This window comes from Pyrus communis, chromosome 10 (genome assembly GCF_041283825.1).
Source record: "Pyrus communis isolate YQ-2024b chromosome 10, ASM4128382v1, whole genome shotgun sequence".
In the NCBI taxonomy this organism is placed as follows: Eukaryota; Viridiplantae; Streptophyta; class Magnoliopsida; order Rosales; family Rosaceae; genus Pyrus; species Pyrus communis.
In genome coordinates, this window is record NC_142574.1 from 6037151 (window position 1) to 6107648 (window position 70498).

Sequence of the window (70498 nt, forward strand, 5' to 3'; positions counted from 1 at the left end):
TTAGAACCAAATAATTCCTTTCTGCCAAGTGTTGACATGTGTCATTCTTGATGACTCGTCCAATTTTGTTGAGTCACATGCCATGTGTACAATTTGCGCGACACATGGCATATGCCATGTATGCCTCAACACGTTGAAACTTTAATGCGTTGGTCAACATTTATTTCACCGAAATTTAGATGTCTATAGCTATAAACACACTCTCACACATTCTTCTCAAATTTTGACCGTCAGACCGAATGAATTATAGAAAATCAACGAACAAAAATTAACAAGGTTGGGTGAGAAGTAAAAATAGGTGTGGAAAGAATACTACCTCTTATTTGTTGCCATTTAGTTCAAGAACCAATTTCTCAGGTTATGCGGTAGCCCTTAAGCTTGATAAATGCTCTTAGGCCATCTTTAACCGAAGGAGGGCCAGAGGGCTCGTTTTAGACCTATAGCCCTCCAACAAATTAATATTTTAATGAATAGTGTAGGACCATATTTCTTACCATTTCCAACCGAGGGGCCAAAGGGCCATAGGCCAAACATAGCTCTGTGACAAAAAACCATCTCCAACAGAGGGGGCCAAAGGGCCATAGGGTCAAACATAATTTAAATTTAAACACTACAACTTAAATTTAAACTCTATAATCATCATCATCTTCATCATCCGCCATTGTAGGAGTATAGTCGGAGGTAAACAACTACCGTTGGGCCATAATTTCCTTCTTTTTCCTATCAAAATAGGCCTTACTCATTCGAATGTAATCTAAAGTGTTCGTTAGCATATTCCTATCGTCCATCTCTTATTGTATTTGTTTGGCCCATTCTTCATGCTTACGGTTCCTTTCTTTCGCGGTAATGACATTTTGCTCTGCCATGAATTGCAAAGTGGCCGCCATTTCCTGTTGAAAGGTGATATCATCCTTTGCCTTGCCTTTTTCCTTCAATTTTTGGGCTTTGTTTCGTCCCATAGCCCTAGGTATGGAGCCTTCACTCGAAGACGGATTTTTTACCCTTGTTTCTTGAATGGTAGGTGATCCATCTTCATCCCCATATACAACTGAGGATGCATTTCCAAACACTGGCGTAGGACCTACTCTATGTTGAGGTGGATCTTCAAATAACACCCACCCTTTACAAATTTCCCAACAACCGTGATGCTGAAAGAGTTTCGAGTTGCCCTCCATATACAATTCCTCCGCTTGGCATACATAGAAAATATAATTACAAAAATTAAAGGAAATTAATTTATGAAATTAAATGTAATATAATTAAATATTTAAAATAAATTGTGAAAACACTTACTTCGTCGTAGTAATTGGCGTTGCTTTCATGTCTACTTACGGATGTTAACAGTGTTTTATGCCATTTATTCAAACTTGGATGAAGATGTTTCTTCAATCTTGAAGAACAACTCTCGTGGTTTCGAGTATTCGGTGGAGTGGTGCCTTTGTAGAACTCATAGTATTTTTTGAACACATGAGTCCAAACACCTTCACTTGTTTGAGAAGTCACACTATCTTTCGAGACTCATCTATAAGCCTTACAAAGAGCTTCATCTTCTTTTCGGATCCAAGCCCTACCTTTCATTACAGATGTGGCCATTTCAAAATTATTGAAAAAATTAAAGGAAATATTATTGGAAGAGGTAAGAAAATAGAATGTGAAGAATTGAAATAGAATGAAGTGAGATAATATGGAATGGTGAAAATTATGTAGGAATGACTTAGATATTTATAAGGAAAAAAAGGGCAATTTTTTAAATTTTTTTCAAAAAAATTTGGTCGAAAAAAAAAAATTCAAATCCAACCCAACGGTAACTGATGTTAGTTACCGTTGGATTCAAAATTTTTGCCAGCCCCGGGCCGGCTGGCCGGCTGGCTGGCTGGCTGGGTTGGGCTAGCCGGTTAGTTCTTTTCTCCTTTTTTGGCTCGGTAGGGCCCATAAGCCCTTTGACCTGGCTCTTGATTAGAGATGATTTTCGTATCATTTCGAATTATTTTCAGCCTTCTAGCCCTCTAACCGGATCGGTTGGAGATGGCTTTACAACCAAAATGTAGTCTCGATGGCAATATTTGGCTAATAAATAATTGTTACGTGTATGGTTCAATTTGTCACGAAATGTAATTGTAAAATATCTACGCTAACCTGAGTAACCTCCCCAACCCATCAATCAGCATCGTATTAATGTAGCTGGGGACTCACTGTCTTTACAATTTTGCTTTACGTGATCGAATCATTTCCATATCTTCTATGGTTCCAATTCAATACTCAATCTCAATTTTCCAGTCTATCGCCATCTACTAATTCAACCATACTACCAATTTTCTATGATTCCAATTCAATACTCAATCTTCCAATATCAACTTTACAGTGAAGAGTCACTTATTATTACAGTTTAATGATATTCCGTTTTACTTAAACCCACCGTCCCTATTACGATGTGGACATACGACCTAACTATAGTGAAAACGGCACAATAATTGTGGGCCCGCTTTATTTATTAAAAAAAAAAACAACTAGTAACAAGCCAGTTATTCATTATTTTCAAAAATCGAAAAGATTTGTAAAAACATATCAACATCCCTCGTACCATAAGTCTAACCCCGCTTTATTAGGTAGCAATTGGTTGGCCTGTTCGCTGCACTCTCGAGTCTTCGTCTATATTTTCAGTTGAAAAACCGCCACCAACAGAGTTTCGTTCCACTTTCTATCGGCGATTCGATTCCCCACCATGACGACGTCGTTGGACTCCAATACTCAAAAAACCGCACCGTCATGGACTTCTCTGCCGTGGAGGACGCGGGTGTCGTTGTCCGTTCTGTCCAAAATAACGGACGCTGCCCGCCGCGCTGACGGCACCGTCAATCGTCGTCTCATGAACATCCTCGATTTCAAGTCCTCCGCCACCCCTGCCGCTCCCGTCAGAGGCGTCACCTCATCCGACGTCACTGTGGAACCCGCTCGCAAACTCTGGTTCCGCCTCTTCGTCCCCCAGTCCACGTTGTCGACTCCATCTGATCTACCCATCATCGTATTCTTCCACGGCGGAGGATTCACCTTCCTCAGCCCTGCCTCATTCGCATACGACGCCGTTTGCCGCAAGTTTGCTCGGAAATTCCCGGCTGTTGTCGTCTCTGTCAATTACCGCCTCTGCCCCGAACACCGGTACCCTTCCCCATACGACGACGGGTTCGATGTCCTTACCTTCCTCGACCAAAACGACGACGTCCTCCCCAAAAACGCAAACAGATCCAGAATCTTCTTGGCCGGGGACAGCGCCGGAGCCAACCTGGCCCACCACGTGGCGGTTCGGGCCGCCCGCGAGAAGGATCGAATGCGGGTCGTGAAACCTGTGGGGTTGATATCGATACAACCGTTTTTCGGGGGAGAGGAGCGGGTTGAGTCTGAAATCCGGCTACACGGAGCTCCTCTGGTATCGGTGGCCCGAACGGACTGGCTGTGGAAGGTGTTTTTGCCTGACGGGTCGAACCGGGACCACGAGGCGGCGAACGTGAGTGGGCCAAACGCGGTGGACATATCGGGCCTGGAGTATCCGAAGACGATTGTATTCACTGGGGGATTGGATCCGCTACAAGACAGGCAGAGGAGGTACTACCAGTGGTTGAAGAAATCGGGGAAGGAGGCGAAACTAATCGAGTATCCAAACATGGTCCATGCATTTTATGTGTTTCCGGAATTAACAGAGTCTAACCAGCTGATTAACCAAGTCAAAGATTTCATTGCTTCCGTGTGAATTTGACTTGACTTTGTATTCTACCTTGGGAAATGGTTTCGTTGTTATCTAGTACCACTATGTCTTTGCTGTATGATAGTCATGTTGAATATATGAGAATTAATACTAAAATTTTAGTTTAATTAGAGATTTGGTTTTCAAACGGTGAGCAGCTTCGTTGTTTTGGCGGTGAGTATGGGCCACAGTTGCTCTAGTGATCGAAGATAACAAGACCTTGGAATCCTCCTCAATGATCTCGATGAGGGAGTATTTAGAAAGAGACGAGAATGACACCTAAACAGAAGGGCAGACAAAATAATGACACCTAAATATTGGCAGTAGAAAGCCTTAGGTAGTTTTGTGGTCTACTCATGATGCAAGTGTAAAACAGTTATACTTAGTATTGTTTACATGTCCTTGTCCTATTGAATATGGTTAATTTATGTTTCCACGTGAATATAGTTTTACCTTGCATCATGAGTAGACCACAAAACTGTCTAAGGCTTTCTATTGTCAATGTTCAATTAGCCCTAAATCTGATGTAATCCACAAGCAGTCCAAGTTTTCATAAGGTTTTCTACTCAATCTTCCTCTCTCGTAGGGCTTTCTACTCTCTCTCGCTCTCTTTTTCTTCTAGTTGTTCTAATTATGGTCTAGGGTTCCACCAAATTCAATGAGACAATTCAACTCAATTTTGATCAAATAAACAATGGATTCTTCTATTGGGTTATTATTTTTGTAATACTTTAGGGTTTTTTAAATACTCAATTTTGGTAGATAGGTTTTTCTGATTGGGTAATTAATTGGTTTCTATGATTGTTTGTTAATTTTATTGGCTCTGCAAGGAGATGAATTTTTGCATGAATTTTCTAATTTAGGAATCATGACATGATTCCTTAATTTGATTAATTGTTATTATCTATCATTGTAGGATAACACAGATGCTCCTGACGTATATAGTCTTTATTGCTTAAGTATAGTCGGTAATAGATGGAGAGATTGTAAGTGTCGAGTAAAGCAAAGATGGTATGACAAGTATGAGACTGATGAACAACGTTTAGCCATCACTCCTTGGGTCACTGCAGAGCAATGGAATACTAATAAAGTATCGGGGTCTTCCGAAAGTAAAGGTAAAAAAAATATGAGTACAAAGTTTTAATAGGAATTTATCTTAACTGAATCAAACAGAATGTTCTGAGGCAAATAAAGCTAATCGTTCCCAATGAGGTGCCTCTCATAGAACATGTCGTATTTCATATGCTCAATTGAGACACAAGGTAAATGCATCAGGTATATTTAGTTTTTGGTTCTTCTCATAGGCACATACTTAAGAACATGCAATAGTTCAAGAGACCTAATTCACCATTCATATGATTTTTTTTTTTTTTTTTTTTTTTTTTTTTTCAGATGAATTGTTGATATGAATTTAGGACATATCCATGCTTTCTTTTTTAGATGAATCGTTGACATTAGTTTAGCACAAATTCATGCTTTTTCTTTAATGAATATTGCTGGTATTAACATTGGTTTCCAAGTTACCAATGCCGTTCAAGGGAGATTTAGACCTAGACCGGTACCTGAAGCACTACCGAAGTGTTATGACACTTCACAAACAGAACGAAACTTCATGTGCAAAGTCTTTAATTGCCATGAGGTTGAAGAATCCGGGAAGGAGGCTAAGCTAATCGAGTATCCAAACATGATCCATGCGTAGTCTTATGTGTTTCCGGAATTTCCAGATCCAACCAGCTCACTTCTCAGGTCAAGGATTTCGATGCTTCTGTTTGAACTCATTTGTACTTGTATTTGTTGAAAATTGGAGGATGAAAATTTAAAGAAATTAGAAAGTAAGGGGTACGTTAGCCAAAACAAGGACTTCTTGTAGGTGGGATTTCTGGGCAATAACCCGTAAGGTGGAGTTGGGATGGGAATCCAATAAATAAATATAATTCTTTTCTTTTCTTTGCAGTCTTCGCTTCTGTAATGCTTAGGTTTCTACTGTTATATTTTATTTCCTTATTCCTTTATGGTGAGTTATCCTATTGGATTGGATGCAATTGGAAGCTCAATTTGTATGAGACCGAATGGTTCTTAAATGCAGTGTAACCCATTATTTGAGAGAGTGTCGGTGAATAAAGCATTCAATAGGAACCTAATCGGCGGTGAACTCAATTGAATGGGAAGTTATATCTGTGCGAGGTCGAATGGTACTTAAATACAACGTGACTCGTTATTTGTGGGAGTGTCAAACTATCTAACTGGTCAAACTCCCTACCTAAGTTTTATGAGTGTTTCGAATTTCTTGATCAATTTATGATATCTTAACATTTGTTTGTTTGCCAATAAGGGCAATCTCAAAAGCTTTGGGTCATATTTGCATCTTTGCAATGAGGTTTTATTTCTTGTAAAACCAATGATAAGCATCATACATTTTCACTTTGCTGTCTATTGCAATATGATTAAATCCCTAATCACACATATATTCAGTCTAATCTATGCTACAAATAAATTACAAAATATTACACTAAAATATTATATAATTTCCTCATCCAGTACATCATCATATTGTATAAACTTAAAAAAGTTTTGTTACGATCTTGGAAACCCAATACCCCGAACAAAATTAGAGAGAAAAAAAGGAAGGACCAAATTATTAGCAAGAGTAGATTAGGCCACCATGGCTACAAATACTATAGATCATCGTCTTTCATTTGGTGAACCAAATTTTATGAATTTACCTACCATTTAGATTGGAAAATTGAGCCAATATATCAGTTCCCGAGTGGTCATTAATGGGGTGAGCATTAGTTGAACCCTTGTCGCCTTCATGGATGGTAGCCGGGCGGATAGCGGGAGTTGGGGTACTAGGGGGAGGAATCGCAGCAGCAGCAGGGGATGTCGCAGCGGCATCGACCTCAGTGGAAGGCAGCACAACGCTGCTACTTTCATCCTCAGGCTTTCCTTGAGTGAATGCCTCTTGAAGTTGCAGAGCATACTCCAAGTTCCACAACACATCTCCCATTGTGGGCCTGTCCACACCATGTTCTTCCAAACACTTCTCTGCAGCCTCGCCAAACTTCTTCATTGATTCAGGGTCAATGGATCCAACGAGGAGAGGATCAATGATCTTTTCGAGAAGTCCTTTCCTCTTCCACTGCATTCCCCAGTCAGCCAAGTTCACTTGCTCCCTCGGAAGTGCCGGGTCTATAGCAGGCCTTGCACACAGTGCTTCAAGTAAAACAACCCCAAACGAGTACACATCCGACTTGTCTGTCAACTGCTGCCTCCTGAAATATTCAGGGTCTAAGTACCCGAAGCTTCCCTTCACGGCAGTGCTGACGTAGTTCTGTCCCATGGTTGCGTCTTTGGAAAGACCGAAATCAGCAACCTTGGCAGTGAGTTGATCATCAAGCAAAATGTTAGTTGTTTTAACGTCGCGGTGAATAATGCCTTGTGTTGTTCCAGTGTGAAGGTAATGAAGCCCGCGAGCTGCCCCGATACAGATTTCTAGTCTTTGCTTCCATGACAACGGAGGCAAGTCCTTGCCATAGAGATGATCGCGGAAGGGTCCATTAGACATGTACTCATAAACTAAGATCATTTCTGAGTTTTCGTCACAGTAGCCAATTAGTGACACCAAATGCCTGTGCCTTAACTTGGACAACATCTGGATCTCTGTCTGAAACTCTGTAATGCCTTGTTCGGATTGGGGGTTGCCTCGCTTGACAGCCACGCTAGTCCCGTCATCAATAACGCAAAGATACACATTGCCGAATCCACCAACACCAATGATCTTACTCGAGTCAAAGTTGTTGGTGGCTTCTTGTAACTCCTGAAAAGTGAAGTAGCGGCCAAGGCCTAAAGTGGAGTTGTACATGTTGCTTGAGGTCTTGCTCGACATGAAGCTAGTGTCACCGGCTTGGACAGGAAGTAGCCAAGAAGAGAAGCTGTTCCTCTTTTGCCAATCTTGAGGTCTCTTTCGCCATTTGTAAACCATTGCTCCAAGCCCTACAAAGGCCCCGAACATCAAACCAAACCCAACTGCAGCCACCGCACCCTTGTGAGGCCCGCTGCCGCCTGTTTCCACTTTCTTTCCATCAACCCCGAATTCACCATCCAAACTGTCCACAGAATTGCTTAGTTTCATCACCTCCAAACCATTCAAAATGGCATTTGGTGCACCATTGTCCATTCTTGAAGGACCAATCTGGACTGATAACCCATCGGATACCAAGGAAGCATTTACGACAATGTCCTTATAGTACGGAATTGCCAAACCGTTGACAGTGTGTGACAAATCCAAATCGCTTATCGCCATGTTCCCGTTAATGTACACATTGAAGTAGAGGTTACCAAGCGACTTGCTTACAATGTCACAAAAATGTAATCGAATTAAGTAGGCAAATGCATTTTCCGCCTGGAAATTCCATGTTATGTTGAAATTTTGATTGCTCACAATAGCATCAGCCATTTGCACGACGGTTGCATAAATAGTTGGTGGCGCGATTTGGGGGGTTAGTCCATCGGGATACTTGACCGTACTAGTCCCAACCGACGTAGCCTTGGCCATATTTTTGGACTTGATGTATGCGTCATCGGGCAACCAAGAGCGTCCTAATGTGTCATTTGCGGATGTGACAAGGGGTCCTCCCATGTTAAGCCTGTACATTGTTTCGTACCCGAATTTGGATAGCCCTTGAAATTGGCTCGCCGGTTGAAGGTTGTTGGCCGTGTCGGTGATCAAATTATCAGGAGCTGAAACCACCTCAATGGCATTGATGAACGCCGCAGAGTTCTTCATGGGAGAGAACTTGATGGAGAATTGCTGCTCGGTTATGTTCAAAAGGTACTCCTTCATAAAAATTTGGTTCTTGGTGTTGTTCTTGTTCTCGTCCACATTGAAGCTGTGCAGCAGAGTGTACTTTTGCGTCATGACATTGAATGTAGCCTTTTGAAGATCGAACACCGAGTTGCTTAGTGGGTAGAAATGAAGACGAATCCAATGCCATCCCGGCCTTGCCATGTGGAACGTGTAAGTGGCATCGCTCTTGAAAATCCTGGCAGTCAAATAAAGAGGGGAAGGCACGTCTGCCTTGTCGACAAAGACCTTGTTGTCATCGTCTGCCTTCAACTGCTGCGTGGATTCTGATTCAGTTTTGAAGGCTCTCCCATCGGGGAGGGTGGCCTTGTTGGTGGCGCCACAATCGATGAGGAAGTTATCTTGGGGAGTAAATGGTGGGGAGGACGCTGAGAGGACGAAGGTGGGGGAGGCAAGGAGGGAGAAAAGAAGGACCAGGAGGAGAGCCATCGATGTCGAAAGTGGTGATGGCAAGGAGGATAGAAAAAGATTGGGTTTTGTTTGGTTGGTTATTTTTCTATCTCCATCCCTCCTGGGCGGGATGAGGTTTGAGCACAAAAGGTTGGCAAATGTAATTGAAAAAGGGGTCTAAAACTAACTGTAGTTGGTAATTTTTTTTTTCTTTTTACTTTTTTACTTTATTTTTGGGTTTTTATTTTTTCTACAAAGCCGTGGTTGGTGTTTTGTTTAGATTATAAGTGGAGGGAAGGAGGTGACAACCCAGATAGGCTGTGAGTTCCCAAGAAAGAGGCAACGTTTGTGGACAAAGATTTTGGCTTTTGGAAGCTTTGTTTGTTTTGGTGCCTTTATTTAGAAGTAGAAAAATAATTAACGGTTGGACTAATACTAACATTGAATTAACGGTTGGACTCACTTTGAATTGGTCTAAGTTCTAACATTATTTCAACCTCTCTCTCTCTTCTGTTAATTTGCATCTAAAAAAAGGCCTTGGGTTTTGAGGAACTAGTTTGGCCTAGACACCAACATTTCTTTCCATCTATGAGTGATCAAGTAGAGTAAAAGGTCTCTGGCATGGCAAAGTAGGCAACCAGAAAATTTTACGGAGTGATGTCTGCACAACCTTTTTCATTTTTTGCATGCATTCACGCCGCTCTGCTTTATGCGGTGATGAGTTTTTCCAACCTAAAATCTTAATCTGCCACTTCAAACTGAACTTTGATGCTCAGCCAAAGGTTAACAGGCCGCAGCATGATTTATCCTCACACACAAGGAAAAGTTTCAAACAAGTTTGCATTGAAGGGGACCCCAAATAAATTATCAATTATCCTTTAAAATTACGTTATTTCATGAAGATTTTAGATGTATTATTTAAAATACAAACAAATTGCTCGACGTTTTCACATATTTCTTGGACACATGTGCTTCGAGAGAGGTTAACTTCTTAGCTGATGCTATAACCGGTCGCGGCTATAATGCACATGAAGTTGAGTTGTGGGATAGATCTTTTGCCTCCCGCTACTAGAAATGTTTTCTTGTTTGACCTCGTAGGCATGAGTTCTGTGAGCTAGATCATTGATTGATTGTTAGTTATAAAAATAATAATAAATTAATTAGTTAAAAGATACTTTTTCAATTACAATTCACTGTCATGCGGCTTTGATCACTGAGTACAAATCACAGTTCTAACGCCAAAAGTAAAATGTGAGCACTCGGCAGATTTTTGGTGTTGATTAAGCCTTATAAAAAAGAACAAGGAAAAAATTGGGGATTAAACGTAAAAAGTGGGTTCATGCGTATATGTTATGTATGATTTAAATAAAAATAGTATATTTTAGCGAATTCTTCTGAAGTATACAAAATAATCATATTTTTTTTAAACAATATGTATGTCTGGATGTAATATGCACATTATACGAGAATCTATATAACAATATATTTAGGATAGTGATATACACCTTTTTTTTTTTTTTTGTACTTTTCAAACATTCTTTTAATTTACACAGATGTCAGATCGAATAAATTTAAGAACATTAAAGTACACAATTTAACATAGTGTTTGTGAGAAGTAAAAAGAAGTGTGTGAATAACAACGTTCTATATTTTAACTAAGAAATGAGGAAATAAATTAACAATTTAACATCGAACTAACTATTGACAAGATTCAAGGGTAATACATCATCTACTTAGAAGTTTTATTTTATACAAATTCTACTAACTAGTAATGTGTTCACCTTGGATAAAAAAATAATTAATCTAATTTACTTTCTAGGGTTTTTTATTATAATTTTATTAATCCTATACAAAAAGAAGAGTTTGCTACCACTTAGTAATATGATCTAGTGATATTACTCCTCACTTGTAAATAAGAAAAGGAAAACTAATTAAAAGAGATTGAAAACTTTGAAAGTTAACCAAAAACCATGTAATAACTTTATTTAATAAGTCGTTGTTTTCCGCACTCCAGACCAAACAATACCCGCCAGAGATTGAGCTCGACTCGAGAGATGGAGACATAAGGGTGCCTGATGGAGTTGGAATAGCGTTTGCGTTTCCTACTTGCTACTTCTGTAATTTCCCATGAAGTACAGTGAAATTCTCTTTTCTTATGAACAAAAGAACAATAGTCTTGTAAAAGGTAAGCCAAAAGATGTGCATCAACTTGACATATTAAAAATACAAAATAGACCATCTATTTCATCTCGTTGTTGAATGAATAATTCAAGCGATTTCAAGTTAAGATATACAGACTTCAAATTTGGATTTTTTTTTTTTGTTAGCCTTATTATATGGTATTGAGCAAGTATTTGGTAGGAGATTGGTAATGCTGCTAAATGATATATACCGCGTCGTTATTTTCGACTATTTTCTACACATGAAAATTTTAGGAGTTTAATGGAATTTTCAAAGCTTAAACTATCTTAAACATTGGATTAAATATATGGAAATTTTTAAAGAACGAGCATGCCTGCGAAAATTCGCAAGTAGAAAGCCAAATAGTTTTTATGGTTTCAGTTTAAGAAATAATGATAGTATAAATGTTTAGTTTAAGTAGTTAGTGTTCAATTTAAAAAATAATGATAGTACCCGTATTTAGTTCTAGAAATAGTTAGCATTTAGTTTACGAAATATTGATAGTACCGGTATTCAGTTTAAGAAATAGTCAATGCTCACTTTAAGAAATAGTGATATTATCGTGTTTAGTTTTGGAAATAGTTAGTGGTCAGTTTATGAAATAGTGATAGTATCAGTGTTCAGTTTAAGAAATACGCAATGTTCAATTCTAGAAATAGTATGCGTTCAATTTAAGAAATAGTGATGTACCAGTGTTCAGTTTAGAAAATAGTGATAGTACCAATGTTTAGTTTAAGTGTTCACTTTAAGAAATAGTGATATTATGTGTTTAGTTCTGTAAATAGTTAGTGGTCAGTTTACGAAATAGTGATAGTACCAGTATTCAATTTAAGAAATAGTCACTGCTCACTTTAAAAAATAGTGATTGTATCGTGTTTAGTTCTAGAAATAGTTTGTGGTCAGTTTACAAAATAGTGATAGTACCAATGTTTAGTTTAAGAAATAGTCTGTGTTCAGTTTAAGAAATAGTGATAGTACCAGTGTTTAGTTTACGAAATAGTGATAGTACCAGTGTTCAGTTTAAGAAATAATCAGTGCTCACTTTAAGAAATAGCGATAATATTGTGTGTAGTTCTAGAAATAGTTTGTGGTCAATTTACAAAATAGTGATAGTATAAGTGTTCAGTTTAAGAAATAGTGAATGTTCAATTCTAGAAATAGTCTGTGTTCAGTTTAAGAAATAGTGATAGTACCAGTGTTTACTTTAAGAAATAATCGGTGCTCACTTTAAGAAATAGTGATATTATCATGTTTAGTTCTAGAAATAGTTTGTGGTCAGTTTACAAAATAGTGATAGTATCAGTGTTCAGTTTAAGAAACAATGAATGTTCAATTCTAGAAATAGTTTGTGTTTAGTTTAAGAAATAGTGATAGTACCAATGTTCAGTTTACGAAATAGTAATAGTATTAGTGTTCAATTTAAGAAATAATCGATGTTCACTTTAAGAAATAGTAATAATCATTGTTCATTTTCATTAAAAGAAGATCAATTTGTCTTATTGATATGTTCAACAAGTTCATAGGGATTTTGAGTGACTGATTTTCCGCGTCATACTAAAACTCTATGTTTCTTACATCACTTGTTGTTTATGATCTGACCGTGAAAAATAGTTTTCAAGTTCAATTTCATAAATAGTTTTCGTGTTCCGTTTCATAAATAGTATTTGTGTTCAGTTTCATAAATAGTTTTCGTGTTTAGTTTCATAAATAGTATCGGCGTTCAGTTTTATAAATAGTTCTCGTGTTCAGTTTCATAAATAGTTATCGTGCTCAGTTTCATAAATAATGTAGTACTTGTGTTCAGCTTAAGAAACTGTCAGTGTTCAGTTTTAGAAATAGTGATAGTACCCATCTTTAGTTCTATAAATAGTTAGTGTTCAGTTTCAAAAATAGTTTAGTACTTGTGTTCAGTTTCATAAATAGTCAGTTTAAGAAATAGTGTGACACCCCGTATTTTAAAAATATATGTCTAAATAAAAAGAGTTTTATTGAGTTTCTTTTACCCGTGTGTCAGGTGCATGGTCCATTTTGCCACTGATTTCGGGTCTAGGGCATATGTGACAAATATTCAGTGTTCAGTTTAAAAATAGTGATAGTACCCGTGTTAGAAATAATCAATGTTCAGTTTAAAAAATAATTAGTTTAAAAATAGTGGTGGTACCCGTGTTAGAAATAATCAGTGTTCAGTTTAAGAAACAGTGATAGTACCAATGTTCAGTTTAAGAAATAATGATAACTCCGTGTTCAGTTCTAGAAACAATAAGTGTTCAATTTATAGTTGATACTAGTAATAGAGCCCGCGCGTTGCTGCGGGTTTTAAAAGTTTATAAAACATGTATAAAGTTGTATTTCAATAGTAGAAAACGATAGTAGGCAAGAGAAGCATAGAGCTAGGTGCATAACAAAGCTTCAGTAATGCATAAATGATTTCATCAAATGTAAAGGAAAGGATTGCTAACTACTAAGACATGCAACTAACACAAAAACAATTACTCTTGAGCTTACAATTATGATTGTTGTTTGATCGAGATTATTCAGCTCAATCTGCTTTGTTCATCTATTTCTTACGCTTTCTGTGTTGATCTCTCAACCCTGAAAGGAATAACAATATCAATACAAAAACAGTCAAACATAGCCACAGAAGCCAAACACCAACAATCTCTCATATCCTCCACCCAAAAACACATAGAAAGAAAAAGGAAGAATATGTACGTGTTTTCTCCTCTTCTCTTTTCCTCCTAAAGATACTCACAATGGATATCATTGACAGTGATAATATATTATTGTTTCTTTGGTCAAATGTAATCTAATATTATCAATTGGTAGTTAGTTCTAAAACATTGTTTTTGCAAAAAAAATGAAAAAAGAATGTTGTAGAAAGATGGATCAGATATATTTGGTTTGGTGTCTCTATGTAATATAGAGATATAATGTAAAAATAAAAATGAGTCAGCATTAGTACGTTAGAATCAAACTATTCAAATTTCCATACAAAACAAAACCATATGGACCCCATTTTTGTACAATAACTCGCAGATGCTGTAAAATACATCTAATACAGGGCAAATAAATACTGATAAATACAGGCTTCTCTAAATAAGCCCATGCAACTACACACATAGAAATAAATCGATAATAAGAATATAAATATGTATACCATGCCTTGAAAACAATGAATAAATTAAATCATCATCTTGACAATTATAAAGAAAACCAACTATATGATTAACAAAAATTAAGCCTAAAAAGAAACTCAGGACATAAAGATCTATTATAAATTGTCGCTTACATCAGAAACAAATGTTAATTTATTCAAAATCAAACATGGAAAAAAATATATATATGGAAAGAAGAGAATAGATAATAAGCGCGAACAAATTTTGTTCAGATTATTAATTCATATTGCAAATCATAGGTCACAAATTGAAACCAAATGATATCATCAAAGAATACCTTTTGTATTATGTCTTTATATTGATTGCCAACAAAATGGTCTTCTTTTTTTTTTTTTTCCTTTCTCAACCCAAAGTAGAACCACCAAACCCTGTAATGAAACAAAATATTGTTCATAGAAAATTCCAAAAATTTAATTAGATTTAACCAATACAGTCCTAAACCTATTTAATCTGAAAAATATAAAAAGAATTTTGTACATTACAAAATCAAATCAAATCATATAATCTCAAACATTTTATTCATACCTTTTTTATTGTCTTTATACCGATCACCAACAACCTTTATATATTTTTACTCAATCTTTGAAGGTGAATTTTTATAAAAACCTGCAATCATGACCAAAAAAAAATTAATATCACAAAGATAGAAAAAAATTGCAGCCTTGAATATTTATAACATCAAGAGAAGGACCACACAAAGATAAGATTGATCAACAAAGATACATTTGTTCACCAAAGTCCAATAAAATACATTCAGAAAAGCTGTTCAGTTTTTACACTTATTGATCAAATGGACTTTAAAAACGAATTCAAATGAACTAAACGGAAAAGAATAACAAAAATTATTGTAAAAAAAAAAAAAAGAATTTAAGCATATTAAGACCATGCACTAACTCTTTGACTAAATCATCAACACTCTAAATACGAATAAATAAATGTGCAAGTAGAGGTGTAAAGTAGAGGATCCCATAATCGTCCCAATGTTAATTTCATGAGTAGTTTACGAAGACATGTGAGGACAATAATTACTTTGTCAACTGATTTAAACAATGAGATTCCAAAAAAGACAACCCCGTAGGAGACACACTATAGTTTCTGCCCACCACAGAGCGTAATCTCTGTCCACACACTATCCATACCCCTTACTGAATCAAAACCCATAAATCGAACTGATCACAAAACTGGATTACTGCTCTTACTCTGTTAGACATACCCACACTTATCAATTTACACATAAATTTCAATTCTGAATCATTGGGGTTTCCAAAAAATTCCACAGAAATGCAAAAGTAGACAAATAAATTGAAACAAAATTATGTGCACTGGGGAATCAAGACTCACCCAAAATTGCTATCCAATGCCCTACAATTGAGAACACGTTTACAAAGCCTTTCAAAGGCTCATATTCAACTTTCATATGCAAAGACTCTAAGCTCCAATTGTTATTTCTCAACTCTAGTTACTTCAGCTGCATAACAGAAAGAAAAGAAAAAATTTATTTAACTATAATTAACTAATCTGATTTAAGATTAATAAAAAAAAAGTCGGAAATTTCAGCTTTAAAAAATTACATCTCAGGCTGGAAGTCGAATAAAAAACGTAGAATTTCAAAACTCCTCACCTTAATGTCAGAAACCCGAAAAACCGGATCTCCTGAAACCAAAAAGAAAACCAAATTAAATCTGAGGCCAAAATTCCCAAAATCACAACCAAAAAATTTAAATGAAAAACCCGTTTATAAATCCAAATTTACACTCCCAAGCACATAACATTCAAAGCCCATACCAAATCGGCAGCAGGAAACGTGATCCGCTCCAAATTTTCTGCAAATCGAGACCAAACTGACTATTTTTTAGCAAGCGAGCGTTGTCGTCTGCAGCCTCCGACAAAAGGATCTAAACAAATTTTACTGACTTAACCATTTTTTGGAAAAAGCCGAGACACAGAGAGAACTCGAGATGGGAGAGCAAGGCCAGGATTGAGAGAAGGTTTGTGAGACAGAGATAGAATTGGAAAGAAGAGTCCAGAAAAGAGAAAAGCTGTAGTCCACGAAGAAGGGATACCCTCTACTGAAATCATCGACGACAAACGCGTGGCAAAGGAGGGTAGCGATGCCATTTCACTGTAGCAAAGATGGCAAAAAATTGACTTAACTAACGAATTGAGGGGCATTTTGGTCCGCACACTGCTCTAGAACAGTAACCAGAAGTTTGGGTTTTAGTATATATAAATTTTTTTTACTTATGAAAATATATTTTTAGCTAATTGATTTTTTGTTTTACTTGAAAAGTTGCACAAGTATCAAATTTCTAGTTGTAATTTTAACGTTGTTTTGGAATTAATCAATGCGGAATGTAATACCTATGTATGGTTAGAAGCTCCACACAAATTTTTAGTTATAACTTCAAAGCTGTAACAATAAAAAAATGAATAAAAAAATAAAAACAAAAATCCAATCATCCCTCTCTTCTCACTTAAAATCTGGTCATCTCCTGCGAGAACCTCAATTCCACCACACCCACCGCACAATGACATTTGAAGCAGAGACACTCGGCAAAGCGGCCTCCTTTCTTTCAAGCAGAAGCGGAATGTCTGTGCAAGCGTCGGTGAGAACGGAGTGAACAAGTAGCTTGACTATAGGAGATCCACAACATACTGCAAACTTGATCCTTCTCTCCTGCCATCGATCCTCCAGAGGGTCCCAATTTCCATTCCCATTGGTTTAAATTGATCCTCATATGAAATCTGCCACGGGGTCTCTATGAATAGGATGCTTCATCTGAAATCCAGTTTCGAGTTGCATACTTGTGAATAAAGGGAATTTAATTTCTAACGGAATGGGGTTTCCGTTAGCGGCAAGGACTGGAATTTTTTTATTTATTTCATGTTGGGCTTTTAGCTTAGCCCATTGTGTTCAATGTTTATAAGGCCTAACATAGAATAGTTGTATCCTTATGATTAAATATAAAGTCATTTTGGTTAAATAATAGTATAAGGTGGTTTTTGGTTAAATTAAATTTAGTCCAAACCTTTTTCATTAAAGCTCCCAATAAGAAATCTAAGATTCAATTTTCATTAAAGGTAAATTTGAATCATATTATTGCTAACCCATTGTAAGATTGAGTTCGTCCTCTTCTCTTTTATATAAATAATAACGTTTATTAAAAATTATCAATGGTTAAAAACTAAAAAAATAAAAAATAACAAGAAAAGAAAATGAAAAGAAGAGTTTGCTTGAGTGACAAAACAGCTGCAACATAAAAGAAGCCAAAAGCTTTGGCAGCTTAATTTCTTCTCCACCCTCAACGAAACGCCAAATCTCGTTTCTGCTTACCTTGCCCACCACAAAGCACCTGCGATGTCGACTGAGACAGAGGACGCCGTGCGACGTCGCACAGCGGTTGCCGACTACCGCAAAAAGTTACTCCAGCACAAGGAGCTCGATTCCCGAGTTCGTGCAGGTCAGATTCACTCCCAAACCCTAATCCCCTTTTGCAGTTAACAAACCAAATTGTCCCAATTAGTAAGCTTTATTGTGATCGCCCTTTTAGGGTTTCGATTCGGATTTTCAATTGAGCGGTTCAGTTCCGATTTTGTTATCTAGATTTTCAAATGCATTCGATTTCGCCTTTTTGGGGCTTTCTGTTATGTTATGGTTATAGTAATTGAGATGCTTTGAAAAAATTGTTTGGGTCACGCAATTGATTTTTTTTTGGCCATGGGATGGTGTGCAGTGAGAGAGAACTTGCGGGCTGCAAAGAAAGAATTTGGGAAAACTGAAGATGATTTGAAGTCCCTTCAGAGTGTTGGACAGATTATCGGTGAAGTTCTCAGGCCTCTCGATAACGAACGCCGTAAGTAGTTTGTTTGCGTAATGCTTGTTTCATTGTCTAAAATTTGATTGTTGGAAACCTGCAAGAGTAGTGCTTTTAGGTCTTTCTTTGTGTTTGAGAACTGCAAAAGTAATGATCTTTTATTTTATTGACTCAGTTATTGTGAAGGCAAGTAGTGGCCCAAGGTATGTGGTTGGGTGCCGCAGTAAAGTTGACAAAGAAAAACTAACAGCCGGCACGCGGGTTGTTTTGGATATGACTACCTTGACTATCATGCGAGCTCTTCCCAGAGAAGTAATTATCTTCCGATTATCTGTTATCAAGTTTGACACTTTATTCAGCTACTCATGAACATTCTTTTTGTAGGTTGATCCGGTTGTGTATAATATGCTTCACGAAGATCCTGGTAATGTTAGCTACTCAGCCGTCGGAGGACTATCGGATCAGATTCGAGAGCTTAGGGAATCCATTGAATTGCCTCTAATGAACCCTGAGCTCTTCCTTAGAGTGGGGATCAAGCCTCCTAAGGTAATTTTGTATGCTGTTGGTGTTCTTTGTATTTTTAACCACATTTTCCGAAGGCTGATGCCTATTTTAGAAACCTAGAAACTTAGAACTTCCAAATACAGCTTTTTTTTTCTTATTTTATTTAAATTGTTCCAGGGTGTTCTTCTGTATGGACCTCCGGGAACTGGAAAGACGTTACTTGCCAGAGCTATTGCTAGCAACATAGATGCTAACTTTCTTAAGGTTAGTTATTTTTTTCTGTAGAAGTTTGGAAATCACGTCATAACTTTTCTTGCTGCAAATTTCGGTACTCATTCTTTGAATAAGAATAGAATCCTTTTTAGTTGTTTCAACTTATCTTTGATATACGATACTACATACCTGGTGTAGGTTGTATCAAGTGCCATCATTGACAAATATATCGGTGAAAGTGCAAGATTGATAAGGGAAATGTTTGGTTATGCCCGTGATCACCAGGTAGGTGCTTGATAATTACTTTCAATTTAACAGTAGATGTTCTTATTTAAAAGCATACTTATTGTGTTGACTTTATGTTTAGCCTTGTATCATTTTTATGGATGAGATCGATGCTATTGGTGGACGGCGTTTTAGTGAAGGGACTAGTGCGGACCGAGAAATTCAGCGAACACTCATGGAGTTGCTTAACCAGTTAGATGGATTTGATCAGCTCGGAAAGGTATGTTACGTTTTGGTTGAAATCAAGCTTTATTTTTTTGGTTTAGTCATAACAAATAGATGCAAACACATTTATCCAGTCATGCTTGTATAAACTGACTAATGCCATAAAAGTAGATCATATCTTGGCATGGATGATGGATGTTGATTTGTTTCATTTCACAGGTGAAAATGATCATGGCAACCAATAGGCCTGATGTCCTGGATCCAGCACTTCTCCGCCCTGGGCGACTAGACCGCAAGATAGAGATCCCATTGCCTAATGAGCAATCAAGAATGGAAATTCTCAAAATCCATGCTGCTGGGATAGCCAAACATGGGGACATTGATTATGAGGCAGTTGTGAAACTTGCTGAGGTAAGCAAGACTATATTTATTATCTATATCAAAAGATTTTATTTCATGCTTTACCTCAACCATTTGTTTCATTGTTTTCATTTCAGGGTTTTAATGGAGCTGATCTTCGTAATGTCTGCACTGAAGCTGGGATGTCTGCGATCCGTGCTGAGAGGGATTATGTTATTCATGAAGATTTCATGAAGGTACGTGTTAATTAAAGTACTGATGTTATACTAGATTGAAAATGATGATGATTAATAGATGGAAATGAGGCTTGAAACTACATGGGTTATGGTCTCGGTGATGTGGCCTGAAATCAATGATGGTCATCCTGAAAATTATGGAATCCAAGAATGTCTATGGTGGTTTAGGGTTGTCTGATTCGTGTTGTTCTATGTCACAATCTGTGTAAGAGGTGCTTAACCATGCACCTTAAGAAAGCATCTAGATACAAGTTATATGCTTTAACTTGTTTACCGGTGAAAAGTAGTTAGTTTAGATTTTACAAAGGATTTACGAGTTAAGAAATTTCATTAGTGCAATGGCTTGGCTGGGTTTGTCACCTATATGGGGTTTGGACTACCTACTCGCATATCGAACCCAAAGACCACTCAAGTGAGAGAATGATAGTGTGCTAGTGAAGTCAAAGTGGTGTCAAATATTTGGTTCTGTAGCATACTGTCTGTTGCATGGCGATGTTTGTCTTGTTCGTTTGGCACTGTGCATACAAATAATAATTTTCGGTATCTTGATTGCCAGTTTTTTTTATGTTTTATATTTCAGGCTGTACGGAAACTGAATGAAGCCAAGAAACTTGAATCTAGCGCCCACTACAATGCAGATTTTGGGAAGGAATGAAACTAAATTTGAATTTTGAACCTACCCGACGAGTTACTTAAGAGAAACTGCATTCATGTGCTGGCTGGCTGGCTGTTGTGCTGTATTTTCTTTATGATATGTGGGGATGGTGGTACTGCAATATAGCTTCCAGGAATGTGTTTACCACCAGACTCACATTACGAATTGTATTCTGAAGACGCGACGCCATTTACTCATTCGAGTCTTTAATTAGTATTATGATTCTCCAACATTCAATTGTTTGTTGCTTACTGTGGTTCTATAATGTGTTTCTTACGGATGGTATTAGTGTTAAATCTGTGATTTAATGCCTTTATGCTACAGAAACTCTCCGATTCTCTCTAAGTAACAAATAATAACTGCATCATTTGTAACTTGTGGCTTTTTCGTGTGGGATCAACTAATAAACTTAAATGCTATAAGTCGTATTCACACCCCCTTCAAGGTTTTTACTCCTATTAAGGAGAAATACCTATATAGACGTGTTCAGTGTCATGTTTCTTGTTGGATTGGGACGCCACATGACGGTGAAACTGTTCCATCTAAGTTGCTCTTGGTCTCCTTGTAAAAACGCTAACACACTTCCGTCCACCCGTCCTTCCAATAGCCAATAGCACTTTGAGGGATGAGTTTATATAGGGTAAACGAATCATCAACTTGTTTATATTATTATCCACTAACAACTCTAGCTAGTCAGAAAGAAAATTAAAGCTCTGGTTCCAGAGCTAGAACTGCTCGAGCATTGGTCCTTGAATTTATCACCTGGATGTTCCAAAATTCCAACACCTCGTTACATGATAGCATTCTGTTCTTATTGTGCATCTGGAATTCCATTGTGGTCCACTTTTCAGGCAATATGCTCTGCCAAACTAAGAATCTTGACATGCTTTTTCTTCCTCAACTCGTGCGGGACGGGTCCAAATACTCTTGTCCCAATCGGCTGCCCTTGCTTGTCGACGAGTACCACAGCATTGTCATCAAACTTGACCTCACTCCCATCACAACGGCCTCGCTGCATGGCAGCACGAACAACCACACCATAAACAACCTTTCCTTTCTTCACTTTTCCATTCGGATGGGCCTCCTTTACTGATGCAACAATGGTGTCTCCCAATCTTGCTCCCTTCTTATTTGCCTTCAAAGCTTGTATACACATCACCTTTTTTGCCCCTGAATTGTCCACGACTTTGAGAACAGTCCTCATCTGTATGAAGGTCCTTTGCTGCTGTAAACGTGCAACAAACAAAAACCGATAACGACAACTACGAATCAGTCTCATCTCAACACCAAGTAATAAACGAGTAGGCAATTTGAGACGAAGATAAACACAATAAACAGTAAGCCAACTTGGAATTAATTAACTAGAAATTTTTTTGTTGACTCTTCTAAATGGCTCTGTAAATGTTACCAATTCAAGACTACAAGAAATTCTTCATTCTATGCAACCTAAAATATTCAAGATTTAAAACCAGTAAAAAAAAAAATTTACATGAAACCATCCTAGTAAATATTCTACCTGAAAATGTCGTAAATATTCAACGGATATACTTTTTAATATAGGTATAATGTTCAAAAAATTATCAGACCAACAAACTGACCTGAGATAAGAAAGTGCTGCTTGTCGTCTCATGTGATGTACTCAATAAGCCAGACAAGTTGTTGCCGAGGCCCCCCAACAACGAACGACCAACTAGGTTTGTTTCCAGCAGATTGAACAGATTGCAGTGAGTGATAAGCAAACAGTTGCAGAACATAGACCAAAAAACACTTAAACTTAATCCACGAAATCAGAAAATTGCACCACTTCAATATGGCAATATCCACGATATCCCACACGAATAATGAAAGAACCACATCTTGAATCAGATCCACACTCACCTACTTTACTTTAGTTATCATGCAAGGTGCAAGAAGTTAATGGCAGAAAAAATCTTGATTCTTGAAAAATAAAAGTTCTTACAGATTTTCCTAACACAATTCAATGGATTTAGAATCTAACATTTGAATAAGAAATCACACAAATAATACAAAACAGATTACTTGACAAATGACGTACCCCGTGAACATTTCGAAGCCAAACCTGCAGCCATTCCTTAATAGTAACTTTTACTTTCAGCCAAACTGAAAATCTTCTTCTATCCTCCGTTCAGCTGTGTATAAAATGTCAGAAAATTCATAAAAGAAAAAGAAATCTCATCACAGATTTAGAAATTTAATTTAATTCATTTTTCTGGACCAGATTTTTAAAATAAAAAGTAACAAGAAACGATGTTGATGAAGAAAACACACACACACACATAGACAACTTTGTCCTGCACTAAATCATCTTAAAGTATAACATTACATTCAACAATGGGGACAATGAAAAGTAAACTATGAAAAATCAATGTGAAGTATCAAACACTTAAAACAGCATAATAACGACAGAATTCACAACTCACAAACTATTGTAGGGTAATCGCTGATGGACTCTCAAATCTTTAATTAAAATGTGAGAAAAAAAAGACACAATAATGTGTTGTAAGTTGTAACTTGTATATGTGTATGGTGTACATTAATTGCGCATACACTTGTCCATAAAATCCAAACACGTATATGCATGAATATCCATCACAAGCAGGCACACCAATATAAGTTAGAAGAACACAAACAGAAAGATATCTCCTTTAGGGGAAAAAAAGTGCAACATAATACCAAGTACCTGTTGTGCAAGAGTTCAGATTACACTCGCAGTAAGAAATCAGGTTTCAGTATTTTCACTTGCTTTTAGTCTGTTTGAAACCGACCTGTTTTGAAGGATCTTCCACCCATCCATTCAATTACAATCGGTATTGGTCTTACCTTACGACACCCAATCCAACCAGAATTGAACGGGAAATCCATTTCAACTAAATCCCAGATGAGTTGTTTTACAATCAGTTTTCTTTTCATTTGATTATAAGGACCTAGCATCAAAAGTGGTCCCAAAACAGAAGAAACCTAATCCAAGCATCAAAACAACAACATTCATACGCAGCAACATTTCGTTCTATCATTCATTCACTCAGCAAACACTTAACCCAGGACTTCCAATGATCAAAACAGCAACGAATACCCGCAAAGAAATAACCCAACAGTTAGAATCACCCATATTCCCGGAAGAGTGCCGCTACTACAAAAACCCACGAAATCCGATATGGTTCTAAATTCTAATACACACACATTTCGAAAATCCTTTATTTCGTTTTGAATGATTTCATTTTGCTCACTTAGACATCCAACCTATTGTCATTGATAGAAAACCATACACATGAGATAAATTAAAACAATTACCATTAGAAATTAGCAAAATTATGATTAATTTCTCGAAAACCCGCAAATCATTCAAATGCAACGACGATCAAATTGACATTTCTACCACGACGGTGAAAGAACGAGACAAGTAGACCAGAATTAAATTATCTAGATTGAAATATAAATAACGGATTTACTATAACTAACAAACAATTGATGTAAAATTAGAAACAAAACGGAAGGATGAAACGCGAGAAGAAACTGAGAGAGAGAGAGAGAGAGAGAGAGAGAGAGATTGACCTGTGGCTAACTGGGAGCAGAGGAGTTGCAGAGAGTGGTGGTGTGGTCGGAGCTTCGAATGATGCTAAAACCCTAAACGGTTAACCCCCGAGATATTAATCAGTAAATATTGTCGATATCAATTTTTTAATATCTCACCGGTACAAGGGGTGAAGTTTGCATTTTACCCTTCCTTTTCCGTATCGAGTCTTAATTTTTCAAATGGTTCAATAAAAATTTCGATAATTTTGTAGATATTTTGAACACTAGGTATTAAAAGTAATTTTTCATTTTTGAGATTCGAATAATTTGATATGGTACACTAGAGATAGAAAATTTAGATTAAACTGCATGATAAATCAGTTATAAAAATTTGGTATCGAACTCGGCATAATGTTATTTATTTGAGTTTATACTAAGATCTCCCACTTAGCGCTAGGATCAAGTGGTAATTCTATGCAAGTGAAAGGTTTAGTGTCAATATATCATTAACAAAAGGATAATGCTATTGACACTCTAAAAATCTCATTGCGCACTCTAAATTTTATAATAGTACCCCAACAAAAATGGTTTAAGCTTTTGTTTTTTGTTTTTTGTTTGGGGAAATGATAACACATCTTTTTTTAGTCCCCTACACACCCTTGTTTACTATTATTCATCGTTTTCGTTTGATTTATTCAATTCAGTGACCAAAAATAATAAGAGGCTTAACAAATGTAATTCCTTACAAATACTGAAAAATCCAAAAAATGAGGTCCGTCTTTCGCTCCTTTATTTGACAACAATTTAATTGTGATCAAAATACCAGCAAATCTTAAATCTATGGGGGAAAAGCCCCTTGCTAAATGTTTTATATCGCAAGGTGAACGCAAACGCACAACGCAGCTTCTCCAGATTACGCTTTGTAGTTCACTTCTCACCCGTCGATCAATCCACCCAGCTCCTTGATGTCGTATCAGCAGAATGCAAATATTCACTGCCATTGTAATGAATCTAGAGCTTGTTGGTGAATCTGATTATCTCCAGCTGCCACTACATTAAAACCTGGGGAACGTACCAAATTACCGTTATCCGTTGACTCCAAGAATAAACAAATAAAATAAAACGAAGAAGCAGAAATAGCCCCAATTAGGCGCGATGACATATAAATAGTCAGCGAAAGCATGTTAGAGGTTGGCATACTTGTTGCCTTTGAATTTGGAGAAGCATCCCACAAAAGCCGATGTCCCTTCCAATCTGTTATGACACCGCCAGCACCTTCTATCACAGGTATCAGTGAAAGAAAATCGTATGGCTGATAAAACAGTTGAGATTCTTGTTAGGTAAAAGCAATGAAGTCTATCTAACACAATAACATCTTTCATGGATGACGAGAAATGTAACGAGATTCATGCATGGTTGCGGATTTAAGACAGCTCAATGCAAGAAAAAAGGCGCTAAAAGTGCAGAAAAGATAGACGCAGATATCACAAAGGTTATCTAACACATCATCAGAAACTACCAATTCCCTTCTGCTTTAAATTCTCTCTCTAGTTCAACCAGAGATTTAGAATAGCTACCACTCATATCATACACCAGGCATCGCCTTTTTAGCGGCCCAGACATTCCGAAGAGAAAAGCATATCACTTGATAGATTAGTCATATAAACAATTTAACAACGAAGAGTTCAGCTTACCTTGAGACCAGACTCAACAACAAGATCCACAAAACCAGAAGCCAGCAGAGCATAAGCATAGCAGTCACAGCCGTATAATGGCACTTTTACCTATAGACCAGAAATGAAGTACATGAGTCATTTCATTATTCGCTTTTATAAGAATTTAAATTTAGAATATTTAAGATGAAAACGTCAACCGGCAAAAATGTAAAGATGTATGAAACACTTGGAAGTTATATTTTCACAATAGGTTTCCTGATGTTTTACATACTAGGATATTCAGCTTAATATCAACTTCAGCATAATTATGTGTTCCCAAAGTTGCTCAGGATCGAGTGAGAATGAGAAATTCACACAGATTATCCCAAACGCATAGGAACTTCACAAAAAGTAAAAGGACAAAGCAAGCCTACCACTGCCCAAATTTGCTCTCCCTTTTTTTCCCTTTGAGGTAATTCTTATCAACTGAGTCTGATTTTTAATATAGCTCATATAACTAAAAGTGAATCCACTAATATGGCAGCACTTTTCTGTCACCAAATTTCAAAATTATATATTTTATGAACGGACCTTATTTCTAACACGAATAAATGCCTCTTCTGCCTTTGCACTGAATAGGTGTGGGCTTGTAGTGTACCTAATCATGGGAACACGTAAAGTCATATAAGAGAAATCCTAAAACAAAAATGATAGAGAAAGGGAAAATTATAAATCCCTGGCTCACACGAATTGGATGCCATAAAGGTCTAGATACATTTTGGACATGGTTACTTTTTAAGCAACAATCATTTCGGCTATACAATAGATACTCAAAGGAAAAAAAAGAACCTACAAATAAGCCTGTGCCAGATTTGCACAAGCGCGTGTGGACACTACTTGGCCATTCAATGTAGTTTTCCTTCCACTAATCCCAACCCATCTTTCTCTTAAAACAGGCTGATCAATTATCCCAAGAATCTGGAGGAAAAGAAGTATCAGTTCAAGAAGTACGTACATGTAATCTTTAAGTCTGAAATAATTTATTGTGCAATTATTCAAACTCAGTGTGAAAATATTCAGTCCGGGAAACTGGGAATGAGCACCAATTTTAGATGTGCACAATATTTTAATTCCAAGATAACATCTATTGCATGCACAAAATGAAACGAATTACTTTCACTTGCCAAGTGGCAAGTGCTAAAATGATGAAACTACCTAGATTTTTCCTGCCTGTAACACATTTTTTAAACAAATTTTTCTTTCAGAAAAGCTATCTCCCATTCAGAAGAGATGAATACCAAAGGAAAAAAAAATGTCTTTCTAGAAACGGAATCCTGCAATTACATATTAAATTTTTAAGAAAAATAACAAGAAGCCAGTTCCTATTTTATGCACGTTGTAGCAGATGATTCTTACTGGTTTACCCCGATGTAGCAGAGCAATGAGAGTACCAAACACAGGTTTTCCTGGAAAAAGAAAATGCAGATTTTACTAGAGAAAACATTTAAGGTCATAAGACTCATAAATATGATGTTCCCTTCAAGAGAAACATACCAGTGATAAAGCTCTTTGTCCCGTCTATTGGATCTAAAACCCAAACATAATCTGTAAACTTCTCATTGCATCTCCACCCATTCTCTTCTCCATAACTGCAATGAAAACTCTATCATATCTTCACCGACAGTACAAAATATAAATATTCATGGTTGTACTTACAAATTTAAAATTGAGATAAACCAAATCTTCTTTTATGTTCCATTGGGTTTGAAGAAAATAGTCAAGAGTCATACAAAACAACAACAACAACAACCACCAAGCCTTATCCCACTAAGTGGGGTCGGCCTTATGAATCCTAGAACGCCACTGTGCTCAGTATTGCTCCAAGTACTCCATAGCTTTTCCAAGAGTCATGCGAGAGTGGTAGAGAATAAAAAAGCTAAATGATGCCTAAACTCGTCAATTGAATTAAACTACTTATCATAGCTTAAGCGAAACTTGTCATGTTCAATTCTAAAAATGGAAACTCCAAGCCAAAAAATTCAGAAACCAAAACAGTTAGAGATATAACACTCTAACAATATTTCCTTTCAGCTTTTTCTAGGTAAAATAACATACATTTAGAATGTAAAGCTAAAGACTCAGAATTTACGGTCCAGTTCAACTTAAGCAGTCCAGTTTCCTTGTGACCAATTGAAATTATAGGAAAATGATCAATTCACATAGAAAACTTACATGGCATGAGAAGGAAGATTCTCTGATATAATTGAGACCATTGCTCCCTCTGCTGTTTGATCTGCAATTGTCACAGGGCCTGCAGCAAAACAATCAAGCCGGACATCAATGACTAATAAAGTTTCCCATACTCCACACTGCACACCAATCACTTACTCTCGAAAGGACTTTCGCGGATGAACTCACTCAGCTTCATCAATTCAATGTTTTCCCAATTAGTTTATGAACCAAACAGCTCAGAGCTCAAAACTCAGCGCTCCAATCGAAATTTTCTTTTCCTACATTTTCTCAGCAACCAAACAGAACAACAACAATTGAATCCAGCATTCCTAATATTCTCTAAATTCCTCACAAATCCTCGTAGTCTCAAGTTTACTCGTCTTGCCACTTGGTACTATAGTTTTCGCTCGAACCCTTAGTGTAAATGTATATGTTTTCTCTTCACTAGAAAAATATTTACCAAAAAGATTCTAGCCATTTTCCGAGTCTCGCAGTTAGCTTTCCCGGCGGAAACCAAACAGAGCAGGTATGACAATACACACTTACAGAAACTAATACACACATATAGAAACTTACTGGAATCCTCTTTATCGAGAATGTCAAACTTGTGCCGGAAATATTTCCGAATCACTTCCCCGGAGGCGTCGGCAACCTTGCTGGCGACCTCAGCGAAGCGGTCGAGCTCGAAATCGTTGGGCGGGAGCGAAACGACGGGGTCTGGGAGGTCGGGGCGGGAGGCCATTGCGAGTGGGAGTCGATGACGGGAGACAGGGAGGCTGAGGAGCGAGAGCGAGTACTTGGGAGTGGAGAAACGAATGGTGAGAGTGTTGAGGATGGGAACGGCAATCGGAGGGGTTTGGGAGAAGGAGAGGGGTTTGGGAAGCTGGGAGAGCATTTGGGAAGACAGATGAGGCAGGAAATGAAGAGAAGAGACACCGATGGAGTGGTGGCCAGTTCGGTTGGGGAGGAGGAGGGAGGTGGCCCGGGGGTGGTTTTGGAGGTTTAGGGAGCGGAGGTTGACGTGTATTGTGCACCGTTGGAATGTGAAAGGGTGGCTGGATTTCACCGGTCTCAAATGTGGACCCACCACCACAGAATTTATGTGATATTTGCACAATAATAATACTAGGGAAACCAATTTGTAGAAAAAATTTGCAAAACTAAAAGATACGAAAGTTGAATAATTGATTGATTTATTATTTAAGCGTTTATAAACGTGCTCATCCTTATTGATGATACATTGTTTAGTCTGTTTATTAGTCTACGAATTTAGTCTGCTTAGCATTACCCTTTCCACAAGGAGCTTGGGACTATATCTAAATTTTTTCTTCTCGATTCGGTTTGTCGTTGATCTTCTTAACCACTTATTAGTATGTTGTATGAAAGAAAAATTATAATTGAGTAAGGAACGTTTTAGGGTCCGTTGAGTAATGCTTTACAAAACGATTATTGTAAATCGATAACAAATAGAATTTTGTATTTTTATGATTTGCGAATGTGTCTAGTAGTTTAAACCGGAATTCTTTTTGAGAATGAAAACGTCTCTAATACTAATATCTGAAATGTCATTAAAAATTAATAAAGTCGAGTTTGGTAGTAATATTTTGTACTATCACTACAAAAAAAGTGATTATTCGTTGCGGTTAACTAGGGGCAAATGGAAGAATTAGCCTCTATTAATAAGATACTAGTATTTGCCTACACACTTTATGTGTATGAATACATTTTTTTAGAAAATGAGAGAGAGAGAGAGAGAGAGAGAGAGAGAGAGAGAGAGAGAGAACGTGGGGAAGTGAGAGGTTTTTTATTTATTTTATTTTTTTTAATATTAGATGTATTTTAACTAGGTGAGGCTTCAATAAAAAAAAAGTAAAATTTGAACATGTGAAATTATATTATTGCCCATTATTTGTTTTTTTTGTGTGATAGAAGACTAATTTATCGTTTTACCCTCTTTTGATTGACAAAGAGGATTTTATTAATTAGTAGAGATTAGATGCATAAATATTATTTGCCCCTATTAGTTCTATTAATTAGGGGCGTTTAAATCAGCCCTCAATATGGGAACAATTTTCAACTGTTAATTTTAATAACTAGTAGGGGAAACAACTGCCTCTATTGTCAATAAGATATAATTATTTAATACCCTAATCCTAATCCCACTATTACCTTATCAATCTCCACTTTTTCTAACTGTTTAATTTCTTTGTTTTATTTTAATTTCTATTGTTTAAATGTATCAACACCTAACCTAGGTCAAATATGCATTATCTCTTCCTATATTAACTGTTCTTCTCTCCTGCGCTTATTCACTCTATCAAGTATCAATAGCATTCTCTTTTCCCCGTCTCTTTGTTCTTTCCTTCATTTTTTGTTCTCCCTTTTTCTTTATTTCTTAATGCTCGTCATTGGTGGATTGAAATCAAGATAAAGAGATCATTAGGGGTTGAGAAAGTTTAAAACTTTGATTGATTTCTGAAGTTTATTATTCTTTCTTTTCTCTTGTTCTGCAACGTTCATACAGGTAATAATTTTCATTGTTTTTCTTTACCCAGTTATTTTGATTTTGAGTTTTGTATATATTTTGTGCGATTACGTTACGAGCCCAACTTGTCTGTTAAGGAAAATATCTCTATTACTTAGTCAATATTGTAATTGATATTGTGGTTATTTCCTTTCCTATTTAGTTTCTGGACAAGCCTTAATTGTAGGATATAGTTTAGGTTTTCCTTTTCCCGAATGGTTGTATAAAAGCTGTAAACCTAGTTGTTGAATATATACAAGAATTACAATCCCATTCTGTGATTCTTATGATGGTACCAGAGTGATTGATATCTGGGAAAATAAACAGTAAACACATAAACAACCCTAGCAAACCCTAGCCATGGGCGATAGCACAGACACGAAGTCGAAGTCAACTTCCTCAAGCATGACTTCACATCTAAAGTGGGAGAGTCCTAATCATCCACTTTATCTCCATCATTCAGATCAACCCGGTGCAGTACTTGTGCCGCAGTCACTAGTGGAAGACAATTACAATACATGGATCCAGTCCATGACCATGGCCTTAACGGTCAAGAACAAACTAGGACTTGTTGATGGAACTGTCAAGAAGCCAAGTGAAGATGAACATGAAGAATTGCAGCAATGGAATCGCTGCAATAATCTGGTTAAAACATGGCTCTTAGGATCCATGTCAAAAGAAATCTCAAGTAGTGTCATCAACTGCAAGGATGCAAGGCAGATGTGGCTTGATTTACAAGAACGGTTTTCTCATTCAAACATCGTTCAATTGTTTCATGTAGAAAACGAGATCCATGACTGTGTACAAGGCAACATGTCGGTAAGTTCATACTTTACCAAACTAAAAGGCTTATGGGACGAGCGCGATGTGCTGTGTTCTATCCCTGCATGTGGCTGCGATACAAAGAAGGAAATCATCTCCTATGTTGAGACTCAGAAAACAATGAAATTCCTCATGGGTTTAAGTGATTCCTTTTCCACTGTCCGCAGTAATATCCTCCTTCTTGAGCCTTTACCCACAGTGAACAGAGCCTACTCTCTTGTTCTTCGCCATGAGAAGCAGGCGGAAGTCTCAAGTGGAAAAAATACCTCTCAACCTGACGCGGCAGCATTTGCTGTAAAGACTGGTGGACGCGAGATTGAAACTGAGGATGGTGGTCCTCGCTGTGGTAGATGTAGCAAGACAAACCACAGCACCAAAAATTGTCGTGCCCATCTCAAATGCACTTTCTGTGGATGGAAGGGTCATACCTTCGAATATTGCCGCAAACGTAAAGCGGCCGCTGAAACTGAACAAAGCCGCTCGACACCTTTCAAGGGCAATCAAGTTGCCGTGCATGACAAGAAAGATGGGATGCCAAGCTTTCCTTTTTCTCAAGACGATTGTAAGCAGATCCTTGCCATGTTGAACAAAAATCGTTCCTCATTTGCCAATCACGTGGGTAACTCTTCAACTAATGAAGAACTTTCAGGTAAAGCATTTTCTCTCATGCATAATGGTATTAAACATGTTTGGATCTTGGATAGTGGTGCAACGGACCACGTTGTTTGCAGTCCTCATTATCTCACATCATCGAGGCCAGTTACAAATCACACTGTCCAACTTCCAAATGGCTCTCTTGCCACGGTCACTCACATTGGACAAGTGGTCTTCTCTCCCACACTTGTGCTTGACAATGTTTTGTGTGTTCCATTCTTTACCTTAAATCTGATATCCATTAGCAAACTTGCATATGATTCCCTTTATATTACAATCTTCCTCAAACAGTTTTGTGTCATACAGGACCTACGTTCGGGGAAGATGATTGGGACGGGAATTGAACGGGGGGGCCTCTACTATCTCGACCCATCCAAGAAAGGAACATGCAACACCATTAGCATAACCAACCCGCATCTTTGGCACCAACGCCTCGGACATCCATCCAAAACTGCCTCTATGTTATTTCCTTTTAAACCAAGTTTTTGTGATTCCAATAAGTGTGACATTTGTCCTTTAGCCAAGCAAACAAGAGCACCATTTTCCCTGAGTTCCATATCCACTAAATCTTGTTTTGAATTGCTGCATGTTGACATCTGGGGGGGGTATCACGTTCCTTCTATTTCTGGTGCAAAATATTTTTTAACTATCGTTGATGATTACACTAGGAGCACCTGGATTTACCTAATGAAATATAAATCTGACACACAGCAGCTTCTTGTGCAATTTGTTCATTTGGTTGAAACCCAATTTAATGCTAAAGTCAAAACCATTCGTAGTGATAACGGCCCCGAGTTTAAGCTTGCTAGTTTTTATGCCCTGAAAGGTATTGTCCATCAAACCAGCTGCGTTCACACACCACAGCAAAATGGTGTTGCTGAACGTAAGCATCGTCATTTATTAAATGTTGCCCGAGCTTTACTCTTCCAAGCAAACATGCCACAACGTTTTTGGGGGGACGCCATACTCACTGCAGCCTATCTCATTAACCGCACTCCTACACCCCTTCTCCACGGGAAAACACCCTATGAAATGTTGTTTCAAACAGCCCCCAGTTACTCGCACTTACGTGTGTTTGGCTGTTTGTGTTTTGCCTCTACTCACGCCTATAAACCTTCCAAGTTCGATCCTCGTTCCCGTCGTTGTGTCTTTCTTGGGTACCCATATGGTCAAAAGGGTTATCGACTTTTCGACCTCCATCTTAACAAAATTTTTGTCTCTCGGGATGTGATCTTTTTTGAAAACCATTTCCCTTATCATTCTGCCACTTCCGCTGCTCAACCACAGTCCACCCTACCAACACATCCCTTATTTCCCCTTGCTGTCGATCCCTTTCCTGTCCCACGACCCATACTACCCTCCACACACACACCCACTGAGCCATCCACTTCTCACACACCCACTGAGCCATCCTCCGAGCCCTCACCCTCCCCACCTCCTTCTCCTCATTCCCCACCTGCTACACCCCCACATGCACCATCCCCAGACACCACCATTCCCTATTCCCCCTCCCCAACTCAACCTGTTCTACCTACTCCACCCCGCCGTAGCACACGCCCCACCAAACCCTCTTCCTTTTTGCAGGACTTTCATGTCGAGGTTGCTCTCCCGTCCAGACCTGCTCCCGCTTCTTCTACGAACGTGGCTCTTTCCTCGTCAGGTACTTCTCATCCTCTCTCCAATTCTTTGTCCTATGATCGACTCTCTTCTCACCATAAGGCCTACATCACTAATCTTTCTCTCATTCGAGAACCTACGAACTTTTCCCAGGCTGTCCGTGATTCACACTGGCGTGATGCCATGCATCATGAGCTGGCTGCTCTTCAAGCCAATCATACCTGGACCCTTGTGACTTTGCCGCTGCATAAACGTCCCATTGGTTGTAAATGGGTTTACAAGATCAAACTCAAACCTGATGGCACCGTTGATCGGTACAAAGCCCGCCTTGTTGCCAAAGGTTACAGTCAAATTGAAGGGGTTGATTATCAAGAAACTTTTGCTCCTGTCGCCAAGTTAACCACCGTCTGTGTGCTCCTAAGTGTCGCTGCTGTGCAAGGTTGGCATCTTCATCAGCTGGATGTCAACAATGCTTTCTTAAATGGTGACCTTGACGAGGATGTCTACATGACTTTGCCTCCTGGTTTCGGACGAAAGGGGGAGACTCGAGTATGCAAGTTGAATAAATCCCTCTACGGTTTAAAGCAAGCTTCAAGGCAATGGTTCATTAAGTTATCTCATGCTCTGAAGGCTGCTGGATTTGTTCAATCAAGGTCCGACTATTCACTATTCGTCCGAAGTCGTCATGGTAACTTCATTGCTTTACTGGTATATGTTGATGATGTGATATTAGCAGGGAATAATCTGCATGAAATTGAAGAAACCAAGAAGTTCCTCTCTCAGCGTTTCAAACTCAAAGACTTGGGGCAACTCAAATACTTCTTGGGAATAGAAGTTGCACGATCAAAGCATGGAATTACTATATGCCAACGTAAATATGCCCTCGAGATATTGGAAGATGCTGGGTTTCTAGGCGTTAAGCCTTCTCGGTTCCCTGTGGACCAAAATTTGTCACTCACACAAATGGAAGGAAAGGAGCTGAATGACCCTTCATCGTATAGACGACTTGTGGGCAGGTTAATATACTTGACCATAACAAGGCCTGACTTGGCTTATGCTGTTCACATGCTAAGTCAGTTCATGGAGAAACCTCGGCAACCACATCTTGATGCTGCACACAAGGTCCTCAAGTACATTAAACAAGCACCTGGACAAGGGATTTTTCTTCCTTCCACAGGCTCATTGCAATTACAAGCATTTTGTGATGCTGATTGGGCTAGATGTCGAGATACCAGAAGGTCGATAACAGGGTTCTGCATTTTGCTTGGTCATGCACCTATTTCTTGGAAAACTAAGAAACAAACGACAATATCTCGTTCGAGTGCAGAGGCCGAATACCGTTCCATGGCTACCACATGTTGTGAAATTGTATGGCTGAAGAATATTTTGAAGGACCTAAGAGTGAACCATTCTCAGCCAGTGAAGTTGTTTTGTGACAATCAAGCAGCATTACACATTGCTTCAAATCCTGTTTTTCATGAACGAACGAAGCACATAGAAATCGATTGTCATCTAGTACGAGAAAAGATTCAAGAAGGAATGATACGCACGGCTTACATACGGACCAACGATCAACCAGCTGATATATTCACTAAGCCGTTGAGTTCAATACAGTTCGAAGTTCTACTTGGCAAGTTGGGTGTTATTAACATACACTCCAACTTGAGGGGGAGTGTTAAGGAAAATATCTCTATTACTTAGTCAATATTGTAATTGATATTGTGGTTATTTCCTTTCCTATTTAGTTTCTGGACAAGCCTTAATTGTAGGATATAGTTTAGGTTTTCCTTTTCCCGAATGGTTGTATAAAAGCTGTAAACCTAGTTGTTGAATATATACAAGAATTACAATCCCATTCTGTGATTCTTATGATTGTCCCTATTTGAATTTGAGCTTTCTCTTTCGTTTATATATGTTTTGTAGGTTTTGTTTGGTATTCGATTTGGAATGGGAGGCAGTATTCGAGTGCGTATTTTGTATTTTTGGAAAAATTTGTAACAATTATTATGATCTTGTGTTTTGTGTTTACAGGGAAGATGGAACACATACTTTTCATATGCATCAAGGGGAGATTGAAGACAGACTTTTAATCGTTTTATGTGTTTGAATCAAGGGATTAGGTCTTTGATTAGATTTAGATTTGGAGAGAACTTTTAGAACCTTATGTACTGGGGTGGATTTGTATGTATTCATCGTACTCCTATCATATAACATTTGTACCTAATCAATTGAAGAATGTAACTTTAATAGTAATTTGTTGGCAATAGTTGGGTTGGTGATGATAGTAGTTTTGAATAATAATTTTCAAAAAACGGAAAAGAATTATAAATATACTTGATTTTGAAAATGTAAGAATACATATCAAATAATTAATGGTGAAATGGAAATCGTTTCTCAATTAAAGCAATTTCCAAAATGCAATACGACAAATAAAAACTCAATTAAATACAAATATTAAAGTAGGGGCCTTATTAATCGCCCCTAAAGCTTTCAACATCCGCACCTAATGTTTTTTCCACATCATGCTTGCCTACATAAAATAATAACTATTAGGGGGCAGAAATATGTACCCTTTTGTCTCTATTTATCAATAGCAACACTTTTTTAGGTGCAAATTTAATATCCGCCCTTCCTTACTATTAGGTGTGGAAATCTTTACTTTTTGCCCCTATTTTTAAGTAATAGATGCAAGTGTTTTAGCCTCTACTTGTTCTAAGTTTTGTAGTGTATACTTAAGATGATGGTCATGGTGGTAAAAATGTTGGTTATAATGAGAGTGGTGGTAATAGTGGTGCACTGGTGGCCATGGTGGAGGGGGAGGGGTGATGATTATGGTAGTGGTGTGGTAAAAGTGTTAATGGCAATGAGAGTGGTGCTAGTCAAAATGGTGGTAATAGTGGTGCGGTGGTGCCCATGGTTAGAGGCAGGTGGGCGGGGGAGGGGGATCGGGGATTTATCACATGGTAAAGTGCAAAAGGTAGCGGTGGTGACGATGGTAGTGATGGTGAGACAGTGAAAGTGGTGGTAGTCCATGTCGATGGAAGATGTGGTGACAATGTAGTGTGTCAAAAGATGGTGATGATAGTGAGATGATGGAAGTGGTGTTGGCCATGGTGGCATAAGTGGAGAATGTTGTGATAATTTTAATTTTTTTCTTAGAACTCTTGTTTTATAGTGTCATTTCTATTTCTTATTATTTTAAGAAATCATTCTGGAAAATAAAAGAAACATCGATTTAATGTTTGAATCCCCTCCCGTATCTAAATTGAATGTAAATTATCCTATAATTTGTATAAAAATAATAAAAAACTTCATTCTAATCCTTGACAAAGATGACTTTTAGACTAAAACCATGAGTAAAATCAAAATATAATTTTAGTCCCTTGACACATTAATAACCTCATTTATTAATTACATTTGAATTTTTGTTAATTATTTCTCTTTTTCTACCTAATTTTAATGTATTAATTTTATTTCATTATAAATTATAATTTTCATTTCATTTATCGTAATATATTTTGTTGTAAACATTTAGATAAACTAATTTTTGTTATACAATATATTTCGATGTACTCTGTCTTCTTCATTTAAATACATTAAATTCATTATAAAACATTTCGATGCATACACTTTTATACAAACATTTAGGTACATTAATTCAATATAATATCTTTCGGTACATACATTTCGATACTAACATTTCGATGCATACATTTTGTCGATACACACATTTAGGTATATTAATTTAAAAAAAATATTTCAGTATATATGATATTAACATTTAAATACATTAGTTCAATATAATATATTATACATTTAGGTACATTAATTGAGTCTTTCAAGTTTAAATTGTAAGATCCCACGTCGACCAACGGAGAGGGGGTGATGTGCCTTATATGTACATGTTCCCCTTCTTATAGCACAAGACCTTTTGGGAACTCACTGGCTTCGGATTCCATTGGAACTCCGAAGTTAAGCAAGTTCGGGCGAGAGCGGTCCTAGGATGGGTGACCCACTAGGAAGTTCTCGTATGAATTCACAGAAACAAAACCATGAGGGCGTAGCTGGGGCCCAAAGCGGACAATATCGTGCTACAGCGGAGTCGGGACTAGGATGTGACAAAATGATAGCCTAAAGAGGACAATATCGTGCTAAAGCAGAGCCGGTCTGGGATGTGATGGAATGGTATTAGAGCCACTCTGTCGTGTGGTGCAAGTGTGCCGATGAGGACGTCGGGCCCTAAGGGGGGTGGATTGTAAGATCCCACATCGACCAACGGAGAGGGGGTGATGTGCCTTTTATGTACATGCTCCCCTCCTTATAGCACGAGACATTTTGGGAACTCACTGGCTTCGGATTCCATTGGAACTCTGAAGCTAAGCGAGTTCAGGCGAGAGCAATCCTAGGACGGGTGACCCACAACTTCTTCTCTGATTTCCCAGAAACAAAACTGTGAAGGAATGGTACGCCCAAAGCGGACAATATCGTGCTACGATGGAGCCGGTCTAGGATGTGACATAAATAGTGTTAAATAAATAAATAAAAACATTTTTTTTTATCAAAAAAATTTAAAATTTGTATATTAATAAATTTAAATATTTAACATGAGAGACTAAATAAAATACACATTAATTGTTTTAAATTAAGAACCCCTAAAAATAATTAGACAAGAAAATCAATTTTTCTCTCGTCAACCTTTTGTTAGGGTATCATGTCGCATGCAAAACAAAATAATAAATCATTGTTCTGAACCACATTTTATCAGATAAATTATTATTTTCTGATAAACTAATGAAAATAAGCTCATCAATAGCTAGAACAATTACAAGAAGAAGTTCTTTATTATTACACTGATCAAGCTCACAATTCACAAACTGCACACAATTAATTCAAACGTAACCAGCAACCCTCATACAACACATCAATTCCAGAATACACTGATTAAAGCTTAATTAATTCATTGATGGCTATGATGACCAGGCAACTTGTCCTTGATCTTCTCCATCATGCTTTTCTTCTCAGGCTCGGTTGTGACTCTGGTGGTTTGAACAACTTTGTTTTCATGTCCATGGCCCTGTGTCTTTGCTTGCTGCTGATCGTCTTTATGCTTCCCCCCACCGAGTTTATCCTTTATATTCTCCTTCAGTTCCTTCTTCCTTCTCCCACCTTTCCCATCATCCTCAGACTACAACCAACAAATTATAAGACATCAACCAAAAAGTCAACAAAAACCCTTAACTCTACCGTTCAATTTTTCTTTCAGTTACACTTGAAAGAAACAAGGGTGTGCAAAATGACACACTGAAAGCGTAGAGAACTAGCATAACAGAAAATTAAGACAATTTTTAATACTTGTACATAGAAGAAACGTGTCTTACGCTAGAGCTACCGGAACGGCGGAGTTCACTACCAAGACTGCCATGGGGCTGCTGTTGTTGATGCTCACCAACACCAACACTAACACCAACATCGTACCCAGGTGATTGATCACTTGTTTATTTGCCACCAAACATGTCATGCCCTCCCGTAACTCCAGCAGCGCCACCATGCTCTCCATACCCTCCGGTGATTCTAGAGCCGGGAACATGCGGACCTGCACCAGTGTGTGCTTCAGTCCCAATTCCACCTGTGGTGGCCACGCTTGTGAGGTGAATAGGGTTTCTAAGCTCGTCTGTCAGTTTGACAAGGTTTCCATGCTCGTCTATGAGCTGCACCGGATTTCCGTACTCGTCTCTAATTTGAGCCATTTGGGTAATCTCCAAAAATGATCCTTTCAATCTATTGATGTTCGAACATGAACAGGTTCGAGGAGGGTTGGTCTTTTTTTTTTTTTTTAAGGGAATATGAATGACGGTGGATAAAGTGTATGTCGGTTTCCATGTCACTGCATGTTGACACGTGTTATGACAATATGCAGACAGTGTCATTAGCAGCACGACCACGTTTGATGAAGCTTCCACGTGTTAACTTGTGGGGGTGGCACATGCTTACGATGGCTCTGCGTTTTGGGTTGGGATGGGATATGAATCAATCTCTTTTAGAGAACAAAATATGATCGCCATGATGTTTTCTTCCTTGGCCGCTAGTGTGTAGTGTGTAACCATGATTCAAGTCTTGTTAACAAAGTGTAGTCGAATTATCAGATAGATGGGCAAAGGTCCACTTCTAACCACATCACTATTGTTTCCAACTTAATAATTACCACTTGTACAGTCTATTAGGTGTGAGGTTTTATCACAAAACAAAAGACCATCGGGTGTGAGATTTTATCCCAAAACAAAAGGCTTCGGTATTAGTCGAAGTGAGTTAAGATATTTAAACTCTTCTTTTTAGATAGAGCCAATGTGTGATATTTCAACACGCCCTCTCACGTAAGACCCAATTAGTGAGTCATACGTGGGAGATCCATACATTGGCAAACAATTGGGTCACACGTGAAGATCCTCACATTAGCAACCACATGGAGCTAGTGGGACTCACCTTACATGCGGGGCCATGGAGCCTACCATCATTGCGTGGGGCGAAGGGGACCCACCCATCACGTGGCAGTACGGCCTTGTTCTATGGCTCTGATACCAAATCGAATTATCAGATAGACGGAGCAAAGACCCACTTCCAACAATATCAATATTGTCGCCAACTTGGTAATTACCAAGTGTACAGTTTGTCAGGTGTGGGGTTTTATCACAAAAGGCCACAATATTAGTTAGAGTGGGCTTAAGGATATTTAAACTCTTATTTTCTCAGAGATACGACCGACATGGGATATTTCAACATAATTATAGTTTGTATTCATGATTTAAGTCTTGTTTATTCAATATTCATATGAGTTATTCTATCAAAATCAATCCTAAACAGCCCATCAGGCATTACTAATGTCTTCAAAGACGAAATCACTCTTAGGGTTTAGTTTGCTATTGTTGTATCTTTCAATTACATCTTAAAAGCAATCTTTTTATTCTAAATCTAAGTCAAATTTAGTGTTGTGGATGCAAATTTCTGTCATCTTCTCCTTTGATGAAAATGCACCTGCAAAATATTAACACCTAAGATTAAGGCCAAAAGCCTCACGCGCCAACATTGAATGCTTTGGCTGATGAATCTCCAATGCCAAAGTTAGAGTTCGAGAGAGAAAGTGTTTAGGAATTTGTGGGGAAAGAATGGCTTAGCATTTTAGTTGGTAAACATGGCTATATACTGGGGAGTGACCAACCCTATTTGGACAATAGGGGGCCGGCCATATATGGTCAAATTGTGAGTGTAATTGCAAGATATTATGTGGAATAATATCTTGCAATTAACTTGGGAATTAATCCCAAATTGAATAGGAAAATTGGGCGTTACCTTTTGAGTGAGGACTTGATGATGAGTGATGAGAGGGTTTTGAATAAATACCATTTTGATCACCTTTGACTCTTCATTGATTGAGCCGTTATTATCTGTTGCATACATGTGGGAATCTCAGTGTGTTCTAAGGGTAATTTTGTCATTTTAACCCAAAAGTCCATGTGTCACCTCCATAATTTTCTTGATTATTTTTTACTCCACAAATGCCCACACACATGTTGGGCTGCTCGCAGGAAAGGGTAGCAAGTGTAGAGATCTACCCTTACTTTAAGAAACATAGGATTGTTTCCTATTTTGATGTAGATTCCCACATTAATTGGAAATTAGATCCTTATAGGAAAGGGAAATAAATTACTTCCAAAGTCTATTTAAGTGTACCTTAAGTAGATGATTAAATCAACTTCAGAGAGCAATTTATTCTACCATACAAGAGAGAGAAAGCTAGAGGATATATGTTCCCCTTTCTCTAGCAATCTTCCACACTTGCCATTGCAAAAGACTGTCTTTCGTTGTTTTCTTCATCTTATCACCGCACCAAGGTAAGAAAAAATTAATTTTCCTTGTCTTCTTAATTTTTTGGGAGCTTTGGGGCTTGAAATTTGGCTTGACAAGGCTCTAGGGTATGTCAAAAATGGTTGGGGAACCATGGCATGGCTGCTGCTGTGGGTGACTAGGTACGGTGATGGTTGGCTAGGCCAGGTACGGGTCGGCTTAGGCCGAGCTGATGGGGCGCTGGGGTGCTAAACCAGTCCAATGAGGTGTGTGCCTCCTTCCTTGTTGGGCTTGGGCCCGTGTGTAGAGAAAGGTGAGAGAGAGAGAGGTGCAAGGGCACCAGCACTCTTCCTTTTGGATTGGGTCGAGAAAATGCATGGCATGCTGGGTCGCTTGGCGTGCTCGGCCAAGAAGGAGAGATGGGAGCCAACACAGGCTAGGCTCTCTTTGCTGTTGTCTTTGGGTCGTGAGGCCTGATGCCTTCTTCGGTCTAACGATTCTTCCTTGTGTCTTTGTAGAATTTCTTCGAGCATGTCTTCTTCAAGCCACAATGGTGATGATGGTGTGCTGTCGTTGTATCGTCAAGGCGGGTTTTGAGTAAAGTGGGCTACTTCAAGGCCACTCACTCCAAAATTAACTCTGAGGACTTGTTTAGAGATTTTCTTGAAGCATATAGGCATGTCATTCTGTCTGGGGTACGTATGAAGCGTGTTAAGGAGGGTAACAGATGTGAGCCATGTAATAGGGCTCTGAGAACCATCAAGTTTCACCCCTACTACTTCGTGTTGGGATTTACTTTTCCTATGCATCATTTTTTTTTCTAAGAAGTGCTTTGCTCCATGAAGTGTGCCCCCGCTCAATGTTCTCCAAATGCGGTCCGTGTGATGGTGAGATTCCTCAATCTTAGCCAATTATTTGACTTGGATCTAACTGTCAACGAATTCTAGCACTTCTTAGACACATGCCATATTGAGGGAGTTGGGTAGCTGTGATCCCGCCATAGGCTATTTGATCATTCGATCAAGGGAGATCATGATTGGGCCAATGAGACTTTGAAGATAAGTGGAGAGAGGGAGTCTGATTCTTCCCCTGAGCTGCGTGTTCCGACGATTTTCATCACTGGTAAGTAGACTGCTTAGTCTTTAGGCTGCTTTGTGCTTTTGTTGAGCTACTCTCTAATTTGCTGATTGTCCTTCTCTGCTTATGTAGATTCGAAATTCAACTTAACTCCCAAGACTTCTCCAGATATGAAGAAAGTGCATGTTGCTTTAGGTATCCCCGCTGAGTATAGCGTTGGCTGCTTAGTCATTTTTGCCAAGAGAAATGTGGGATGCCCTTGAGATTAGACCTAACATTCGTGTCGTGTTTCTCATGTTCGTGTTATTTTCGTGTCATACTCGATAACTTAATGGGTCGTGTTGTGTAATACCCGTTAAAGTAAACGGGTAATATGACCCGACCCGTTAAGAAAAATATATTTTAAATCAATAAAAATGAAAATGAAAAACATAATTTGACCCAAAAAAATGTAAAACATAACTTAACGAGATGTCTAAGCTATTGAAGAGTAGTCTTCTAGGTAGCTTTTAGGATTTTCTTTATTTTCCTTGTTGCTTTTTGCTTTGCTTGAAGTCATTCGGCCTTTGCTATTTGTTTATGAATTTTGCTAGAAAATTTAATAAACTTGCTTCATTCGCTTTTATTGATATTCGCTTCTTTTGTTTATGCCCAACCTGTGACCTTTAGACCAGTGGCAGATGTGTTGCTGTTCTATAAGCAGACAAGCCCACGTAGCATATGCATCCATAGGTGTTTTGTGCAGAATTTTTGCAAGTTGTTAGCCATAGGGTCGGTAACCAGACACCTTATTTACAGAAGCAGATGAGTCCGCGTGACCATTTGGCCGTTAACCTTGGCTTTCTTCAATCCTTTGAACTGTGTGGCCCGCATCACAACTTACTAAAGATTTTTGGGTTATGATAAAGATTTTTGGGTTTTGAAGTGCAAGAGTGATCAATTGTTGTAAGCATGCAGCAGAGCCAAGTTGTAAATTACTTATGAATTCTTCATTGAAAAACGAGTGAAATGAACGAAAACTTAGCTGTAAGGTAAGAACTGCATAACAACTCGATAGTCCTCGACTTGCGAGATGGTGCCTGTTGTGGCGAGGGTGTAACTATCCTTATCGCCTACTCTGCTGATCTTGTACTGACCTTCCCAAATAGGATCCACCTTTTTGGAGCCTTTTCTGTAGGCAGTGGATGAAGGCTTTTCTTAGGACTAATCTCCGGGCTAAAATTGCCGGATCTTGGCTCTTTTGTTGTAGTTGGAGAGGAGCTACTACTGGTAGGCTACAATGCGGGTGATGATCTTCTCACGTTTCTTCTCTGCCAGATCTATGTTTGTGGCCGTCTCCTTTCCGTTCTGCTCTATGGTTGGCAGTAGAGTGCTGATACTTGGCATGACGACATTGGGATGAATGATCACTTCTGAACCAAATGCCAAAAAGAAAGGAGTCTCACTGGTTGCTCGTTGTTTGGTTGTACGATACGCCTATAGACATCTAGAAAGTTCATCTGGTCATTTTCCCTTCTTGTTAGAGAAAGATTTCTTGAGGCAGTTGAGAATTGTCTTGTTGGGTGCTTCGACTTGCTCATTACCTTGGGGATACCTTGGCGTGGACATGTGTAGCTTGATGCCATATTTCTTGAAGAACTTTGCCAAATCTTTGCCTATGAATTGCAAGATGCTGTTTATGACGATGGATTGAGGGATGCCAAATTGGCAAATGATGTTCCTTCATATGAAACGCTCTATGTCCATATGAGTTGTGGTTGTCATAGGTTATGCCCCCACCCATTTAGTGAAGTAGTCAGTTGCCATGATCATCATGCATTTGCCCCCAGTAGTGGGTAACATTGGCCCTACCAGGTTGATTACCCATTATATGAATGGCCAATGACTCATCTGTGGGTGTAGTTCGTTGGTAAGGAGTGACAGTACCGACTTGCAGCGTTGGCAGCAGTCACACTTTTGTATAACTCCTTGGTGTCATAATGCATAGTAGGCCAGTAGTAGTCTGCGTTAATAGCCTTTTGTGCCAATGATAAGCCTTCGAAGTGATTTCCACAAATGTCTTTGTGGATTGAGCTTAGAACATTTAGGTCGTCGGAATGCGTTAGGTAGTAAAGATATGGTTTAATGTAGGATCTTCTGACGAGAATGTCGTTCTATATATAGTAACGTGCTACCTTTGTTTGGAGCTTTCTAAACTCTAATCTTTACATGGGGAGTGTGCCATTGACCAGGTAGTTTATAATAGAATCTTGCCAGTTTGGAGTTGTACTAACTTGTGACACCTCGGCTACTGGCTCATTCTCTATGCTCTGCTTGTCTGAATATTCCACTGAAATAGCGCGTTTTAGTTGATGATTGAGAGCAGAGCCTAGGCTAGCTAGCACGTTCAAGTGGACGTTGATGGTCGAGGGCGAAGCTTAGGCTAGCTAGCTCGTTGGGTCAAGCTTTGGATCTTCTTCAAAGAAGTTGGAGACTTCATCTCTATGATTGCTCGGATCTGCTTAGGATGTGGTTTGATTCCTCTGTGGGTTACTAGGTACCCTAAGAATCTGCTTAAAGATACTCTGAATGTGCTTTTAATGGGATTGAGCTTCATCTTGTACTTTCTAAGGATGTCAAAAGTTTCCGCCAAGTTGCCGATGTGGTCTAATCACTGCTTGCCCTTCACCATGATGTCGTCGACATAGACCTTCATGGTTACTTCAATTTACTTCTTGAACATCATGTTTAACAGTCGTTGGTAAGTGGCTCCCGCGTTCTTGAGGCCAAAAGGCATGACCTTGTAGCTAGAGTATGCGTATAAGAAATTGAGTAGCTGGTTCCCGAAAATTGAATTTACTAATAGGTCGATTCGGGGAACTGGATAAAGATCTTTTGATCATGCTTTGTTAAAGTCGGTGTAGTCTATGCAGACCCTTCATTTTCCATTTTTTTTCTTCATTGGCTATTCATGTGCCACATATTCAATGAATCCGGCCTCTAATAGCTTATCGATTTCCACTTCTATGATCACCATTTGTTCTGGTGCAAACTGTCTTCTCTTTTGGATTATCAGTTTGGCAGCGGGGTAAACGTGCAGCTTATGGCAAGCTATCTTGGGGTCGATGTCGGGCATGCCGGAAGGTGACCACGCAAAGACGTCATGATTTTCCCTAAGGAAAGTCGTGAGTTTTTTTTTTTTTTTTTGTCTGGGCTTAGACGTAAGCCGATTCTAGCTATCATTTCCGGTTGCTGAGGATCAAGAATGATGTGTTTGGCGTCCATTTTGGGTTTCCATCCCGTTTTGTCTGCTGGTGCATTGATTTGGACACCATCTTCTTGATCCGTCTGTTGTAATTGCTATTTGGTAGCTTCGTCGTCCCTTTGGAGCTTAGTAGCCTCTATAGGGGTAAAGGTCTTCTTTTTTTACTCATTCAGTACCTGCACAGTGTATCGCCAAGATATGGCCTGGTTAGACTTGATTTCTCCGACTTTTCCTCCCGGGATGCAAAATCAGATTTTTTGATACTTGAAGAAGGTTACGACATCCAGCTTTATCAGCCAAGATCGCCCTTGAATCCCAATGTAGATAGATAGGTCGCTTAATATCGTGAACATCTATTTTGAGACAACTAGCGATGTTCTCATGTCAAGTGTAATGTTGTTGATGGCAATCGAGGTGTGTCCGTTGAATCTGGTAAGTACCTCCACTTGATGTATGATTGTGCTTTCCAGGCCTATCTTTTGAATTACTGATAGCTGAAGTAGGTTGATCGCACTTCCATTATCAACTATCATTCTGTCGACTCTAGCGTACGCTAGTTGGACAGATACCACTAGTGCGTTGTCATGTGGGAAATCGACTTCTTCGGCATCCTGCTCGGTGAAACCAACAATAGGTCTAGGTTAGGTATTGACTGCAGTACTTATGAGACTAGTAGAGCTTCCTAGATCTTTCTCTTCTTGGAGTTATTGGTAGCCTCCAAGTGCTCGAATTCGGCGAAGATGTCATTGATCCGAATTGTCTTGGTTGGTGGCTCTTCATCGGTGTCTGCATTTCTCCTAGGATGCGCAGTTGGCTTGACTAAGTATCTGTCGACCTTGCATTCTTTCACCAGCTTCTCTAGGTAGTTCCTCCAAGTGTAACAGTCGTCAGTTGTGTGACTGAGACCTCGATGGAATGCGCAATACGTGGTGTTGTCCATCTCTGAAGTATCTATCTTTGATTGTTTTAGCAGCTTGAACTATGGTTCGCTCTTGGTGTCGCGGATGATTAGGTGGATCGAGATTGAGAACTTATAGTAGTTTTCAGGTATCAGGCATTCTTTAATCGGGGATCGGTTCCTGCGCTTGGCCTCTTGCCCGCTTTTGTTGTTGTACTGCTTCCTGTTCTCCTTCTTTTGAGCTATTGTCGATTCTTTTCAAGGTTGCTTGGGTGCCTAGTCTGCTCGTCGAGCCTCATCCGAAAGTACATGCTTCTCTACTAGAGCGAAAAAGTTTGCTAGAGTTAGATCTTCTTTCATGATGAATTTTATGAACAACGGGTGATCTGCTGTGAGTCATTTTTGGAAGGCTGCACTAGCTATTGAGTCGTTGCATCCGACTATCTTTGTCTTTTCTGCTTTGAACCTTTTTACATAACCGTGGTGTGACTCCTTTGGTTTTTCTTCACGTTGAATAAGTGGTCGAACCTCTTCTTGATTGAGCGATATGATGAATATTCCTTAGTGAAAACCAAAGAAAACTCATCAAAACTCTGGATGGATTGTGGCGGCAAGGTGTGGAACCAATCTTGGGCCTCGCTTTGTAAAGTAATGGTGAATATGTTGCACATGAGAGAGTTGTTGTTTCGATAAAGGATCATTGAGCTTCGGTAGTGCTTTAGGTGTCTCTCCGGGTCTCTATCCCCTTTGAAGAATGTGAAATGTAGCATATTGAACTTGCGTGGAGGCTCTGCCTGCTCGATCTCATCAGTGAAGGGTGACCTGCTTATGTTGTTCATGTCCCATTGTAACGCCTCATCAATGACCTCGTTGTGTTGGAAATCGCACAATTGCTTGGTCAAGAGGCTCTCTACTTCTTCCTGAATTTACCTTTGTTGGGTAGCGGAGCTCTTGGCTACCCCTAGTAGTTACTTGTTGGTTTAGGCTGCTCTTCTATGTGCTCGGCTTTTCTATGCCTCGGTTGCGATGTGTGTGGTACGTTTTTAGCAGGCGAGCGAATTACTCATAGGCTGCTGGCTGAACTTGAGCTGGATTGAGTGATTGCTTCTTTCTATCTGTCGTACTACTTACTCTGATGTGAGGTGTATGATACTTCTTACAAGCCTAGCCCAAATGAACACTTCACCTGGAAGGTTGCTCATGTTGATTGTCGGAATGTGGCCCTAACCATGAATGTATGTTCGTTCGCAGGTCTAACTGATAGTGCACGCTCTTCCACGCGTTAAGACGAGAGTATACGCTATCTCTAAGGCCTAGTTGGGAGTGTACACTGCCCTAATACTTGGTTTGTAACTGGTTGAATGGCTGCTTGCTGGGACGCTGTTGGAGAGGTTCGTTGTCTACTCTTGTCATACTTTAAGACATGTTGTTTGAGGCACATTGCAAGAGCTGATTCCCCAGGGTCGTCTGCTGCGTGAGGGCGCTTGTCAACTCTATGACTTGTTGAGACAAGTGTTGTTCATCATTTGGATTGGAAAAGCTTGGACGGTATGCGTTTCCTTTAGTAATGGACTTCGAGTATGAGATTTAAGTTGGGAAATGTTAAATCTGCAGAGAAATTGAGTGAAAATACACCTGGTTCAATCATCGGTTTAGAAATATGAAACCGAGACGGTTGAACCGGTCATGGACCAGTTGACGTTGTTAGGAAGGTCACATGAGTAGGCTGGGCCACGTACGTAGGCTGTCTTGTGTGTGGCGAGTGTGGGCGTTGGGTATGAGCTTAGCTTGGGAGCGAGATGGGCTCGCGCTTGCCTTGGGCCCGCAAGCATTGGACTTAGACAGCTTGGGCCGTGCGTTGAGTGGAGGCGTGTAGGGTTTGGGCCTGTGCTGCTAGGGCAGCGGCTTAGGCTACCTTTGGCACCTGGGCTCGTTGCTGCACAATGACAAGGGCTTGGGCTTGTGGCTGCCTTGCTACTTCTTGCTCTTTGTGGGCCATGGGCTCACCAAGGGTTGCCATGATGGTTGCCATAATGGTACCGTGCAGGTGGTGCCGCTCTACTAGCTGCCACATTGAGCATTGTGGATCGTCGTGGTAAGGTTATGTCACGATTTCCATCACTTGGTTTGAATCCTTGAACGTAGGAAGTTTCGTTCGTTGTGATTTCCGAATTTCTAGTCATTGTACTTTTCTTTTACATTTATTCAAAGAACTTTATAAAAAATTCTAGGAGTAAGAACGTATGAAAAATCTACAAATGAACGAGAAATGAGAAACTTTGAATGCGAAAGTCTTCTTCGAGCGTGTGAATCAAGACTCTCAATGAAAGCACCAATTTGTGGATGCAAATTTCTGTTGTCTTCTCCTTTGACGAAAATGCACCTGCAAAATAATAACACCTAAGATTAAGGCCAAAAACCTCACGTGCCCACGATGATTTTTAGGGGGTGTGGGGGAGGGCTTTGGCCGAAGAATCTTCAATGCCAAAATTAGAATTTGAGAGAGAAAGTGTTGAGGAATTTGTGGAGAGAGAATGACTTAGCATTTTAGTGGGAAAACATGGTTATTTATAGGGGAGTGGCTAGCCTTATTTGGAGAATAGGAGCCGGCCACATATGGTCAAATTGTGAGTGGAATTGCAAGATATTATGTGAAATAATATATTGCAATTAACTTGGAAAATAATCCCAAATTGAATAGGAAAATTGGGAGTTACCTTTTGAGTGAGGATTTGATGAGGAATGATGAAAGGGTTTTAAATAAATACCATTTTGATCACCTTTGATTCTCCTTGATTGAGTCGTTATTGTCCATTGTATGCGCGTGAGAATCCCGGTGTGCATTGAGGGTAATTTTATCCTTTTCACCCAAAAATCCACGTGTCACTTCCATAATTTCTTGATTATTTTTAACTCCGCAAGTACAACTTACCAAGTTAAAAATTGGTTTACTCCACCTTAAGAACTTCTTAAACAAAGTACTTGTGAACGAAAATAAAATCAGCCTGCGCGGTAAAGTTTATGACTCCGCCCTTGAAAGAAATGTTTGTCAATGCCTGTGATCTCAATAAAAGAGACAACACTCAGCATACATGCATCCTTCTGGTGGTCATAGCAATAATCATGGAAGATTGGCAATGCCTTGCACATACTAAATTTTGGTTAATATTATGTGCTGGATGCTAAATTGAAGAAGAAGAACAGATACATCAGGTGCATCAAGAGACCATCACAGAGGCATATTTGACTTAAGACTTCAAATCTAAAGTACGAATACAAAAACACGCAAGATCCCGAAAGCAAACTATATTTTTGGGTTGCAGTTAAAAGCGAAAAAGCTAAGCAAAGAGCTTATTCTACTTGAATTAATGATGTGATTTTTGCTTATGTTTTTTTATCCAAATCAATTTCTTCTGTGCAATCACGAATAAATAACCTACGCTGGTATTTTGATTTGACCTAATACATTCAGGGATATATGATTGTAGATGGAGGAGTGTAGATTAGGCTTAGTGTTATCCCTAGATCTTTTAGGTTGCCGTTTTTTCTTCAATGACTACATACAGGAGCGCCTTCTCTATCGTAGATTTTTGGGTAAATTACACTTTCATATCTCAGGTTTGGGGTATATTTCAATTCCTTACAATATCTTCAAAACATTTTACTTTCATACCTTAAGTACTATTTTATTTCAAAATAATACATCTGTTACATTTTCCATCCATTGATCTGTTAAATACTGACGTGGCTGCCACATATATGTCATGTGGCTATCAAATGTCTGCCATATGACAAATAAAATAATTTTCTCAAAAGAAGAAGAAGTGTCCATCCCCACCCCCAGAGACCTAGAAGAAGAAAGAACCAAAAAAAAAAAAATTGTCCGTCCCCCCCCCCCCAAGCGAACCAGAAGAAGAAGAAGAAGAAGAAAAGAAGAAATGGGTTTCAAATTCCCAAAACCAACCCCCCCCTCCCCCCCCCCCCCCCCCCGCGTGGCTCGGCGAGCCTCTTCCCGTCCCCCCTTCCCCCGCTCGGCGACCCTCCTCTCGTCCCCCTACCCACCCCGACCCATCTCCCTTCCTCCCTCTTCTTCTTCTTCTTCTTCTTCTTCTTCTTCTTCTTCTTGCAGATGTGGGTTTCTCTTTTTTTTTTTTTTTGAAAAAATTAAGGTTTTTTTTTAATTAAAAAATTATTTTATTTGCCACGTGGCAGATATTTGGCGGCCACATCAGCAATTTAACGGATCAATGGATGGAAAATGTAACGGAGGTATTATTTTGAAATAAAATAGTACTTAAGGTTTGAAAGTGAAATGTTTTGAAGATGTTGTAAGGAATTGAAATATACCCCAAACCTGAAGTATGAAAGTGTAATTTACCCTTTTTTTATTTATCCCCACATTTCTCATTTTGTGTTATTCGACAGTTCTTATCCTTATCCTCTACACGGCCTAGGTTTTGTTGAATTTGTTTGAAGGGTTTACTGATGAGCTAACAAAATCCATGGCAAGAAACATCATTTAAATAATGATTGAATCAATCAAACCGTTAAACTACATTCGTAGTAAACCTTGGTTTATCAAACCCTAGCAATCCTGATAACAGCAAAACTTGATTGCAGCTGAAGAAATCTCATCGATACCTTGGAATTTAAATTGAGATTCTTTATTGTTCTTGCTTGCAACAATAGGACAAGCATATGTCGAACATCCGTTATATAAGAACAGGGATTCCTTTTCAATGTCACTAGTAAGTTACCCACACGTTGCTGCGGGATTGAAAATTATATTTAAGATTATGCAAATTCATTCACTTCATAAGTAATGTTTGAGTCAAGAACAGAGGATTACAAATGCCCAAAAAAACCAAAAAAAAAAAAAAACAAGAAAAAAAAACAAAAAAGAAAGAATGAAAATATAACTTGACAAAAAGACTCAATGATCTAGCTCCATTCATCATTCAAGGCTTGGTCGATCTGTTCTCACTCTATCTGTAAACAAAAGAAAGCCAAACCAAGTTCAGCAAGAATTATGCACGATCTTTGTGAAACTATATAATGAATGATACCACATTGTTAAACAAACATGAACTGAAGCTGATTTTAAAATCCATTTAAAAGGGAAGTGGTAAATACCATTTGATTGAGATGCTAACTTTTCAAGATACGACACTAATAAAAATTGCATATAAGGATCAAACACATATGAACGCTTACACTTAATCATAGAGAACTTTAGCAAAGTTTTATTTTATTTTACTCAATGTTGCAGGAAATTGCCTAAATAGGCAATGAACAATAGCACAAGAAACCTGCACTTTGTGGATATGTAATTATATATGTCAGAATAATTGATGTAGAGTATCAAGGGTATTGATATATAGTACTACACCACTAGACAATTTTCTGGCTTCCTTTTTAAAGTACAAATAAAGACTCGCCATATTTCCCTAATGACGATGGAGGGCATAATCAAAACGAATTTTATAAATCTTTATATGCGACATTACTCTTTTGAATAATACTACATCAGAAAATTGTTTTCTGATCCAGTTTACTGCTCTTTGAAGTACAATAAGTGTAGCAACAATTCCCTAAAAAGAGTATATATGTTAAAGAATTGATTGAAATAATTATAACAGAAGTAAGTTAAAGATTAGATAACGGAAAATTTGATGCAAAAAAGATGTCAGCGGCGAAGTAAATGTAAGTGGTGCGAGAGGCTATCCTGATTACGCCCTGATCATCTTAAGTCGACACAGGAGGATTTGGAGGTGATGGAGTAGTATCTACAAGGGCTCATCATGTATGAGTATAGGATTACTGGGTATTTAGTCTTTGCTTGCATCGCAGCGCTAGGAGGCTCTCTCTTTGGCTATGATCTTGGTGTTTCAGGTCAGTTTTCTTCCTGGTTTGTGATTCAAAATTTGAAATAAATTAGATTTATTTTCCCAGGCACCCCTTCGTCTTTTAAGCATAGGGGTAGAGGCTGAGGTTTTGAATTCAATGACTACCGTGTGATATGAAAATCTAGGAATAAAAAGTTTGGAAGGCATGATGCAATAGGTAAACTAAAATTGAAAGCCGTAAAAGGATGGAAACGGAAACGACTTGGTAGCATCCAACTAAACTTCATCATTCAAATGGTATTGCTTTGAACGAAAGTATGTGGAAAAAAGAATGAAAAGTTGATTAGCAATTACCACTTCCAGTGGTGCCATGGTGCTAAGTTTTCCTTCTCAAATCTCCAACAAATATGCTCCTTTGTAATTTCTGCCTGAACACTAAAACAAAAAATTGGTAATTTCTACCTGAACACTAAAATAAAAAATTGGTACATAGACAAAGAGTTAAGACTACCTTCCATAAATCAATAAAGAACTACGATAATGTGAAAATCCGCATGTATAACCTATGCATCCATCGTTATACGTTTCAGCAAAAATACCATATTTTCAAAATCATTGATGATTCAATTTTAACCTAAAACCTGAGACCATCTCCGGTTCTTGGCAGATTAAATTTCAATAAACAGCCACACATGTGAAATGTACAAAAAGAAACAGATATCTCAGGGATTTCAACGAAGTTCTTGGTGAGCCAGGCCGACCTAGATGCTATAAATCACGCGATGCCTCCAAAATATCCACGGAGAGTACAGCACCAAGCACCCAATCCAATTTGAATCCATAGTGCTGTGATAAAGAACGAAGAAAAAGTTAATTATTAAAACCCCAGATTTTATAAATGCCATATCCCAATCTTGTACTCGATCATATACCAAGGTATTGAGGCTAACATTTCTAATCTAAAAGCGAATCATAAAGCAAGGGACAAATCTTTTGTCTTTTAACCAACCATGCCTATATAATCGAATTTCGCATACCAATAAGGTCTTACTAATATTATTCACAAAAATAAAAAAAATAAAAAAAAAAAAGACCAATAAAAAGACCAAAAAAACTTTCTTTGATTTGAGCTCACCCAATAAAAATTCCTTCAATTAAGAGAATAAAATAAATCATACATTAATACAATATCTTATTGAATTAGCCCTTTGGATTGAATAAATTATAGGAGAGAATCAAATGATTGAATAATATAGAAGACGGAAGTGTAAAAATCATTACATTTTGATCTCGTCATATCTGTGATTCATAGTATCATTATATCATGCGAACCAGATTTGTTAGACTAATACATTTGTTAGACTAATACATAGCTTTAGTACTAATGTTTTTACAGAACTAATTTGAGAGATTTGAGGTGTGTGAGATATATGAAGTTTTTAGTTTTTATGTACATTTGAAGTTTTGAAGAGAGATTTTTTATGTTTTCTAAGGGAAAAAACTACAGAAAATGAAAATACAAGGCTCTGTTTGGTGTTCTAAGCAACTAAATCGATGCTTTCATGGGATTTATTTTCAATCTTGATTGCATTTCTTCGAAGTAATTATCCACTTCTCATATTTCCATCCCTTGATTCTCGGTTTATTTATTCAATTAAAAGCCTAAAAAAAATTGGATCAGTACAACAAAACAAAAGAGGAGTGCAATCATTTTTCTTTGCTAAATTTCTAAATTGTTGCAAAAAACTTTTCAATGATATACCTTAGTTGCAACATGCCGTCAGTGATGTACTCACCTAACATTCGAATGAAGAGAGATGTAGGTATACAGGTCAATGGAGGAAGCCACCGGACAAAGCTGCGAACGGGAAGGCAAATTTATGGTCGTTCATTTCTGTGAGAGGGAAGCAAAATGTATTTTACTTATGCAAAAACTTGCATATTTATTTCATACCCAACACTCATATCTTTAGTAGGAATACAAATTCACCAAATTGTTGGTTGAACAAGAAACCAGATAAAAATCCAAACATTCCAAGGTCTAGTAAACAACACTGCGATAGGGAGTCCAAGTTCTTCAGCAGCATGTGATGGTAAAAGGCATGAAACCGTAATCACCAATATTATTCAACGAAAGATATAGACATTTGGTAATAATCATACATGAGATTCATACAATCTTTTCATATATTGCAAATTAGAGAGAAAAAAAAAAAAAGTACCTCTTGCCCCTTCTCTTGTAAATCCAAATAAATAAAAAATCCTAAATACCAAACAAATATAGAAGCAATTCAATAATTACCAAAGAGAAATCCACCACGCATGAAATAGAAATTAAACAAAAAAAAGAAGGGTACGTCATACTTCGCCTGCAACTGCTCTTCAAAAACCAAAAATCTTAGATCCTAAATACCAAGAAAACACAAAAGCAATTCGATAATTACCAAGAAAAATTAGAGGCATTGCTGTTGAAGAGAGGGAGAGTGACACGCCCCAATCTCGATATCTCCAAATATTAGGATAGGCACGTGCTGGCGACACCCAAGGGTGATGAAACCATTTTAAACATGCATACAAATAAAATACGTAATTAGAAAGAAATATACCAATGCAGAACCGTGTTCAGAGCATACAACTAATTAAGAATAATATGAAAGAATTATTAAAAAGGTACAAACAAAGGAATGGGTCCTACACAAAGAAGACTCGAAGATACCTATGCGAAAGCACCCTAACACCAGGATCATATACCTTAATTCTAACTTTTAAACATATAACCCTCTGTTTTGAAAACTTATATATAGTACTACATAGTAGGTTTTTTGAAAACTCTAGCATGCCATGAAAAATATTCATAGAATATGTATGTGTAAAATAATGCTCAATAATTAATGGTAATCTAGTGGCTCGAAGGAAAATTTGTAAAACATCCGTAAATTACAATAATGTACTCAACTAGGAGTATCATAGTGGCCTGAAGGCATACCATCACCCGAAGGTGAAGCTGTACGACACTGGGTTACACCAGTGAAGAAATCATGGTCCATCATCCAAATGTGAAGTTGTACGACACTGGGTTACGCCAGTGAAGAAATCATGGTCCATCACCCGAAGGTGAAGCTGTACGACTCTAGGTTACACCAGAGAAGAGAATATAACATATATATGTATATATAGTGGGTCCATCACCCGAAGGTGAAGCTGTACGACTCTAGGTTACACTAGAGAAGAGAATATAACATATATATGTATATATAGTGGGTCCATCACCCGAAGGTGAAGCTGTACGACTCTAGGTTATGCTAGAGAAGAAATATAGGGTCCATCATCCAAAGGTGAAGTTGTACGACTCTAGGTTACACCAGAGAAATATACATACACACACACACACACATAACACACCGACACTAGCCTCGGGCTAGTGAAGCTAGGAGTATGTCATAAATATCATCAACTGTGTACTGTGGCCATAGACATCTACATACTCGGTTGTGTGTAAGTGTTGTATGATAACCCACTAAATAAGCATCGAAAACGTATCTCAAAAATCTCATATCAAATCTGGAGCTCAAAAGCTCAAAGCATCATCTCATAAATCCATAATAAATCATATTCATAAATCTGGAGTATTTCATATACGAAAATCTAATAATTCATAACCTTTCGTAAAACGTAAATTCGATAAGTCATAAATAATGCATAAAATGTAAAATCATGAAATCATGCTTTTCTTGAATGCAAGCCTAATATTTTATAAAAAAACATGCAAGAAATGGTTCATTCATAGATATTTTGTTGCCGAGGAGCTGCCCAAACGAGAGAGGACAGGTCACTTCCCATTGATGCACCTAAACACAAATAGAGACCATTTTATAAAACTCTACTAAAATGATAGAATTTGGGAAAACGAACAGCGGATTCGGATTTGGAACGTCCAAAAAACCTAAGGATAAACCTCGAGTTCCCCCATGAGTCGCCATGAACCGCCACGAGGCAGCAGTCCGGGAGGCCACGCTCCACCGCACGTGCCGAGATGGGTTGCCAGAAAAGTCACCAACGCTGTCATGGACGGCAGCGGAGCACAGTACCTCCGGTTGAGGTGTGTGCTCCACGAGCTGGTCATGATAGCCCTTCACGAGCACCTATGCGCCGACCATGAAAGCTGGGTACTGGGTTGGGCCGAGTTATTGGACTGGGCCTAGTTATTGGGTTGGGCCCGATTTTGGTTTGGGTCTAGGTTGCTGGGTTGAGGTTAATAGGTCATGGATTTAGGCCGGATTTCAAATCAGGTTTGGACCTAGTTTTGGGTTGGGGGTCGGGTCGACCTAATTTCAGGCGGTGGGTCGGTCGGCTTTCCCGAAAAAGAAAGCCAATGCTTGGAGAGCTCCGTTCAAGCTCATTTCTCCACCAAAAATGATGCTCTACTTGTGGAAATGAAGCTAGGAATGAGAGGAATAGATTTGTACTAAAAACAGGCTGAGTGGTGGCCGGAATTGGCTACCATGGTGGTGGTCCAGTTGTCATTATGGTGTTTGTGCGTGTATGCGTGTCTGTGTTCATTGAGGATAGGAGTACAAAGATGGGGAGAAGGAAATAATGAGATAGATGAGGGAGAGATGAGAGGGAGTTGAGGGTTCGAGAGAGTCCGAGAGATTGGGGGAGGAGAGGACACAGGGAAGAAGGGAAATGGGTGTAGAATAGTGAATTGACTACTTTGCCCCTCGACTTCGTAGTTCCATAAAACGTTCATCGTAACTCCAATTTTGATTCCGCTTGCACCCACACGTTTGTAACGTCGAGTACTACAAAGATACTCTAAGGAAACAAATCTTACGTGACACAACAAGACGGTCAACAAAAGTCAACGTTTTTCCTCGAAGGGTATTTTCGTAAATTCACACTGTAAATTATAAAAGCCAAAATATTTGGAGACGGGTCATTACAGAGAGACACGTGAAGAAGACGGTACCGGATGATTTGAGGATGTCCTTAAAGTCCTGTGAAAAAAATAAATAAAAATGAAACCCCAAAATAACCACCAAAATTGATGATGACAGAGGAGATACGCACCAAAATTAAAGAACACAAAATTTCAAATCCCATAAGCTAATTTAGCAGATAATTAGCAGCTGATGAGATGAACAATATATATACACACACACATACTTATGATTAAACAATCCAAGAGTTAAATTATAACAAATTCATATACTTTGAAACTAAAATACCCGTTGACCACAAAAAAAAAAATTCATGCAAAGATTTAACCTTTAAGCATGAATATTAAAAGCCAAAACCCAAACTTAAAACCCGGGATTCATAAATCAGACTCTTGATAACCATAATCAAAGGCTTATTGAAATCAGAGCACTCTTACTTCAATTCATCTTCAGTGCTCCAAAGCCATTTTTTAGCTTTTTTTTTTTTTTTTAGAGAGAGAGAGTTGAATAAGAGAGGGATTTCTTAGAGAGAGAGAGAGAGAGAGAGAGAGAGTTGAAAGAGAGATGCAGATCGTGCTTTCTGGTAGCAATTAAAGCTTTTGCATCCTTTTTTCTTTCCACGATGATCGACACATGCATAACCTTCTCCATAGCCAGGTTTAAAAAACGAAGAACAAACCAAAAGAAAGGCTCCACCAATCATGGACACCTAGATAGCAAGGACAAATCCGGACCATCACTGTGGAAAAGTGGCAAAAGCAAATGCTGAAGACCAATGGAAACCTAGCAAATGTTTTAATCGGGCCCATCACTGTGGAAAAAGTGGCAAAAGCCGAAAGTTCCATCAAGCGTGTTTATTCCGGGTTTAAAACATTTAAATCCAACTTTAATACAATTTCATTTACTAGGTTTTGATAAATTAAAACAATGGTTCGGTGAAACTTACCATATAGAAGAAAAAAAATAAGATTTTGTCGGTGGATTTGACATCTCTAGTGGTTGTTTCTGCCGATGTCATGGGTAATTGCTATAATGAAAAACGTAAAATAATTATTTTCCTCCAATATCTCAGTATATTTCAATTCAATGGTTAAAGTATAGAGTATTGAATGCAATTTTTTGCACTTATTGCATGGTTAAATCAATTCTAAAAAGTACAATTTATTTTTAAATTAAAAAGGTCCAGTCCCTGTAAAACTCATGCTCTTATCGTTTATGTTTGTTAAACAAGATATGTACGCTCCAAAGAAAATGTCAATTTCATGGATTAGACACGTTATGATTGTGTTACGAAATAAATAGGTTCTTTGTGGATACTGCAAAAATAAACACATCAGCTTTACGTCTACATTCACCGGTAAGTAACATCGTGTATAATGTAATGTACATATACATCTGGATATTTTTAAATTATCGGTCTAACCTCATAATAGGTTAGTAATAATTTAATTCAAATTTGTCTTTGCAGAGAATCAAACTTAAAACCTCTCATTTACAAGTGAAGAGAAATACCACTAGATTATGGTACTAATACTAAGTGGCGTAAGTATTTTCTACATTGAATATACATAAAATATCAAACATTTTTCAATATTATTATTGACCCTAAAAATTAATAAGCCTACATGACGAGTAGGCCAATAAACTATTTAGCTAATTATGTTCTTGTGAATGCAGGCATACCAACTCAAGACCAAGCTCAATCGTGCGAATACGTTGTTCGTTTCTGCACTTGAGCGACTACTATCGTGGAAGGAACGTTTATCGGCCTAGGGTTCTAGAACATAAATACAAGGTTGTTTAATTCACTATGAATTTAGGATCTTATGCAACTGTCCAATTGCTTCAACTATATTTGTGAGAATATAAGTGCGTTGAATTGGTATCAGATTGTACGGACAAAGATACTAAAAGAACATGAGTGTTTTTATAGTGAACATGGTTTGGCTGTCTGAACGTCGAACTATGAAGTGCACTTGAGAGTAACAAACCATAAAACACTACACTTTGCTGGAAAGCTAATGAATGACCTTTTTAAGCGAAATAATTAGAGACTTTTTGCTTGCCCAACTAGCCAGTAGCAATTGAAGGTGCTCCTAAATTGCCTGGTTTTACAACTCCAGTGTTGTTTACTTGTCCAAATTGAAGATGTATCAACGAGAGGGTTAGGATAGTACTTTTCTCAGGATGTGAGAAGGGTTTGAGTAGAATCAGGGTTTTCGTGTAGAGTGTTTTCGGTTGTTTGCACCTCCCGTGGCCCCTGCATCAATGATTTGACGCACCCCCCCTAGGCTAGAGGCTTCACCTACCTGACCTCACAGAGAATAGAATGAGTTGCCGGGGGGCCAAACTCATCCGGAGTTCGGAGAAAAAATAAAAACCTCTCTCAACATGAATGCATCAAGAAAACTGGGTCGAGTTGAAGGGTATCTCTACGTTGCATGTGAATGTCATGATGACCGAGTGCTAAGTTGTAAAATCAAGTAATATTCCAATTCCTCAACATGTTCTCTAAATCCTAAAACTACACCCCCGACTACGTGCTATAACCCGAAACAGCACGGACAAGTTCAGACCAACAACACTCGATTATAAAGCTCAACCATGCCCGCCTCTTCCACCACTTTACCGTGTTCATGTTACTTCGCTCCACACCATTTCGCCAGTCACTATCTGAAACGGCAAAACTTACAGAAAGATCTGGCAACTAAAATGGGCAGCACCTGCAAAAAAATTACGGCACCAACATAACATAAAGTTTTGTAGGAAGGAACCATGTTGCCTTTTAAGCAAATCCAGGATCCAATTGACATGCATAAGTTCATTTCGATAAATTCAAGTATGAATTCACGCAAAGAAGAAAATCTGTACAACAGTAAGAATCAGATCACAGCTCCTTTCAGCGTTTCAATTCTACTATCTTTTTCTTTCTATAAAGAACTGTTATATAAATTCGTTCTTCTCTTCTTTACAGTGCAACTTCACAATCTAACCTTGTCGAATGTCAAGATGCTGTTGTGCAGATGTTTACAATGTCTTGATTAATGCACTCTTCCCAATCCTTTTGCCCAACTGAGATTGCAAAAGAAGAACCAAGACCGGAATCTGAATAAAATAACAATACCGAGTCTGTAAGAACCCTTGAGAAAATAAAAACAATAAACATCGCACCCTATTTGAAGGCTTTGAAGTTTATGGCTTTCAGAGGAAAATAGAAGCTAATCCCGAACATACAAGGCGGATAAATCATGGTCCTAGTGTAAGAAAGGCGTAGGACTTGTAAAGGTATGCCAAAAAGTATATTAGTTTATTTTTTCTGATTTAACGATGCATGCAATATTACATGAGAAACGAATGTCCTCACCTCCTAAACATCTTAGTGGGAGCTCACATCTTGCTGGATTTGGCCCAGAAGAACCCTTTCTTTCTAGTAGAATGATTCTCCGATAGGGCTCGAGCGCTCCTGGAGCCAAATGAGAAGTGCCGTCTCAAAAAAGGCTTTCCCAAGGAGCTTTTCATGCTGGAACTGGATCCCAACTTAGGATCCTTTCCTTGATGTCCAGTGCTTTTCAAGCGATCAAACACAGCAGAATCACCATCAAGATCTAACACCCGGTTCCTCGATCTCTTGTTTCTAGCCTTCAAATCCATTTCAGCTTTCAAAGCTTTTTCAGACAACTTGTGGATCTGTTTCTCCCCAAAAGTACAAACTGGGCAAGCTGGGTCATACTTGTTAATTTCAGGTGTCATATTCTCCAAACACTCGGCATGATAAACATGTCCACAAATTAACACTGAAACCACAGAAAGCTCATTGGTTGCAATAATCTTTTGGCTGCTCCATGAAGATTTCTCACCCAAAAGCTTTGAGCAAACCCCACACGTCTGCGAATCAACAGAGGGTGAAGCTGAAACTCTGCTACTGGATCTAGTTATCTTTTCACGATTAAAGCCAAAGGACTCGCTATCAAAAGACCACCTTTCTCTATTAGATGTGGCCATGAGCTCGGAAAATGCATTCATAGACCAACTATCAGAAGAACCACCACGGGAGCCCCTAGCAGATTCATTGCTCCATGAGGGAGGCCTTGCCTTATCTTCAGAAATTGAGAAGCTGTTGGGTGACTTGTTTCCTGGGACTCGGCCATCAGATACTTGCCTTAATAGCTGATGTCCTGGAGAACAGCGGGGCCACCTCAATGGAGTTGAGCTCGGAGGAGGCAGGTGACTCTGGGATGACAAAGGGGATGCCGACAAGGATGAAGTAGAAGGCAACGAAACTGATAATTTTGTTGGGGATGGATATGAAACAGTAGGGGATTCTTCTGACTCTTTTACCTACAGACATAATGAAAGTTAAGGGAGTAAATGCCACAATCATGGGATGATACAAAGTAATGGTGCTTAAATCATAGCAGAAAGTGCCACCCTGGCATAACATCTACCTGCTCAAGACTTGCATCCATGGAAATATTTCTTGAAATGGATTGATCTGCAATAGAAACATACATATATATCAGATAAAACATGTCATGCTAAACAGCTTACATAGAAAAGAAAAATTAAACTAAAGAGAAATCTTAAGGAGATCATCAATTTAAAAAAGATAAACTACCATACTATTCTATTTCCCTATAAACCATCCGGAAAAATGAAAAACATTTAACTCAATGTTAAGCAGGAAGTAACATGATCTATTCATTTTCTATCACAATTGACAAATTAAGATGGATGTTCCCTTTTAAGCTCTCAAGCTAATATGCAATAAACTGAAACTGCCCAGTCCAAAGGGCTTCACAACATAGGCCCTATGATTCTATAATCAGTTTCCCGGAAATTACATGAAGATTTGAAAAAAAAAAAAAAAAACTATAACATTTAAGTAATATATTGAATTAAAAGTATGTAATGAACCACAGGATTTGACACCACCCCTAGTTGCAATGTAGACAAGGCAACAGGCATAAAGATTCTCATTTTGCCTACCCCAATCATAAGCCAGTTACAGGAATGAAAAAACCCCCACCAAGGAAAAGGAGATCGTCATGACATGGAAGCTAAGAAAAAAGACGGAGTACACAGTTTTGACAAGAAATGTCACAAAGATTCCAGTATTGTATTTAAGCATGGGAAACACTATTGGCATTGAAATTTATAAGGAATGATGATATTATCATTAAAACTACAACTCTGGCAACAGAAAAAGTATTTTGGAAAACATAACAGCACAACAGAAGCACCTGTGGGCAATCAAACCCAGAAACTCATCCTTCACCCTTATCTTCAGGGGAAGGAGGTGCCACTATACCCAACGGCCATTTACTGGAAAAGTAATAACATCTAAAGAATGTAATACTAATAACCAAACCATCAGTGCCTTTTTCAATCCATATTAACATACATGAGGTACATAAAACTTATAATCCAAATCATCAATGCCTTTCTTTCAAATTACTATTCACCTTCCATCAGTGCATATTTGTAATGCATAGCCATCCAAGTCACCCTCAGTTCAGAGCGTGGCCTTTCATGGAATATGAGCTCGTACAGACAAGGTAACTACATCTGCTTTGTCTTTTGGATTACAGGCAACTAAAAACATTATAAAGTTGTATATTGTTTTTGTCATTCGCCCACCTAAATACTTTAATTGGATGCAAAAGTCTTGTCTTCGTATTTGACGAAGTCTCATAATGCATGTGACACTAAAGCCAATATGGTACATGCAAAAAACATGGCCAACTTGCAAGAACAACCATAAGAATAAGAGTACAATCTAGCAAGACATAATCCCGTAAACAAGAAACAAGAGAGTAACCTCTCCAATCCAAACGTGTGAATTGTATATGAAAACCTTTCAGAAGAGAAGAAAATTATTCAAACTTACACTGCAAAACTCTTGAAATATGAATAGAATAGAAGAGTTTTCATACTACAAACTACCTGAAGCAGGAGTCCGGACATGCCCGGCAGTTCCCTCAGATACTGAAGATTTTTGCGCCCTATGTCTTCGAAAATGTTCCAGTGGACTTCCCTCCTCAGATACACATGCCGACTCAAATTTAACTTCTGATCCATCATTTCTGCTAACACCATCAGAAAACCAACTTACAGAAGTCTCTTCAGCTGCCACCCCCACCCGGTTATCCCACCGAAAGCTCCAAGTTGGTGAGTACCGCATATTACGATGCACAATTTCGCTATTAGCTCTGTTTGTTACAGTCTTGTCTCTAGCAGCAACACAACAAGCAGAACCCATCCTCAAAATACAAAAAACTCTTGACTTACAATTGTAATCCCTCAACCACAGCTCGCATCCTCAAACTTCAAGCTCAACTGACAGTCGCAGCAACCCTGACCCCATAAAAAGTTGCTCCTTCTGAAATTTGCAATCGAAGAACCAAGCCATCATCATTTCTATCGTAACAAAGCACGAGCTTAAAAGGAAGTGATTGAGTTTAATAAACCCTAGTTCAGTTACACAAAAGCACGAAACATAAACGTATCCGAAACTACAAACCGCGAAAAACATAGCAAAGAAAAATTAAGAAGAAAACCAAACTCCTCATAGACACCACAAAAATTCAAAATTAAGTTTACCCAAATGAGAACGGTTCACGAATCTCACATCTATTCCTTTGTCCAGGTGGGATTCACAGTGAACGCAAAATATGACCAAACCCGACTCGCATCGAATTTATAGACAGTCAAATAAATCTCTGGATTTCAGCACACCTTCAAAAATTAGACAAACACAGATTCATTTTTCATATTTTTCCACTCACAAACACCACCAAAACTGTGCCCACCCACACACAAACAAGCACAGTGACAGTGAGTGGGAAATATATAGAGCTCCAGATATCGATTCAATCTGCTACTCCTAAGGGAACTCAAGATTGAGTCTAAAATCCAAAATTGCAGGAAAAACAGATCACAAAAATGCCCTAAAATTAGTAAACATTGAGGAACTACAATAGTCAGAGGATCCGAATTTCATGCCCAAAAGATCGAATACGTAGTCAAAATTCCAAATATTTCGAAAAAAAAAATCCAACTAATTAATCCCTAAATTATGAAACTGGATAACAAATAATCAGAATACTCAAAAAATTAATTTTAATAAAAAATAAATAAAAGCAAGCTGTGCATTACGAGTTGCTCCCGGAGAGGTGAAGCTGGAGAGAGAGGAAAGCGAGTTGCAGAGAGAGAAAATTCTAGAGAGAGAAAGGGAGAGAGTGAGAGGCTGCAGCCGCTGCCTGTTGTTCGTTGCAGAAGAAGAGTGAGAGGAATCGAGGTCGTTTTAGACGGTTTTGGTAACGCCGTTGGTGGCTGTTGAGCACTACGACGTCGTAGCTGGACTAACGGCGTTTGGTGACGCAAAGTGCGTGGAAACGAGCGCTTTGTTTATTCACCGATCGATTTGTAGAAATTAAAAATTAAAAAATAATAAACTGTGTTTGCTTTTGGTGGGAATTTAGAGAAATTAAAGCATGCTTTACGGGGTTGTACTACAATGACACAGTAGTAAACAGTTCCCGATGGATTACGCTGGAGAGTGTTGTACTTTAGAGTTTTTGGAAAGATTTTGGGCGGCGGTCGTCTTATGGGGTACGCAGAGTGCGTAGTACGCATTCCGTGCCTTTCACGTTCCAGCAAAGTATCCTGTGAATTAATTTTAGAGGCGGATTGTCTGCTCTCCTGTTTGGGTGTTTTTCTTTCTTTTTTTTTTGTTTGGCGGTTACGGTTAAGTTACGTCAACATTTTATATTTTTATTGTTTTTTATCTTATTATTTCTATAAAAAAAAATAATATAAAATATTAACGTGGCTTAACCGTGGCTGCACAACATAAAAGGGGATGGAAAGGGCATCCAAACAGGAGGGCAGACAATCTGCCTCCATTAATTTTAGCATTGATGACAAAATTAAATTGAATGACCGAGGTACAAAGTTACACCATGTAATTTGAATTTCAGTTGTCCAACTTAGGGGCTTGAATCATACTTTAAACAAGCGATATTGGTTTACTACTGCAATTGAAAGTTACACCTTCTTTTCGATGTTGCCAGCTTGAGTTGTAAGTAAAGTTAGTGGTTGTGCATTGAGTTTGGAGGTAATAGCTTAATGGAGGTGGTGGGTGACCGTTAATTGGTGGAGGTCATGCTTCCATGACATTTGAATGATTTTGAGACAAAAACAGAATTTAACTGCAGTTTAACTGACATTTTCAATAAATTGAGTGCTTATTTAGAATGTTTAAAAAGATTGAGATTGGTTTGAAATAACACTAAAAGATTAGAAAATTTCAGTACTTAATCCTAAAATTTAAACGGCAACATTCAGAATTTATGGTAGATGGTTTCTCATTTACTTATGTTATCTTTAAGTTTGTTTGTTGCACAATTGTAAACCACTGCAGCCACCTTTTGTTTTTTTGGTCGACGTCTATATATAAAATATAAGGTAGGGTTTAACAAGTCCAACAATTTATTAGGTGACGAGAGTTGGACGGTGCAAGTGTAAACACGATGACTTATTTGGACACTTGAGTTTTATACGAAAGTTCGAGTTATCTGCTTAATAATAAATAAATGAAGTTTGTACTTGCAGTTGGCCTTTTATTTCTTCTTTTCCTTTTGCTTTTTGTGGAGTTAAAGTGGATGTTATATTCGTTTTTACCGGAAATATCGACGTCGGTTGTGTTTAAATTGGCAACTTAACGTTGCAGTTTAGTAATTTTTTTTTTTTTTTCATTTGTAAGTGAAAAGTTTTATGTTCGATTTTGGTTTATAACGAATTCAAACTAAATTATTGTGAATTTTCAATTTGGCTTAATTCAACTTCTTTTTTACCACTTAATGTAATAATAACGTTGTATTTACCAAACACGTCGAATCTTGAGAGTTTAGGGAGCAGGGAGGAGATGTCTTTTTCGGTTGCGGTGAGGTGGCCACTTTAAAGTGCAAAAAGTGATTTTGTCAAGAAGAAGCGTGTGCGGTTAAGACTTGAGAGTCGTGCAATTAAGAAAAAACATCCACATCAAGGGGGGATTAGTGTCATTTTAATAGATGATTAATCACCAAATGGGAAGGCTACAAGCAAAAGTGATGAGCAACCTTTGCCACTTTGGTTTGGAATGTTAGGTAACACACGATTTTGACCGTGGGAATTGTATCAAATGTTTTTGCAAGGTGTGTGGGTGGGATCATTGGATGAGTAATGTCTTTTGGTAAAACATGTTATGAATAAGGAAAGAGATTTTATATTATTTTATTTTTTTTTTGAAATATCATATGGACATGGCTGACTAAGAAAATTTGGGGTTTCTAGGTGAGCCTTAGAAGTGGGACTCTAGAGTTCTTTGATTCCCGAGCCTTTGTACATTGATATGAATAAAAAGGAATTCTCCAAATACATGAAAAAGCCAATTTTTACATGAAATATGATTAAAAATTAATATCAAGAAGAAAGGTATACAACGATTATTTTTTTTTCCTTTTTTGAGACTCAAAAGAGATACTAGCTGTTAGTAGGCTTACTGTTTCTAATAGGAGGCATGATACTAACTCGTTTTCAATCATGAAATCACAATGCAAAAATCAGAAGAGAATGCTTGAAAATATATTTGTATTTTTCTCAATGAGAGGCATTTATAAGAATACAACTCTAACGTAAATAGAAAGAAAACTAATTACACGGGATTACATGAGATTACATGGGATTGATATCAATTAAGGATCCTACCTAAAATACAAAGTCAACACTACGCCTAAAGTTGGTGCATATCTATCACACATGCCCAACTTGTGTAAGAAACCTAAAAACTTTTGACTCGAAACAGCCTTGGTGATGATCTTCCGTTCTTATTGTTGGTACCTCAATTATTTTTCCTTCCAATTTTTCTTTGATGAAGAATTGATCAACTTCAACATGTGTTGTTCTATAATGTTGTATTGGATTATTTGCAATGTCACGTGCATCTTTTTTATCACAAAATAATTTCATGAGATGATCATGCTTTTGTACCCAAATCACTTAACAAAAGCTTAAGCCATAAAATTTCACAACTCCCAACACCATATATTCAACTTTTGCAGTTGAACGGGCAACGACATTTGTACTCCTCTATGTACCCAAGTTACCCCCTTACAAATGTAAAGTAACCTAATGTTGAGTGTGTATCGTCAACTGAACCTGCCTATTCTGCATCAGTAAAATCTTCAGTCCTAAGAAGGTTATTCCTTTTAAACAAAATCATTTGCCTAGACTTCCCTTCAAATATCGTAAAAATCCTCATTACTACATCTATATGACTTGCTACACTCAAGACATAAGCAAGGTCTGGTCTTGTGTGTGCCAAGTACATTAAATGACCTACTAACCATTGGTATCTCCCTTGGTCAACTAGTACTTGATTAGGATCAACATTAAGCTTCAATCCTTCCTCTAATGGTGTAGCTATACAAGCTGACATGCCAGTTTTGTGCACTAAAATAATAATATACTTCCTCTGAGACAAGAAAATTCAAGAACGACTTCTTGATACCTCAATCCCTAGAAAATATTTCAGGGATCCAAGGTCCTTCATCTCAAATTCTGTAGAAAAGTATCTTTGCAAGTCGCACACTTTTCCGAATCATTCCTTGTCACCACCATATCATCTACACACACAATTAGTGTAGTAAGCTTCCCATTTTGTATTTTCAAGAACAAAGTATGATCAAATTACTTTGTTTGTAACCAAATGCTCTTATAGGTTTTGTGAATCTTTCAAACCATGCTCGAGAGGATTATTACAAACCATACAAAGATTTCTTCAACCTGCACACCTTTTTTTTGTATTTATCTAGAGCATTACACCACGAAGGAAGATCCTTATAAATATGTTCGGTCAAATCTCCATGCAAGAAGACATTCTTCACATCGAACTATTGTAAGGGCCAGTTAAGTTTGTAGCCAAGGCCAACAAAACATGAACTGTGTTGATCTTGGCCACAAGAGCAAATGTATCTGCACGGTCGATTCCAGATTTTGTTTAGTGTACTCTTTCGCTACCAGTCTTGCCTTGAAGTGATCCATCGTTCCATCAGCTTTGTACGTCACCGTGTAAACCCATTTGCATCCCACAGGCTTCTTACCAGTTGGCAAGTCTGTGATCTCCCAAGTAGCATTCTTCTTCAAAAACTTCAATTCTTCATTCATTGCAGCTTGCCAATGTGGATCAGCTAAAGCCTCATGCACACTGTTAGGAATATATACAATAGATAATTGAAGCACAAATGACTTATTTGATTCTGATAAGTGACTGGTAGACCTCGGTTTGACGCAATCAGGGTTGGATTTATTCACTGGTATCTAGTTTTGCATTTAGGGTCGGCTTCGTAAGTAATTTAAGGAATACCTTTGTTGACACAATCAGGTAGACCACGAGGTGGTGCATGCTTCATTCTTGCCGGTGGAATTGTGGATCTTAATGCCGCAATATTTCGATTAATTAGCATTAGAAGCTGGAATTGTCGATCAATTGATCGATCTTGTTAGTGTTTGCACATTAATTTGTCTTCCTTAATTATTATTATTCTCATAGCTACTTAATTAGTTAGCCAGCCTTTTATGTTTAAGTTAGCTTCTTTAGAATTGGCTTCAATTCTTGTTCAGCAATTTGATTTTCTTTCCCTACTAGGCCCCAAGGCACACAGAGAGAAAGGTCATAATTAACCACAAATCAAGACCATACATATTTAGGACATGCAGGTACACCGTACATGTTACAGAATTCTTATTTATATTTCATTTTCCTCGTCTTCATTTTTTTTCAATGATTCATTTGTTGAGTGTTGGCACATGCATACGTCTGTGAAATGTGATCCCTCTTCCCTTGATCCCACCCCCAATCCATTGCCTTATGTTAATTTAGAAAATGATCATGATTATGGACGTCCATCGATCGTTTTCCGCTATTAAGATTTCTTCACGGTTACCACTAGACACTCTTACGTGTTTCATGCAATACTCACGAACACTTCCAAGAATAGTCCTGTAACAAAATATCAAAATTACAAGAAATCAAATGTAATTAACTTGATCCATCACAAACCATTAAAAATAAAACAAATTCAGATAGTTTATGTGAATGAACTTAAAGAAATCGTAACCATGGCTTCCTTTGACCAAAGTGTCAGCTTTGAGTTTCTCAACATCAGAAACTATATGATAAATACCCAAGTTAGAGTATTTATATATAGATCTTAAGAGAGTAATCGTAATTAAATTGAGAGACTATCTAAGAGGGAATTTAGCATAAGATATCCAATCTTCTTAGGATTATTATTACTTGTCTAATCCCCAATTGAGTTGAATTACGTGTTCCTTACTTGGGAGACAAGTAATAAAGTATCGACAAAGTCCGATCATCTAAGAGTTATAGCCGATCCTCTAACTAAGGCTAAGTCCAATTGTCAGAGAGTTATGGGCTACGGGTATTCCGGTCCTTCTTGCCGCCTAGAGTGCCATTTCTCAGGAGCCTATAAATTATAGTCACACACTAAAATATTGTTGATGTCGGTGAAAGGATTAACCAGTGCCCATTGCGTGAGTGTTAAAAAAAAAAAAAAAAAGAAGAAAGAAACTTCTCTTGTAAAAATAATTCCAAAATTCTTATAGGGTGTATAAAAATAATAAAAACTCTTAAATCCTTCGTCTAACACAACCTCAGGTTGTCTATCCCCTGTCTTGCCAAATAACTCATCTGTAAAATAAAAGAGTGAGGGATGAGTAACAACCACCACCATCAACATGTCATATGTAGTCAAGTGTGCTGTTTTATAGAGACTATGAAATATGATATATAACATCAATGCTTTAGCCATATCACATTATCCCTTTACATGTTGGTTATCCTTTATAATATATAGCTCACCACGTGCCCTTTATATTGGCTATTCCACTCTAATGTCTCCGTGTGCTATACATTTATCCCTCGGCTAACACAATACTAAAGTTCTCATGCTCCATAAACAATCTCAACAAT

General features: G+C 38.1%; 5 protein-coding genes, 1 long non-coding RNA gene and 3 pseudogenes across 13 annotated transcripts; 3 read left to right on the forward strand and 6 right to left on the reverse strand.

The window, feature by feature from the left end:
* Positions 1-2458: 2458 nt before the first annotated feature.
* LOC137730047 (putative carboxylesterase 18 pseudogene) lies at positions 2459-3872 on the forward strand (annotated as a pseudogene). The gene has a single exon (XR_015952495.1). The product of XR_015952495.1 is annotated as a putative carboxylesterase 18 pseudogene (transcript).
* A 2231-nt stretch (positions 3873-6103) lies between these two features.
* Positions 6104-9270, reverse strand: LOC137729928 (putative receptor-like protein kinase At4g39110 pseudogene; annotated as a pseudogene). Its single transcript, XR_015952494.1, has one exon. The product of XR_015952494.1 is annotated as a putative receptor-like protein kinase At4g39110 pseudogene (transcript).
* A 4183-nt stretch (positions 9271-13453) lies between these two features.
* On the reverse strand, positions 13454-16499 carry LOC148693423 (uncharacterized). Of its 2 annotated transcripts, XR_015952496.1 has the most exons (7): positions 16136-16499; positions 15972-16003; positions 15692-15818; positions 14876-14956; positions 14628-14718; positions 13680-13766; positions 13454-13481 (listed from the first exon to the last, which is right to left on the reverse strand). It is a non-coding gene; the product is annotated as an uncharacterized LOC148693423 (long non-coding RNA). The 2 variants fall into 2 exon arrangements; XR_015952497.1 differs by lacking the exon at positions 14628-14718 and having other exon boundaries at positions 16136-16498.
* Positions 16500-17524: 1025 nt separating this feature from the next.
* On the forward strand, positions 17525-20815 carry LOC137727822 (26S proteasome regulatory subunit 10B homolog A). Its single transcript, XM_068466654.2, has 10 exons — positions 17525-17811; positions 18085-18204; positions 18341-18477; positions 18550-18711; positions 18847-18933; positions 19081-19167; positions 19250-19387; positions 19552-19743; positions 19830-19928; positions 20509-20815. Exons 1-10 carry the CDS (start codon positions 17709-17711, stop codon positions 20581-20583), a joined length of 1200 nt encoding a protein of 399 aa, XP_068322755.1. The 5' UTR covers positions 17525-17708; the 3' UTR covers positions 20584-20815.
* Positions 20816-21145: 330 nt separating this feature from the next.
* LOC137727823 (large ribosomal subunit protein uL14mz) lies at positions 21146-24296 on the reverse strand. 2 transcript variants are annotated; one of them, XM_068466655.2, is made up of 4 exons: positions 24157-24296; positions 22640-22733; positions 22182-22273; positions 21146-21808 (listed from the first exon to the last, which is right to left on the reverse strand). In XM_068466655.2, the coding sequence occupies exons 2-4, from the start codon at positions 22671-22673 to the stop codon at positions 21431-21433; spliced, it is 504 nt and encodes a 167-aa protein (XP_068322756.1). In that variant the 5' UTR covers positions 22674-22733; positions 24157-24296; the 3' UTR covers positions 21146-21430. The 2 variants fall into 2 exon arrangements, with proteins under 2 accessions (XP_068322756.1, XP_068322757.1); XM_068466656.2 differs by having other exon boundaries at positions 21306-21805.
* A 525-nt stretch (positions 24297-24821) lies between these two features.
* LOC137729962 (bifunctional phosphatase IMPL2, chloroplastic) lies at positions 24822-29095 on the reverse strand. 2 transcript variants are annotated; one of them, XM_068469014.2, is made up of 9 exons: positions 28581-29095; positions 28005-28083; positions 27327-27421; positions 27189-27238; positions 26626-26750; positions 26364-26430; positions 25812-25901; positions 25318-25429; positions 24822-25179 (listed from the first exon to the last, which is right to left on the reverse strand). In XM_068469014.2, exons 1-9 carry the CDS (start codon positions 28897-28899, stop codon positions 25109-25111), a joined length of 1008 nt encoding a protein of 335 aa, XP_068325115.2. In that variant the 5' UTR covers positions 28900-29095; the 3' UTR covers positions 24822-25108. The 2 variants fall into 2 exon arrangements, with proteins under 2 accessions (XP_068325115.2, XP_088533385.1); XM_088677259.1 differs by lacking the exons at positions 26364-26430; positions 26626-26750 and having other exon boundaries at positions 28581-29071.
* A 1793-nt stretch (positions 29096-30888) lies between these two features.
* Positions 30889-32348, forward strand: LOC148693424 (uncharacterized). The gene is made up of 2 exons (XM_088677203.1): positions 30889-31999; positions 32311-32348. Exons 1-2 carry the CDS (start codon positions 30889-30891, stop codon positions 32346-32348), a joined length of 1149 nt encoding a protein of 382 aa, XP_088533329.1.
* Positions 32349-38578: 6230 nt separating this feature from the next.
* LOC137727701 (uncharacterized) lies at positions 38579-39368 on the reverse strand (annotated as a pseudogene).
* Positions 39369-59881: 20513 nt separating this feature from the next.
* Positions 59882-64916, reverse strand: LOC137729665 (uncharacterized). Of its 3 annotated transcripts, XR_011068025.2 has the most exons (6): positions 64621-64916; positions 63409-63844; positions 61911-61957; positions 60830-61803; positions 60459-60570; positions 59882-60188 (listed from the first exon to the last, which is right to left on the reverse strand). XR_011068025.2 is itself a non-coding variant. In XM_068468667.2 (5 exons), exons 2-4 carry the CDS (start codon positions 63722-63724, stop codon positions 60853-60855), a joined length of 1314 nt encoding a protein of 437 aa, XP_068324768.1. In that variant the 5' UTR covers positions 63725-63844; positions 64621-64916; the 3' UTR covers positions 60224-60570; positions 60830-60852. The 3 variants fall into 3 exon arrangements, 2 of the variants coding, with proteins under 2 accessions (XP_068324768.1, XP_068324769.1); XM_068468667.2 differs by lacking the exon at positions 59882-60188 and having other exon boundaries at positions 60224-60570; XM_068468668.2 differs by lacking the exons at positions 59882-60188; positions 64621-64916 and adding an exon at positions 64094-64370 and having other exon boundaries at positions 60224-60570.
* Positions 64917-70498: the final 5582 nt, after the last annotated feature.

Bases quoted from the DNA above. Each gene is read 5' to 3' on its own strand.
- LOC137727822 (XM_068466654.2), top strand. From the start codon at position 17,709: ATGTCGACTGAGACAGAGGACGCCGTGCGACGTCGCACAGCGGTTGCC. The intron at 17,812-18,084 runs GTCAGATTCACT...GATGGTGTGCAG, and splicing joins CGATTCCCGAGTTCGTGCAG to TGAGAGAGAACTTGCGGGCT. The intron at 19,744-19,829 runs GTAAGCAAGACT...TTTTCATTTCAG, and splicing joins CAGTTGTGAAACTTGCTGAG to GGTTTTAATGGAGCTGATCT.
- LOC137727823 (XM_068466655.2), bottom strand. From the start codon at position 22,673: ATGGCTGCAGGTTTGGCTTCGAAATGTTCACGGG. The intron at 22,274-22,639 runs GTACGTCATTTG...AAACAAACCTAG, and splicing joins GGCTTCGAAATGTTCACGGG to TTGGTCGTTCGTTGTTGGGG. The intron at 21,809-22,181 runs GTCAGTTTGTTG...GCACGTTTACAG, and splicing joins GCAGCACTTTCTTATCTCAG to CAGCAAAGGACCTTCATACA.
- LOC137729962 (XM_068469014.2), bottom strand. From the start codon at position 28,899: ATGCTCTCCCAGCTTCCCAAACCCCTCTCCTTCTCCCAAACCCCTCCG. The intron at 27,422-28,004 runs GTAAGTTTTCTA...TTTTCATTGCAG, and splicing joins AATCTTCCTTCTCATGCCAT to TTATGGAGAAGAGAATGGGT. The intron at 27,239-27,326 runs GTATGTTTCTCT...TTCTTTTTCCAG, and splicing joins GACAAAGAGCTTTATCACTG to GAAAACCTGTGTTTGGTACT.
- LOC148693424 (XM_088677203.1), top strand. From the start codon at position 30,889: ATGGGCGATAGCACAGACACGAAGTCGAAGTCAACTTCCTCAAGCATG. The intron at 32,000-32,310 runs GTAAAGCATTTT...TGTGTCATACAG, and splicing joins AACTAATGAAGAACTTTCAG to GACCTACGTTCGGGGAAGAT.
- LOC137729665 (XM_068468667.2), bottom strand. From the start codon at position 63,724: ATGGGTTCTGCTTGTTGTGTTGCTGCTAGAGACAAGACTGTAACAAAC. The intron at 61,958-63,408 runs GTAGTTTGTAGT...TTTCTATTGCAG, and splicing joins TGTCCGGACTCCTGCTTCAG to ATCAATCCATTTCAAGAAAT. The intron at 61,804-61,910 runs GTAGATGTTATG...TTATGTCTGTAG, and splicing joins TGGATGCAAGTCTTGAGCAG to GTAAAAGAGTCAGAAGAATC.